The 72,089-nt window shown below is 46.7% G+C and overlaps 1 protein-coding gene across 1 annotated transcript; it reads left to right on the plus strand.

Annotated features, from left to right (window-relative positions):
- The first annotated feature begins 41,308 nt into the window (after nucleotides 1–41,308).
- On the plus strand, nucleotides 41,309–60,430 carry dnajc1 (DnaJ (Hsp40) homolog, subfamily C, member 1). Its single transcript, XM_039754250.1, has 12 exons — nucleotides 41,309–41,676; nucleotides 50,368–50,469; nucleotides 50,611–50,657; nucleotides 52,886–53,051; nucleotides 55,918–56,012; nucleotides 56,524–56,617; nucleotides 56,964–57,054; nucleotides 57,943–58,109; nucleotides 58,282–58,401; nucleotides 58,919–58,967; nucleotides 59,049–59,473; nucleotides 60,049–60,430. Exons 1-12 carry the CDS (start codon nucleotides 41,521–41,523, stop codon nucleotides 60,115–60,117), a joined length of 1,581 nt encoding a protein of 526 aa, XP_039610184.1. The 5' UTR covers nucleotides 41,309–41,520; the 3' UTR covers nucleotides 60,118–60,430.
- Nucleotides 60,431–72,089: the final 11,659 nt, after the last annotated feature.

A 72,089-nucleotide genomic window follows, 5' to 3' on the forward strand; every position in this document is an offset into this window, starting at 1 on the left:
CAACTTGAAACAGGAACAGCATGGTTATTTATTGTAGTGGGATCTGTCACTCTGCTACACACAGGGACAGCAATCAGGCAGGGTCCAGGACGGGTTAGTGGCCAAGTAATCCTGTCCCTTACATCACCCATCGGGCACAGGTGCTTATCGTAAGACCGCGATCGCTTCGTATGCTGCAGTGCTGTGAACCTGCGGGTGCCTCGGCAATGGACAAGCTGCCCTCCACAGACGTGCCAATCACACTTTGGTGTGGTGTCCCGTTGGGTGGTGGGGAGTCCCAAAAGAGTTCAGAAACCTCACCATATATATATATATATATTACAGTTATGGGGTCTGGCCACCCTCATCTTCAATGGAGTTGTAAAGTCTTGTTGGTTAATCAATGGAAGGGCCGAGATGGCGCCACTGGTTTGCTCTGCTTAGGGCATCGGTGTTATGGGTTCCTCCCCAACTGATATTTACATTTCTTTTTGTCTTCTTTGTTCATTTTTCTTCATTTTTTCTATCATTTTTTATAACATCATTCTGTTCATTTAGTATTTGTCTAATTTTTTCCAATTTAGTTTCTATGTTTCTTATACTGGGTGGCACAGTGGGTAGCGCTGCTGCCTCGAAGTTAGGAGACCCATCTGGGTTCGCTTCCCGGGTCCTCCCTGTGTGGAGTTGGCATGTTCTCCCCGTGTCTGCATCGGTTTCCTCCCACAGTCCAAAGACATGCAGGTTAGGTGCTAAATTGTGCTTGGTGTGTGTGCCCTGCGGTGGTCTGGCATCCTGCCCTGGGTTTGTTCCTGCCTTACACTCTGTTTTGGCTGGGATTGGCTCCAGCAGACCCCCATGACTCTGTAGTTAGGCTATAGCGGGATGCATCTTATCCTGTTCTCTGTATGTTTATTGAATTTTGTTGTTCCCTCCGGAGGAGAAATGGCATCAGTTAGGGTCTCTGCATGTCTTACTTATATCTCAACCCAGATGAAGGACCACCATCTGCAGATCAACCTGGCAAAACCTTAGCTTCTTGTGAAGGTAGCTTGTTTTGGATTCCTTTGTGTAAAGAAGTGCTTCAGTCCTAAATTCCCTTAATTTCCACAGATGTCCTGGAGCACGTGATTCACCAGGTACTTGAAAGGATTCCTTTATGGATGCCTTTGAGGATTTTGAAGCACTGGGTGAGGTCCTCATGCAGTCTTCTCTGCTCAGACTAAACAGGTTTGGTTCTCTGTGTCTGTCCCAGTAGGACATGTCCTTCAGTCCCATGATGCTCTTGGTTGCTCTCCTCTGCACAGCGTCAAGTGCTACTCTGTCTTTCTTGTAACATGGTGACCACAACTGCACACCCCACACCCCAGATTTGGTCTCACTAGTGCATTGCATAGTCTGAGCATAACGTCCCTTGACTTCTCTTCAAGTTCTTGCCATGTACCCTAACATTTTCTTTGCCTTTTTAACTACTTAGTCCCATGAACCTGTAAATCCTTTTCAGAGGTGGCTTCCTTTAGGTCAGTGTCTCCTGTCTCGCATTTATTATTGGCGTGTGGCGCTTTGCACTTGTCTCCATTACATTCCATTTCCCAGTAGTCTGCCCTGTTCTGAAGCTGGCACAGATCTCCTTACGTTGTTTCTGCTGCCTCCTCAGTGTTTGCCATACTCCCAATTTAAGTATCAGGTAACTTGTGAATTCAACCAGTCATCTCAGCTCATCAGTCGTGATTTCTGCTGTCGTTCCTCCTTGGATTTGTTTCTTAGTTCATCACGCTACAGTCCATGAGGGTGGTTTTCTTTCGAAGATCAGGTGTGCAGAGGCTTGTCAACTATGTGCTCATTTATGTCAGACTGCTTTTCCTGTGCTCAGCTGACAGTCCATCACATTTATGATAACATTCATTAGTTCCATTTATATAGCGCTTTTCGGGACACTCAAGTGCTTTACATAGAAAGTGGGTTACCACTTCAGCCACCACCAATGGGTAGCATCCACCTGAGTGATGCAATGGCAGCCATCTTTCTGCCACTACCCTCACCACATATTACTTGGCAAAGCGGTGAGAGAGACAGTTAAGAGGTTATTACAGGGCCAGACTGGATGAGGTCAGAATGGACAATGTGGCCAGAACATTGAGATACATCCTATTCTTATTTAAAGATGCCCAGGGATGTTTGATGACCACACAGAGTCAGGACCTCAGTTTTATGCCTCATCCAAAGGTTGACACCATTTTTCTCCAGCACAGTTGTCCCCATCGCTGCAGTGTGGCACTGAGATCCACACACAGACCACAGAGTAAGTGACGCCAGATTGCCTCGCCAGCATCTCCTCCAGCAGCACCCAAGCTTTTTTTTAGTCGGCTTCCAGTCCACCTCCTAGTTGGGCCAAACCTCACATAACTTCAGGCGGATTGCCAGTTCTGAAGTGCAGGCTACGTTTATGTAGTGACCATGAAAAGACACACTGGCCTCAGAGTTTAGGATGTCAGCCTTCAAATAATGGAGGAGTTGTAAGCCCAGGAGGTGCCAGCCTGGGTCACTGTACCTCTGCACTTGCCACTTTCCCAGCTGCTCCAGGTCACAGTGTCACAGGTGACGATTTCCTTTTCTTATTCATCAAAGTGATTTACCAGGCCGTGATTTTTTTATTTTGCATTTGTTCTTGTGCAACTGTCACCTGAACATTGTATGTGGATGGCACTTGGTCCACATGGTAGCTACAGAGCCAGGTCCTATCTTATACTTGTCATTTATCTTTAAACTCAGGTCCATACAAAAACTATACTAACACAAAACACTGATGCTGGAGCAACAGCAAACATTTGTGGAGCTTCAGTGACAAGAAGGCAGCTAACTACCAGTAAAGTGTGGGGATCTAAATAAACCTCTGAAGAAGGTGACAGCATGTCCTATCAGTCCCTCCAGACTGTGCTTCTCCGTGCAGGATCTCCTTTTCACGGCCCTTTTCCAGTTTCTGCCATACATACCTATGAGTCATCTTGGACTCAATGATGCCAGGTCAACAACGGCACTCTGGGAGATGATCAGTGACTTCAGATTGGCATGGAAGACGCTGAGGGGGCAAGCATTTTTTACATTTCCTAGAGTGACTATCACTGATGAACTGAGGGGGGCACGACACATTTTGCCTCTAGTCAAGAAGGCCCACCAACACCTTGACTTCCACAGCTCAGCTTCCTCCCTGTGTTCCCACAAACATCTGCTGGTGCACAGTGGAGTCCATCCTCACTGGCTGATAACATCCTGAAATAGCACCCGGGCTCTGGGGCAGTACAGAGGGTGGTGAAGGTGGCACAGAATATGACCAGCAGTGTGAATAATATAGCTATCTAAGGGGTCATGTAATTATTTAGGGGGGATGTAGTTATTGTCCATATTAATATCAAGCATTTATCTTAAAAGTAGTATGAAGGGTTAGGAAAGCCAGGGTGTGTGAGCAACAAGGAGAGAGAATGTTCTAGGAGGTGATTTAAGAAACTGGCTGATGTCATGTACCCAGTAAGACTTGACAGACATTTCACGAATCATGGAAATTAAAAAATGTTTGAGAAGGACAAAAATGTAGTAGAAGGAGACTTTTATTTTGGGAATGTACAGTAAAGTGAGTGTGCTCTCTGCTGAAAACATCTCATGTCTTTTGAACCAATTGTATGAGAAAATACTATACAGCACCTTCAGAAAGAATTCAGACCCCCTTCACATTTCACCTTTGTTATGTTGCAGCCTTCTGCTAGAATCATTTCGATTCATCTTTTCTTCATCAAACAACACTCAATACCTCAGAGTGACCAAAACAGGTTTTGAGACTTTTTTGGAAATTTATAAAAAATAAAAACTGAGCCAACCCACTGAATCGAGTATTCAGACCCTTTCCTCAGTACTTTGTTGTGACAGCGATCCCAGCGCGGAGTTCTCTTGGGTCTGATGTGACGAGCTTCACACTCCTGGATTTGGGGATTTTCTGACATTCTTCTCTGCAGATCCTCTCAAGTTCAGCCAGGCTGGGTGTAGATCGCTGGTGAGCAGCTCTTTTCGGGTCTCTCCAGTGATGATTGATTGGGGTCAAGTCTTGGCTCAGGCTGGGCCACACAAGGACATTCCCAGAGTTGTCCCAAAGCCACTCTTGTGTCATCTGTGTCCTGTTGGATGGTGAACCTTCAGCTCATTTGGAGGTCCAGAGTGCTCTGAGCAGGTTTTCATTAAGGACATCTCTATACTTCTACGGTGGGCTGGAGCCCTGCCTGGGTTTTGTTTCCTGCCTTGTGTCCTGTGTTGGGTGGGATTGGCTTCTGCAGACCCCCATGACCCTGTAGTTAGGATATAGTGGGTTGGATAATGGATGGATGGACATCTTTATACTTTGCCTGTTCGGCTTCCACTCACCCCTGACCAGTGTCCCAGTCCCTGATACTTGTACCACCAGGCTTCACCATTAGAGTGGTATTGCAGAGGTGATGAGTGGCGCCTGGTTTGGTCCAGACTTGCTTTTCATGGTTTCATCAGACCGGACAATCTTGTGTCTAAAGCCTGACAGTCCTTTAGGCATCTTTTTGCAAACTTCAACAGGTCTTTTGTGTGTCTTCTACTAATGAGAGGCTTTTGTCTGGCCACTTTGTCATAAAGTCCAAATTGGTCGAGTGTTGCGGTGGTGGATGTCCAATTGAAAAATTTCTCCCCACAGTTCAGCCAGATCAACCATTTGGTCCTTGGTCATCTCTGTTGCCAATGCCCTTCTCTCCTGATTGGCTGGTTTGGCTGAATGGGCAGCTCTAGGTGGAGTTGGGGTTGTTCTAAACTTCCTCTATTTAAGGATTATGGAGGCCAGTGATCTCTTGGGAGCCTTCATTGCTGCAGCCTTCCCCAGATCTGAGCCTCTGCACAATCCTGTTACTAAGCCCTGTGGGTAATTCATTTGACGTCATGGCTTGGCTTTCGCTTACCTGTGGGCACCAGCTGTGTGCCTACCCTTATCAGTCCAATAAACTGAATTGGCCACTGGTAAGCTCCACACAAGTTGCAGATACATGTTGACGATAGGATCACTAGAATGTGACGGATGCACCTGAGCCAGTTTTGAAGCGTCAGTGAAGAGTGGGGTCAATGGAAGAGTCCAGTTGTTTTATTTTCAGTAAGTTTTCAAAACTCCTAAAATCCTGTTTTTGCTTTGATATTCTGGGGTATTGAGTGTTGTTTGATGCAGATGAGGGGGTGGACTGAATCAAAATGATTTTAGCACAAGATAGATAGATAGATAGATAGATAGATAGATAGATAGATAGATAGATAGATAGATAGATAGATAGATAGATAGATAGATAGATAGATAGATAGATAGATAGATAGATAGATAGATAGATAAGACTACAACATAAGAAAATGTGCAAAAACTGAAGGGTCTGAATAGTTTGTGAATCCACCATAGGCCGCTATCAGATTAACATTTTGAGATTCAGTCTCCTGGCCATGACCATTCTGCATAGCTAAAATGAAGCCGTGCTCCATGACTGGTCTGCTGAAATGGTGCAACTCCTGCAGGTACCACTTGGCTCAAACGGTTTAATAGAAATACACGCGTGACATTCAATGATCTGAGCAGCTGCAGGTAAGGAACACAGAAATTTCGAGGCCAGGCAGGTCGCTCCCTAATCGTGGTGCCATGTTGTGTGTCTGTTAGCACACACGTGTAAGAACTGAGCTGTACTCTGAAAATGTGACAATAATAATCATAGTCTTTAAATGTCCCTTGGGCATAAATAAAGTATCATTCAATATGTCTGTCTGTGTGTATATACAGTCACCAGCCACTTTATTAGGTACACCTTACTAGTATCGGGTCGGACCCCCCTTTTTGCCTTCAGAACTGCTGTAATTCTTCATGGCATAATTTCAACAAGGTACTGGAAATATTCCTCAGGGATTTTGGTCCATAATGACATGATAGCATCACACAGTTGCTGCACATTTGTCGGCTACACGTCCATGTTGCAAATCTCTCATTCCACCACATCCCAAAGATGTTCTACTGGATTGAGATCTGGTGACTGTGGAGGCCATTTGGGTCCAATGAAGTCATTGTCATGTTTAAGAAATCAGTTTGAGATGATCTGTGCTTTGTGACATGGAAGGAGCCATCAGAAGATGGGCACTCTGCGGTCATAAAGGGATGGACATGGTCAGCAACAATACTCAGATAGGCTGTAGCATTTTGGTGATGGTGAGTTGGTAGTAAGGGGCCATATTGTTGATGCCAAATTCTGACCCTACCATCTGAATGTTGCAGCAGAAATTGAGACTCATCAGACCAGGCAACGTTTTTTCAATCTTTTATTGTCCAACTTTGGTAAACCCTTGTGAATTGTAGTCTCAGGTGGATGTTCTTAGCTGACAAGAGTGCCGGCCAGTGGGGTCTCCTGCTGCTGTAGCCCACCTGCTTCAAGGTCCTTTGTGTTTAGAGATGTTCTTCTGCATACCTTGGATGTAACAAGTGCTTATCTGAGTTCCTGTTGCCTTCCTAACAGTTCAAACCGCTCTGCCCATTCTCATCTGACCTCTGGCATCAACAAGACTGGATATTTTCAATTGTTTGCAACCACAGAGATGGTTGTGTGTGAAAATCCCAGTAGATCAGCAGTTTGTGAAATACTCAGACCAGCCTGTCTGGCATCAACAACCATGTCAGGTTCAAAGTCACTTCAGTCACCTTTCTTCCAGATTTTGAAACTCGTCTTGACGACATCCACATGCCAAGCTGCGTTGTGTTGCTGCCATGTTATTGGCTGATTAGATATTTGCGTTACCAAGCAGGTGAACAGGCGTACCTAATAAAGTGGCCAGGGAGTGTATATTGTAAATGACAACACAACAAACAGGTGAAGAGCCGGGGGTCCTTGGGGTGTCCTGAACGCACATCATGCTTAGTTCTCTGTAAAAAAGCTCCTTTCTTCAGGTGGTCACTTCTTCACAGAAGTTGGTCTAGTGACGAATGCCAGCTTCTGGTGAGAAGGTGTTGATTTAAACATAACTGGCACCAAAAGGGGTGGGGCTTGTGGCAGCAGCATGACAGTGACTCAGACATTTTCTGCTGTCTTCCTCTCCACTTGTAGGATAGAAATGGCTAGATAGATAAATAGATACTTTATTAATCCAAATGGGAAATTCCCATACTCCAGCAGCTGCATACTGATCGACGCACTAATGATATTTGTGTTATTGAAAGATTCTGCATAATTTGCTACTAGGAAGTTTTTGAACTGAATGTGTTTCTTACGTCTTATTGTAGTTAATGCACTAAACGTCCAACATACAAAACAAGCAGAATGGCAATTAAGAAGAAATCCTCAACAATTGCAAATATCATCTTTGTAGTTAAAGACAGCCTCCTGAATTAGGGTCCTCTTCCTGTTATTAGAACTCAGTGACGTCTGACAATTATAAACTTCAGATATTGTTCTGAAATGTTCACCCCATGTCTGTTCCAGAAATGCCCACAGATGGTTGGCACCAGCTGGCTTTTTAGCCTGAACCTTTCAGTCCATTTCATTCCAAATCAGTTCAGTGGGCTTAAGGTCACAGGACTGTCCTTGCCACGTTGTCACCCTCCTTCATGTTCCTTCTGCTTCAGAGAGCTCTGACAAAGCGTGGATGTTGTAACCTATAGTGGGCAGAACAGACCCCCAAAGCTCAGACACCACTTCAGATAATTACTTTTATAGTTTTATTAGTAGTATATCCTCGGGAGGCTTTTCCACTATTAAACAATTGTTCTTTTCTTTCCTTTCCCTTTTCCTCCATCATCCCCAGGCAAGCATTGTCCATCTCTCTCTCCTGACCCCAACTCTCCTGGGTGAAGAAGAGCAGCTTCCTTTATGATGTACTTCCAGGTTAGGTGGATTCTCCTTAAAGCAGCTCCCCTGGTGGCTCCTAAGAAACCCTGCAGGGCCACTCATTTGTACCTCAACTCCAACATAGCCCTATGAGGGTACACATGAGAGATCCACCATGGGGGTGCTGCCACCTATAGTTTGGGGGGGGGGCACTTTGGCCCTGAGAGGTTGCCTCCCTCCATCCATCCATTCATCCATTATAAAGGTTTCCACTTCAAAGAAGGAACAATCCGTCCAGGGCACAATGTCCTTTACAACAATGTAAGGAGGTGCCTCCTGTGTCCCCAAAAGGGCTAGCGTACCACCTGAGAATGTTGTGCCAGCTGCTTTGATTTAGGAGACTTGTCACTTGGGGCTGGCCAGCAGCTCTAACAGCCAACAAACCCCTCCAAACCTTAACTATTATGACCAGCAGTTTTGACCATGTCTTGTGGGTTTCTCTGAGCTGTTTTAAGGAAGGTTTATGCGTTTTTAGGGGTTTTGGAACCAAACAGTTGTGAAAATAACATTTATTTTGTCCTAAGATGGTTTGAGAGGTAAAAACATTTTAGAGCAATAAGCCATGATGCCATCTTGTTTGTATATGGGTGTCTCCATTGTGAAGATGTTGTTTTGGGTATCTGACATCATTAGCGGTGGCCATGTTCTCAGCTGAGTTTTGCTGATAATCGCCATGTTAGTGTGCCATTCTTGTGGTGATAATTGATTTCCTGGCTTCAGAACTCTGCCTTTGTTTTGGGAAGCCAAGCAGGCCTCTGCAGCCTATTCTGCTGCCTTCATAAAGGTGTCTGAGTTACTGCACGACTTCCCCAAGTCCTCTGAGGGCTGCTGAAGTGTCTTATGTGGACCCTCATTTAGCTGGCCCTCGATGGTACAGCATAAGCAGGAGCCCTTTAAATATTTGCCGTCGGATTGTGTGGTTCATTCAGCACTGCCAAGCCTTTCCAGCTCTTCCCACTTTCCGGGTGGCTTTTGATTTTGCACTCTGAAGTACTCTGAGATACTTGAAGTTTCTGCAGTTTCTTTGCTTCCTTAGAGCTTTTAGCAGCTGGTCTTTTCAATAACTTGAGCCGACATTTGCCTCCCGTGATGACTGACGACTGCCTTAGAAAGTTCCACCAAAGACCTGTCTTTTGTGTTTAAGGGACTCTTAATTAGTGATGCTCTTAGATTACTGCCAACTTTATTAAAGGCAGGAGCAGCAGAAAGCCAACAAAAGTAACAGACGTGGAGGCAGTGCCAGCCTCACCCAAGGATGAGCCTAAGGGCCTAAATAGAATGACCGCAAACTCAGCCATTTTAGTTTGATCGAGATTGTTCTTCATAAAAGATAAAGTGGCAGGCATTCTCAGTTCACATTAACCTTCATTGCATTTTCTAATGATGTGGTGTCTAAAATGAGGACAATGCTAGATGTTTAACCAAATAGGATCAAGTATAGGGTGCCAAGAAACCTTTGCCTGGCATTTGCATACCTTGTAATGGAAGGTATTGTTATGGTCCTGCTCGCCTATGTCCTTTGTTTTCTGTTTAACTTACAACAACAATACAACTTTTTTGGTTCACACCCTTCACTGGGTACAGACACTGTGAACAATTCTCATTTAAAATACAAGTATGGATGATACTAATTACAAAATACAGAACCGGTATACATATAAATGTAGATTTGTTAAAACACACTGAGAACAAGGTAGAAACTGATGAAACATAAATGGAAACCTATAATGTCTGTCCATTAATGAACTGATGAACAATGACCAGTCAACAATGAGGGAGAATAAAACTGTAAAAGAGAAAGTCAAAACCATGTGACAGTCATGGAGACCTCGGCCCACTGGCTCTCCACCTCCTCTAGGTCATTCTATGGTGGAGTCGGTGCTGGCCATCCAATCCATAGATAGATAGATAGATAGATAGATAGATAGATAGATAGATAGATAGATACAGTGCAATCAGAAAGTATTCACAGCGCATCACTTTTTCCACATTTTGTTATGTCACAGCCTTATTCCAAAATGGATTCAATTATTTTTTTTCCTCAGAATTCTACACACAACACCCCATAATGACAATATGAAAAAGTTTGAGATTTTTGAAAATTTATTAAAAATAAAAAAACTGAGAAAGCACATGTACATAAGTATTCACAGCCTTTGCCATGAAGCTCAGAATTGATCTCAGGTCCATCCTGTTTCCCCTGATCATCCTTGAGATGTTTCTGCAGCTTCATTGGAGTCCACTTGTGGTCAATTCAGTTGATTGGACATGATTTGGAAAGGCACACACCTGTCTATAGAAGGTCCCACAGTTGACAGTTCATGTCAGAGCACAAACCAAGCATGAAGTCAAAGGAATTTTCTGTAGACCTCCAAGACAGGATTGTCTCGAGGCACAAATCTGGGGAAGGTTACAGAAAAATGTCTGCTGCTTTGAAGGTCCCAATGAGCACAGTGGCCTCCATCATCCGTAAGTGGAAGAAGTTCGAAACCACCAGGACTCTTCCTAGAGCTGGCCGCCATCTAAACTGAGCGATCGGGGAGAAGGGCCTTAGTCAGGAGGTGACCAAGAACCCGATGGTCACTCTGTCAGAGCTCCAGAGGTCCTCTGTGGAGAGAGGAGAACCTTCCAGAAGGACAACCATCTCTGCAGCAATCCACCAATCAGGCCTGCGTGGTAGAGTGGCCAGACGGAAGCCACTCCTTAGTAAAAGGCACATGGCAGGCCGCCTGGAGTTTGCCAAAGGCACCTGAAGGACTCTCAGACCATGAGAAACAAAATTCTCTGGTCTGATGAGACAAAGATTGAACTCTTTGGTGTGAATGCCAGGCGTCACGTTTGGAGGAAACCAGGCACCGCCATCACCAGGCCAATACCATCCCTACAGTGAAGCATGGTGGTGGCAGCATCAGGAACTGGGAGACTAGTCAGGATAAAGGGAAAGATGACTGCAGCAACGTACAGAGACATCCTGGATGAAAACCTGCTCCAGAGCTCTTGACCTCAGACTGGGGCGACGGTTCATCTTTCAGCAGGACAACGACCCTAAGCACACAGCCAAGATATCAAAGGAGTGGCTTCAGGACAACTCTGTGAATGTCCTTGAGTGGCCCAGACTTGAATCGATTGAACATCTCTGGAGAGATCTTAAAATGGCTGTGCACCGACGCTTCCCATCCAACCTGATGGAGCTTGAGAGGTGCTGCAAAGAGGAATGGGCAAACTGGCCAAGGATAGGTGTGCCAAGCTTGTGGCATCATATTCAAAAGACTTGAGGCTGGAATTGCTGCCAAAGGGGCATCGACAAAGTATTGAGCAAAGGCTGTGAATACTTATGGACATGAGATTTCTCAGTTTTGTATTTTTAATAAATTTACAAAAACCTCAAGTAAACTTTTTTCACATTGTCATTATGGGGTGTTGTGTGTAGAATTCTGAGGAAAAAAAAAAAATGAATCCATTTTGGAATAAGGCTGTAACATAACAAAATGTGCAAAAAGTGATGCGCTGTGAATACTTTCTGGATGCAATGTAGATAGATAGATACTTTATAAATTCACATACTCCAGCAGCAGCATACTGATAAATAACAATATTAAATTAAAGAGTGATAACAATGCAGGTATAACAGACAATATCTTTGTATAATGTTAGCGTTTACTCGGGTGGAATTGAAGAGTCACATAGTGTGGTCTCCTCAGTCTGCCAGTGGAGCAGGATGGTGACAGTCTGTCGCTGAAGCTGCTCCTCTGTCTGGAGATGATCCTGTTCAGTGGATGCAGTGGAATCTCCATGATTGACAGTGAGCCTGATCAGCGCCTGTTGCTCTGCCACGATGTCAAACTGTCCAGCTCCGTGCCTACAATAGAGCCTGCCTTCCTTGCCAGTTTGTCCAGATGTGAGGCGTCCTCTTCTTTATGCTGCTCCCCAGCACACCACCGCATAGAAGAGGGCGCTCGCCACAACCGTCTGATAGAACATCTGCAGCATCTTATTGTAGAAGTTAAAGGATACCAGCTTTCTAATGAAGTATAGTCGGCTCTGTCCTCTCTTGCACAGAGCATCAGTATTGGCAGTCCAGTCCAGTTTATCATCCAGCTGCACTCCCAGGTATTTATAGGTCTGTACCCTCTGCACAGTCACCTCTGATGATCACAGGGTCCATGAGGGGTCTGGTCCTCCTAAAATCCACCACCAGCTCCTTGGTCTTGCTGGTGTTCAGTTGTAGGTGGTTTGAGTCGCACCATTTAACAAAGTCCTTGATTAGGTTCCTATACTCCTCCTCCTGCCCACTCCTGATGCAGCCCACCATAGCAGTGTCGTCAGTGAACTTTTGCACGTGGCAGGACTCTGAGTTGTATTGGAAGTCCGATGTATGTTAGCTGAACAGGACCGGAGAAAGTCCAGTCCCTGCGGCTCCTGTGCTGCTGACCACAATGTCATACCTGCAGTTCCTGAGATGCACATACTGAGGTCTGTCTGTAAGATAGGCCATGATCCATGGCACCAGGTGTGAATCTACTGCCATCTCTGTCAGCTTGTCTCTAAGGAGCAGAGGTTGGATGGTGTTGAAGGCACTAGAGAAGTCCAGAAACATAATTCTTACAGCACCACTGCCTCTGTCCAAGTGGGAGAGGGATCAGTGTAGCATGTAGATGATGGCATCCTCCGCTCCACCTTCTCCTGGTATGCGAACTGCAGAGGGTCGAGGGCGTGGTGGACCTGTGGCCTCAGGTGGTGAAGCAGCAGCCGCTCCATGGTCTTCAACACATGTGATGTCAGTGCGACAGACCTGAAGTCATTCAGCTCACTAGGATGTGATACCTTTGGGACTGGGGTGATGCAAGATGTCGGGACTCTCCCCTGTTCCAGGCTCAGGTTGAAGATGCGCTGTAGAGGACTCCCCAGCTCCAACGCACAGGCCTTCAGCAGTCGTGGTGATACTCCATCTGGACCTACTGTTTTGCTGGCACGAAGTCTCCTCAGCTCTCTGCTCACCTGTGCTGCTGTAATTGTGGGTGGGGATGTTTCTCCTATGCTGGTATCAGCAGAAGGATGGGTGGAAGGTGCAGTACTCTGAGGTGAGAGTGGGTTAGGGTGGTCAAACCTGTTGAAGAAGTTGTTCATTTGGTTTGCTCTCCCCACGTCTCTCTTGATGGTGGCACCCTGCTTCGAGCTGCAGCCAGTGATGACTTTCATCCCATCCCACACTTCCTTCATGCTGTTATTCTGCAACTTCTGCTCCAGCTTTCTCCTGTACTGCTCCTTTGCCTCCCTGAGCTGGACTCGGAGTTCCTTCTGCACATGCTTGAGATCATGCTGATCACCGCCTTTAAAAGCTCTGGTTCAAAAGGCCCTTGAAGTCACTTGTAATCCATGGCTTGTTGTTAGCATAGCAGTGTACTGTTCTTACTGGAACTACAATGTCCATACAAAAGTTGATGTAATCAGTAGTGCAGTCAACAACCTCCTCAATGTTCTCACTATGTGTCCCCTGCAGGATATCCCAGTCTGTAGTTCCAAAGCAATCTGATCTTTTCATCCAATGATTCCAGTGCTCTCTCATCTGAGGTGACTATTCCATATGCAGGAGGTCCACCTGGAAATAAAACAGTAGCACCAAGTGCCACATCTGGATACTGAGAAGAGAAACAGAACATAGGATGGTTGGTAACAGTTTATAAATATTGTATTACTTGAATGTTAGTACTAATGAGTAACAAGCAGAGCTGAGTTAATCAGCAGCTCTAGTCAGGGTGTGGTAAACTGAAGCAGTGAGTCTTCAGCCGAGACTTAAAAGCTGAGACAGAAGGGGCATCTCTTATAGTAGCATTGAGACCATTCCACAGGTTTGGGGGTCTGTAACTAAAAACTCGACCCCACACTGTTATTTTATTAATCCTTAGTACTCGGCTGTTGTACCGTGTTAACCATTATGAATGTAGTGAAAAGTCAAGCAAAATGACCCCTTTTATTGACTAACTAAAAAGATTACAATATGCAAGCTTTAGAGACAACTCAGGCCCCTTCTTCAGGGAAGATGTAATACAGAAACTGGAGTTCCCTGTGTTTATATACACACTAGGACAAGAAACAACACTGGTAAATCTTTAAGTGAGAAATCTTAAATCTAAAAAATTAATAGACCCCTTAAGGTTAAGGTTCATTTAGCAAGAGAGAAGAACAAAGTACAGTATGGTCAAGATCTTTTATATAAGATGACTGTCCAACAAAGTCTTTTGAAGTTTCTGATGAGTTTTTCCATACAATGTGGGTCTGTAGTCAGGTTGTCTGTCAGTCTGAGAGAAGCACGCAATCCTCATACCTGGCCATAAAACTCTTGCCTCTATTCAAACCATGTTGTAATGTATTACATTTTAGCATCAGTTTCACTTCCCATTCTTTTCTCTCTTGCTGTGTTCTGAAGTTGCCCATTAGCCCTGTGACTTTAAAGTCCCTCTCAGAGTATCCATGACTGTTGAAGTGAGCTGTTACAGGAACATCTGTGTCACCATGCTTGATGTGTCACCTGTGTAAATTCATTCTCTGGCCGAGTGTTTGTCCAGTTTCTCCCACACAGAGTGCAGTGTCAGGACATTTCATGCAGAGAGTTAGGTGGACCACAATAGATGATCTGCAGGAAGACGGTCCCTTTATGTGATGATCTAGCCATCAGTGTGGTATAACCATTTTCTGTAGGTTCACTAAGGGAGCTTCGGACAATTAGTTGCTGAAGGTTTAGTGGTGGTCTGTATGCCAGGAGGGGAGGTTCAGGAAATCAATTTTTCATCATTTGGTCGTTGTTTAGCAGTGGTAGAAGTTCTTTTATAATTTTTCAATGTGCTCCAAGATGTGGGTTGCAGGTGACAACAAGGGAGATGTGGTTCTTGTTGTCTTTGTTTTTATATTAAATAAGGTGGTCTCTGGGTATGGCAGTAGCTCTTCTTCTTTAAGTGTCTGTTGTTTTGAGGGTATAACCTTCTCTGATAAGATCTTGTCTGAGCTCCTGCAGTTGTTTATCCCAGTCTGTCGGGTCTGAGAAAATACGATTGTATTGTATTGCTTGGCTGAAAACAATGGAGCACCTTATATGCTTGGGGTGGGAGCTGTCACTTCTCAGGGTGGTCCGTCTGTCTGTTAGTTTGTAATTCTATCTATCTATCTATCTATCTATCTATCTATCTATCTATCTATCTATCTATCTATCTATCTTTGTGAGACACAACATACACAATGACATGGAATCTGTCATTTTCTTTGTTAAAGTGGAGAGCAGGAGCTCCAGGGATTTCTGTGTTTTGATTGGTCACTCATCAGTGGAGTGCTCTTTGGCCATCAAGCGCCATGTTTAGAGCAGACACCTGACACGCAAACTTCTACTGACGAGCTCAGGGCTTCTTGAGTTAAAGTCGCCAGTCCACGCAGTCGTTCTGGGTAACTTAAGCAATCTTTGTGACCGAGCGTGTGTCTGGACATGAATGAAAGTGTTCTTATCCATTTATTGATACACTGCACAGTGCATTTATTTATGTGTGGATTTATTTAATTTGGTTCAGAATATTCCTCCATGAGCTAGTGGAAGCTCAGTTAAGAAATGAGGTGATGATTGGTGAGCAGCAGGATGGTTTCATGCCAAGAAAGAGCAGCACAGAAGAGATGTTTGCTCTGAGGGTGTTGATGGAGAAGTTTAGAGAAGAACAGAAGGAGTTGCATTATGTTTTTGTGGCCCTGAAGAAAGCAAATGACAGGGTGACTGAGAGAAGCTGTGATATTGTATGAGGAAGTCGGGAGTGGTAGAGAAGTACATAAGAGTTGTACAGGATATGTACGAGAGAAGTGTGACAGTGGGGAGGTCAAGTTGGAGGTGGGATTATAGCAGGGATCGGCTCTGAGGCCTTTCTTATTTGCAATGGTGATGGACAGGCTGACAGATGAAATTAGACAGGAGTCCCGTGGACTGTGATGTTAAGCTGATGACATTGTGATCTGTAGTGATAATAGGAAGCAGTTTGAGGAGACCCTGGAGAGGTGGAGATATGAGAGGAGAGCAATGAAGGTCAGTAGGACCACCAAGACAGAATACATGTGTGTGAATGAGAGGAAGGTCAGTGGAATGGTGAGGATGAGGGAGTAGAGTTGGCGAAGGTGGAGGAGTCTAAATACTTGGGATCAACAGTACAGAGTAATGGGGATTGTGGAAGAGAAGTGAAGAAGAGAGTGCAGGCAGGGTGGAGTGGGTGGAGAAGAGTGTCAGGAGTGATTTGTGACAGGCGGGTATCAGCAAGAGTGACAGGGAAGGTCTACAGGACGGTAGTGAGACCAGCTGTGTTATATGGGTTGAAAATGGTGGCACAGTAGACAGAGCTGGAGGTGGCAGACGTAAAGATGCTAAGATTGGCACTGGGTGTGATTAGGATAGACAGGATTAGATATGAGGACATTAGGGGGTCAGCTCAGGTTGGATGGTTGGGAGACAAAATCAGGGAGGCGAGATTGCATTGGTTTGGACATGTGCAGAGGAGAGATGAGGGGTATATTGGAAGAAGGATGCTAAGGATAGAGCTGCCAGGTAGGAGGAGAAGAGGAAGACCTAAGAGAAGGTTTATGGATGTGTTGAGAGAGGACATGCAGGTGATGGGTGTAACAGAACAAGATGATGACAGGAAGATATGGAAGAAGATGATCCGCTGTGGCAACACTTAATGGGAGCAGCCGAAAGAAGAAGAGCTCTGGGTGTGGCAGCCATGTTCCACAGGTGGGTCTTTCCTCTGAGTGTTCCACTTCTCCTCCCATTCAGACAGTCGATGAGAGAGCGAGTGAGGGTGTGTCCCAGGGTCCCCTACCACGGCTGGGCACTCCACTCAGGGTTGGTCCCTGCCTTGCACTTGGTGATCAGTTTTGTTGACTGGTGACACTTAGTTGGATTAAACAAATCTGTAGGATGGCTGGATGGATGTACAGAGTTTCAAGTGTGTTATTGAGAATAAAGTTTTAACAGGAAAGTTATTTATATATTTTAATGTTTAATTCAGCTTCTACTAGATTTTAATATGATAATGCTGATAATTCTTCCTATAGTCTTTCTTTTGAAATGTGCCACAAAACATGAACAAATTAGATTTACAGAACTACTTTATTTTTCATGAGAGCATTACGGTGGCACAATACAGTAGTTTGGCATCAATACCTCATGGAGCCAATATGCTGGGTTTAAATCGTGGACCTGGTGGCTACCTGGATGGTGTCTGAATGTTCTCCCCATACCTCTTTGGGGTATCTTTGTTTTGGGGTGATTGGCAGTTCTCAGGCTCTGCAGTGGACCTGCACCCCACCCAGCTGTGGTACCTGATACTGCTGCTTTAGTCACCCCATGAGCCTAAATTGGATTAAAGGGGTTTGAGTAACTTAGATTTGTGATTCAGTCAATGGAGGCATGGGTGCCACTTCCACTTAGCACTGGGCCACCCATCCCTGAGGTGCCTGGGTTGCTCATTTCTCAGTCTGTGAACTTTGCTCTGTCAGTCTTCCATCAACCCCATAATACAGCTACAATGTACTGCCAATTTCCTAAACGAGAGACGTTATATGAAATAATCTCCCCCATTGTCTGGACAGGTGGAGGCTCTGCCACCCGCACTCGTAACCGCCTCATCTCCCCTCTACACCACCACGTACGTTTATGACGGGCTGCCAAGCGCAGCCGTTTAAATCCAGCAGCTGAGTCCGATTAATGGCTTCTATTACTGATAAGGCGATCCGGAACTGACCATTAAAATGATTCGACGGCACCGATGAGATAAAAAGATGCGACAATACGGAATGATAACGACATGTGACGACAAGCTGAGCGGCTAACGGCCATCTTGAGCGTAAGGTCGCCTCGAAGCAGCACAGCACAAAATGGATGAGCGCGCGGCAGAAAAGACAGGCTTTCCTAAGCCCCACCCCCTCCTCTCTCTCTCTCTCTCTCTCTCTCTCTCTCTCTCTCTCCCTCTGCGTTGACCGCAAGCGCACGCGCGCTAACTCAATAGCCACTAGGGCGGTGCCAAGATAGTCGAACCTCGTGATCTCATTATTTGTCTCCTCTTCATTTAAATCAGTCGGACGACCCCCAGCAGGGAACAGATCACGTGCTTGCCGCCGGCGTAGTGATGTGCGCAGTCGCAGAAAGTAAAGGTAACGCTGACGTCTCATTTTTCATTTTTTCCGAAGTCCATCCATTTTGGTGAGTCAACACTGAAGTTGTCAGAAGCGTGAAGTACAAAACAGTACCTATTCAGTCAGTTGCCTAATGTGTACTTAGGATGGAAACCGGAGTAGATCTTGTGCCCCCAGATTGTGATTTGAACCCGGGTCTCTAAGAGAGTAACACTGAAACTGTGCCACCGCGCTTTCCAATGTTCTATACGTTTAGTTCGCCTATTTCCCTTTATTCGTTGTATAAATTGATTTAATTTCAGTGTTGAAACCCGTCAAGAGAACACATCTGCGCTCATGGGGCTTCAGAAACCGCAAATTAGTTTGGAATTGACGTGAAGTTTAACGAAGCCCGCGACAGATCCTGCATGGCGCTGAGTGTAGCCGGGATGGGCGCCGCTCAAAGGCGAAAGAACAATTTGTGTGTTTATCACTTTATTTATTTCCTAAAACGCATTTGTGTATTTCTACGCATTAAAACGAAATCATATATGCTGGACATTAACACAAAATATTATTCGAAATAAATGCGCTCTGATATTTTTGCACGGTGTGTGCCTGCTTGGCTTTGAAACGTTAGTAAAATAAAAGACCTAAGCGATAGATAAAACGAGAAAGAACGGACTGAGATTAACCAGCCCTTGAGAAGCGAAGTGTCGCTCAATGTGGCCGTTCCGGTCAGGACTCGTTTGAACCTTCGTGTCATCTTCGATTTGCCTCTGAGGCCCACCAGTCCAACCTCATGGCTTATTTTTCACTTCAGTCCAAACCTCGTCAGATCAAAATGCGAAGGTGTTTATTGTGCGAACCCCTGACTTGCCATCGAAATGTTTGGAGAAGAAAATTACGACATTCACGCATTTCTCGGCAATCACTTTTAAAATGTGCTGCAAAACGGGCCATCAGGCGCTTGTCCTATTACTGCCTTAACCGAAAAAAAGAGAAAACATATTTGGACTTGTTTTAACTTCATACTTTTAGTATTGTTCATTTTTACAGAGAAACCTAATTACGTGAAAGTGTTGACAAGACATATCGTTACCAGTAAGGAGACTGTGGAAGATTGTGGGTTCGCTTCCCGGTTCCTCCCTGTGTGGATAGCGCTTTGAGTACTGAGAAAAGCGCTATATAAATGCAATGATTTATTATTATTATTATATACAGAAACGTCATGAAAGAAAGTTCGAGAAAAGAGAAAAAAGCTACGAAGAAATTGGAGTCATTATTGTTAAAAAATAGTTGTAGTAGTATTAGTTTATTTTATTTCACGTAATTATATTTATTCTGCACAATTATATTTTATTTTATATAAAAAATATAATCAGATATAGTTTTATTATCAGTGCTCTCTAAAATTAAATGTACTGTTACGCATAACAACTACAGGCCAAGGCGAGGCAGTGCATGAAAACCTGCACGCTCAACTTACATATACACATTATTATTATTATTATTATTATTATTATTATTATTATTATTATTATTAAATTCAGTCTGCTGGTGAATGCACGAAGAATCACCGGACAGGCAGCGTTCTGTTCCTTTGATGGCGGCTCCGCCGTTTGCTTCCCGACCGTCGCCTTTCTTGAGGACACGAGGGACTAAAAGACAAAGGGGGGCTCACGAGATGGCCGATCTGCGTGGCCAACAGACATGTCAGCCTGTAATGAATTGAAAGCGAAGAATGCAGGAAATAAAGCGGGCGATGCGCGCAGACTCGGGGAGCCTTCGGATGTCTCGGGTGATGCCTGCCAGTCGCTTAAAGCCCATCATGCCCTGACCCGCTACATTTGTGCCCCGCGCGTTCGCACGTTAGAATAGTCACGACAAGAAGAGGCCATTCAGCCCAACAAAGCTCGCCAGTCGTCTCCAATCCGTTCTTCTAAAATAACATCAAGACGAGGACTGGCATTGCTATTGGCATTTTGAGGGTGGCATCGGTGCAAATGTCGATGTACCCACCTTTTGCGGTTCAGTTAAACTGCATTTAATTTGCTTTTTGGCATTTTTTGTATTTAGAATGGAAAATAATAGTCCAAAATATTGCCTAATTTTGACAATTTCTCCACTCTTAAGATGCTAAATTTTCTAATTAAAAAAATCTCAGTCATTTAGTCACTCATCTTCCAACCCGTTGTAGTCTAACACAGGGTCACGGGGGTCTGCTGGAGCCAATCCCAGCCAGCAGAGGGCGCAAGGCTGGACTGTGGGAGGAAACCGGAGCACCCGGTGGAACAAGCAAACTCCACGCAGGGAGGACCTGGGAAGTGAACACAGGTCTCCTTACTACTGCGCCACCGTGCTGCCCATTAAAAAAATGTGTTTTTATTAAAAAAATTTGACTACTGCGTTTGAGAAAATCAATTGAAAAGCACTGTTTTGTAATCCAGATATGGAAACTGACAATTGCAAAAAATAATAAACTTATTATATAAATGTCTGCCTGTTAATTTATGTGATTTATTGACAGTAAATGGCCGCATAAACAAAAGCTGTGTCGTGCGCCTGCACCTTATATACAGAATACAATGGCTGATACAGCGCGTTGTCGCACCCACCACAGTATCCTAGCTTAGAACCCGAGTGCATCCGTGCGACGGGTGACACCTCAGCACCACATGTCCATTAAAAATGTATTTATAGGTGAGTTGTTAGGAATACACTGAATATTAGAAGCGCCCTTTATTTTTAAATTACGTTGGTTAAATTTCGGTAAATGTTTGTGGGAGCAGCTGAGCGCGGAAAGCGTCCGTCTGCGGACTGAGGGCCCACCGGCTGAAAGGAGCCAATCAGGTGAACCCGTCAGTGCGTCAATGCATGTCACGATTAAGAGCAAATATGAAAGTCCAAATCACATTATTAGCAATTATTAGATCAGAATGTATATTCAAACGCAGATCCCTCAGAAGCCAATGGCCCCATTTAAATCCCAAGTGTTTTGGCTTTTGAAAATAAAAATCCTGTTTACCAAGTAAATAATACCATTTCTTGATTACGTCACGCAGTTTGTTTATTTATTTCTTTATATCTTTGAATGTTTTGTTTTAGATCTGCCGTTTTCCCTTCACAGTATTTTCTTATCATTCACGTCCCTGACATTTTTTTCCTGTTTAGTGTCAAACCATTTTAAACAAATCTATGACTCAGATGAAACAGATAAATAGATGTTATTTATTTTTTAACACTTTATTGTATCAAATAATATCAACTTTTGCATAGATAAACAGATCATTTTTTTATTTTTAAAACGTGTTTATTGAATCAAATATTAACGTTTACATGGACAAATAGATAATGAAATGCAGTATATAATAGATGTTTTTTTATTTTTAAAATTTGTTTCTTGTATCGAATAATAGAAAGTTTTCCTTAGATAGACGGACAGACAAACAGATAGATGGATAATGCATTATATGTATTATTTTTATTTTAGTACTTCCTTTGTCAAACGAAAGTACAGTAGAAATAGTTATACATCACGTTAAACCTAAGAAACAAAACTGAAAATCATCTGAAACCAACAAATGAAAATAAAACTTGACATCATTCGATAAGAGGAAGACCCCCACCTTCCTCAGCTGTCCCTTTTTGTCCCAAACTCCACCCCTTTAGCCACAGGGCACAGCGCTTCCTCAACACGTTTTAATCTGCCTTTAGCTTAACCGTAAAACATCAGAAGTTCATGCAGGCTAATAGATTTTACTAAATTTACAAATCAGCCTGCCCAAGAAAAATATGTGCAATGAAACATTCTTGATCTCATAAGAAATTGCAGAAATTTCCCCTTAAAGCAAACAGACGGACAGACATACAGACAGATGTGCTCCCTGAAGGCACGAGGCGCCATGAGGTCTCCGTGGTGTCAGCGCGGTGGCTTTGCTTGCGGTTTCATCTTCTTCTCCATTTTTAGCCTCGTTTCACGGGTGGAATTTTTTATGTCACAAATTACTAAGCTAAGTCCCGTCGATTATAATGCGCCAAGCAGTTTTACTTGTTGCATGGAGACGGTTTATTTATTTAATTTGTTGTTTCTTTGTTTGTTTGTCGATTTATCGATTTATTTATTGTGTTTATATTTGACTGTTTTTTCTAAAATGTGTATTTACGTGCTAATTTTCATTTTGCCTTTCCAGGTTTTCTGGTCCTTTACACCTTTCACTGCTTACCACTGAGCCCCTCAGTCAGTGGGCCTATCACTCTTACCCTGCAGGGGGTCTTCTCTGTCATTTTATGGTTTTAAGACACCTTTAAGGGGTCAAGCTTCGACACCCACTAGAAAAGGCGGTTTGGAAAGACGGGATGAGATTAAGAGAGAAAACTCCATAGGAAAATTAACAGGAAAAACAACAAATGAGATTTAGGTTTTTAAAGCTAGCAAAACATATAAATACAGTATATGTCAAAAATCTGATCAATGTAAAGCTGAAGGACTTACCAGCCACCTTATTGGACAGAGCTGAGGCAGTTTGTCATTTTTATTTCTTAGTTCTTGTAAAGGAAATTTCCAGCCTTGGTAAATCTTTGTTAAATAAACCAAATTAAAAAAAAGCAAATTTTAAAAGTGGACACTGCAAAATGATATTCCAAATTAACGACTCGTCTAATATTCACAAAGGTGAGGACAAATTTACATCTGCTCTGTGCTTTTTCATCTGCCATATTAGATAGGACTTTATTTGTGCTTATTTTAAAATATTATTATATTTGTGAATATTATAAAAAAGATAAACATGTCAATCAAAGACATGATAAATAAAAAGGCACTATAAACAACATTAAGTATTAGTATTAGTGCTGTCACATGTTCAGAATGTAGTGAAATTCTTACGTCCATTTCTGACCAACTCACCAAGATAGAGTGAAAGGCACTATATAATAGATAGATAGATAGATAGAAATGAAAGGCGCTATATTAGATAGATAGATAGATAGATAGATAGATAGATAGATAGATAGATAGGGCCTTTATTTTATATTATTTAGATTTAAGATTAAGAGGTGACATGATTGAAGTGTTTAAAATTATGAAGTGAATCAGTCCAGTGGATCGAGACTTGTATTTTAAAATGAGTTCAACAAGAACACGGGTACACAGTTGGAAACTTGTGAAGGTGAAATTTCACAGAAACATTACGAAGTTTTTCTTTACACAAAGAACGATAGACACTTGGAATAAGCGACCAAGTAGTGTGGTGGACAGTAAGACGTTAGGGACTTTCAAAACTCAACTTGATGATTTCTTGGAAGAAATAAGTGGATAGGACTGGCGAGCTTTGTTGGGCTGAATGGCCTGATCTCGTCTCGAGTGTCCTAATGTTCTAATTTGTCCCATGGAGAAATTCTGGCATTTAACAGACGCTTAATAATAATAATAATAATTTGAAACTTCTGACTTGGCTAAAGATAAAAAGGGCAGTAACAATTATAAATCAATTCCATAAATATTTAGAGCAATATTTTTGACTGTTGTCACCATAAAATGTATATTAAGAATGAAATGTAGTAAAACCCATATTCGTATTTAAGAAGCCAATAGTAACCTTTGCAAATGTGCTTTATTTAAATTGAAATAATCGGAATTCGCTTTAGTTAGCCTCTCCATGTGTTGTAAAGCCACTGTGTTCACATCCCGTTGTGTTTTATGTGTTGGTTTCTTCCGTTTAGGTAGTGACTCTGACAAGAGCCTTTAATAAACGGAGCTGCAGGCGGCATCTCAAGACCACCGAGTGTACTGCGCACTCCTCTCGCTCTGGTTGCGCTGCAGTCCCCGCTGGATGGCCAGGCTCCGCGCGTCTCGTTGGCTTTATTTCTTTCTGTTTTAGATTACACAGGTTCAAAAATGGATGGGTAAGTGAAGATCGCTTCACAAAAGTGAACTGAGTGAGTTTTTGACTTTGACTGAACTGCCGATAACACATTGGAGGCGACAACGAAGGAACTGCAGCCATGAAAGTCAGCTTATGACGGCGTTGTGTCTGATGCTGTTTCGGGTGACTGTCTTTATACAAAAAGACGCCTGGGTGTTACTCTTTAAAAAAAAACAAAAAAACAGAAGATTCATCGATATGTAATTAAAATTCAACGTTTTAGCATTCCTTGGACTTAACGATTCAGGATATGAGATTCAGAAAGATTTTATTACGGATACAACAGCTGAAACGAATGAAGTCGAGTGGCGTGTGTTCGGCTGCCCTGTCCCCACAGCTTGTTCTCGGGCTGACATCTCGCTGTCATTATTGTCCTACCTGCTCGTGCTCGCTTAGGGATGCCGGGTCCGTTGGCCGGTTAGTTCGATATGTGTGGGTAGAAAGTGAAGAAGCGCAGAGCCCTCAAAGACTCGCCTGGAGGTGTAGTTCACACCGCCGTTAACGGACAAAAATAATCTGCGGGAGGCGAAGGCCTTGGAAGGTGATGGTGGGGGTTCACTCGAAGGAAGGTGATGGTGGGGGTTCACTCGAACTAAATGAAAACCGAAACTGCGCAGGTGGCAACATCGGTGGTAAGAGAGGGCCCCCCGTCCTCCAAAGAAAGAAAGAATGAAAGAAAGAAAGAAGTTGTAAGACTCCTCTCGTCACTGTTATCTCTAAAATTTTAGCCCACCTCACAAGTGCCGTCTGTTGGAATCAGAGTTCGATTACTTCAGAAGTTACGTTGCTGAAATGTGTGCCATACAGAAAATCATCAAAATCAATAATAACAATAATAATAGTAATAATGTTCGCTGGAGAAAACTGGAAAGAATGATGATAAACCATTTTATTGATAACAGTCAAGTTCACCTTACAAAATCAACAACAATAAAAAGATCGATGTGAAAACGATCTGTAAAATACGTTTGAGGAAGATTAGGGTTTTAACTATTAATAGTGTCATTTTAAAGTGCATTCGGCGGGACGCAGTGACACGAGTGACACTTGTGTATGCAGTAGTGTCTCGGCTATCAAGTGGCACTTCTGTGAGCTTTGGTGGCTCATGGCGGTGGTCGTGGTCAGCGGCCAGCGAACTTCAACCTATGCAAATCAAACTGCCGAAGTAAACTCGGGGCGGAGCTCACTGGGCTCCACGCAACCAATGAGGTTCGCCCATTGTGAGGCTGTCTAGGCAAAGGGAGGTAAGGGGTAAACTGGGCGGGCTGCGGTCGTTCTTGAGGTCACCGAGTAACGAATGGCACTGAAAAAGTGAAAAAAATCGTGAAGGTCACGAGAACGAGACGGCGTACGTCGGGGGCTGAATGGCCGAATGAATCACCAGAGCAGCACTCAGGGTCTTCTCTATGGCTACAACAATGGAGCAGTATAGCAGTCAGGGATGTCAATAGTTTCAGTTTATTTATTTTCTTACTGTAAAATGAATGCACTGTAAAACATTGACTGTTAATTTTCAGTTAGTTACTGGCTACTGATTGCATTGCTTTCATGATATTTTTACTGCACGCTCTCTTAAAAATGCTGGTTCTTTAATGGCACTTTATTAATTCTTTACTGCATTGTTTAATTCTTCATTTCCTGGCAAAGTACCGTTTCATTTTGGGCGGGTTCCTTGCATTTGAAATCGATTATTTGTGCTTTGAAAAACTTCCTAATATTTAGAAAAAAAAAATGTATGGAGTGACTAGGAGAACAACAGATTAAGAAGACCTGCAGTTCCCCGCCTGAGTCACTGGACGTGTGCAGCGCGAGTTTTAATTTCACTTTGTTATGTTCTGTTCATCCGAAGATATGTTACATTGATTTTGTAGCCCAAGATTAATTTCGGTATTAAGACCAGGGTTAGATAATCATTCTGTTTTAGTTGGGTGTTTTGTTTCTTTAAGAAGCGGTGCGGGCTTACAGGAGTTAATGAGAACCAGGAAGTAATGCAAGTGGGTGCGTGGACTGATAAAGTAGGAGAAACACGCGAGTTACTTTAACATGTCCGTCTTTAAGTGTCATGTTATAATGTGGAAATGTATAACTTGGAAACTGAACGTTGTTTATACACCATAACGGAGTGGATAACTGCGAATCGCCGAGGACCGGAGCCGCGTACAGGCGCACGTTGCTTCGCCCTTTTAAAAGCCTGAGCCTCCGGTATTTCACACATTCCGTTCGTGATTATTGGATGAAGCCCGTTACGGATCTCAATAAATGAAAGGTTCTGCGTGTAACCTTCACGTGGTCTGGTCTTTTGGGACTCGAACGTGGCTCCCCTCTGTCGTCGCTCTAAGGACCGCTCTGTCACTTTGACTTTTAAGAGAGTGTCACGTTACTGGTCTGTTACATCCAAACAGGGCCGCTGCTGGCCAAATGGGTGCCCTAAGCAGAAATTTACTTTTGTGCCCCCTACCCCAACTATTACGGAAGTAAAAATGAAATAATAAAAAACACCTATTATAAGGGCCAAAACAGAACTTTATTCAAATAAAAGTAAATACATGAGGGCGCGCGTCATCACGTGTGCTTAGCCTACTCTGCGTTCACCGTATGCAATATGCAATATATACGTTTATATTTTTGTTGATTTGAATATGTATATTATTAATATTAATTTATTATTACAATATATAAAAACGTTTTTTTGAGCAGCTGGGATGGTGCCCCCCTGGGAGTTGGTGCCCTACGCAGACTGCGTACTCAGCGTATAGGGAGCGGCGGTACTGCATCCAAAACAGAACCCTGCGCTGCAGTAAAGTGGGCCACAGCATGGACGGGACGTGTCGTGTCGGGTCGCCTCTGCTGAATTACAGTCATTTCCTGATTTTCTAAGTCTTAACTGTAATTGTAATGCCATGCAGGAGCCAGTCATTTACTGACAGTTTACTCCATTTTAGCTAAAAGACGTTGCGGTAAAATCGTGTTTGTAACCAGATCGTTAAAAGAGCTGCCAGTCATTTTGCCATTAGACATACAATTATTTTATTGTAAAGATGTTATTTCAACAGTACAAAATACAAACTACCGAGCAACTTTAAATTGTTTAAATGTCCCACCACGTACATCATCACTCAGCCGCCGCGACTGGACCAAGTCCCGCTCCTTTACTGATATCCTTGTTGAAAGACATTCATATTTCCATATTCACTTTACATCCATTGATTATCCAACCCGCTGTATCCTAACACAGGGTCACGGGGGTGTGCTGGAGCCAATCCCAGCCAACACAGGGCACAAGGCAGGACTCAACCCCCGGGCAGGGTGCCAGCCTACCGCAGTTCACTCTACATACCTCAAATCATTCTTTTGCCATAATATATGACTAACGTCCATTTTACAAATGTTTATCATTGCTTATTCAACAATTCCCAGTGAATGCCCCGTTTCCCATTCCCAGCTCCACAGACCCGCCCAGCTCTCCTTCCCCAGCAGCTGCGAGTCTTCACTTCTCGTGTCTCCCTTCACTTTCCCTTCCAGCTCCTTTTTCAAACTCTGTTGTCCCCGCTGCACATCTCTCGTCACATGCACTTCACTTTTTCAGAGTACGCCTGACATGCCATATCCTCTTCTTTGCCAGACTGGCACTCATCCACACTGGGAAGGCTTTCCTTGAGCTCCTGCCATTCCCTGCTACAACAACAACATTTATTTCTGCAGCACATTTTCATACAAACAATGGAGCACAAACAGGAGGTCAAAGAGAAAAAGAAAAACAAATAAGATTAGGCGATAATATGAAAGAATTAGTAACAAAGGGAGAAGAAAAAAGAACCTAAACAATCAGTCAAGCAGAAAAATATTAAGTAGGAGAGCAGCATCCTCATATTCAGTGTCATGATGTAAGTCGATGAGCCCGGTGATAAAGTCAGATGGCCGGGAGCAGAAAAAATCAAAATCTAAATAAACTCCAGTTAGGCTGGAGAAAAACAAATCTGGGCAGCACGGTGGCGCAGTGGGTAGCGCTGCTGCCTCGCACTTAGGAGACCCGTCTGGGTTCACTTCCGGTCCTCCCTGCGTGGAGTTTGCATGTTCTCCTCGTGTCGCGGGTTTCCTCCCACAGTCCAAAGACATGCAGGTTCGGTGCATTGGCGATTCTAAATTGTGCTTAGTGTGTGTGTGCCCTGCGGTGGGCTGGCACCCTGCCCGGACATTGTTTCCTGCCTTGCACCCTGTGTTGGCTGGGATTGGTTCCAGCAGACCCCTGTAACCCTGTAGTTAGGATATAGCAGGTTGGATAATGGATGGAAAAAAAAAAATCTGCAGAGCTTCAAGGGGGTCAAAATACCACCTGCCCACCCCCACTGGGCATTCTACCTAACATGAATGTTCTGAAGTAATTCAAGCTTCACATGACAGGATTTCATGAAGTTGGTCTCATGGACAGCTGGAGTGCCCATCTTCGTTCCATCATCACAGGGGGCTGCATGGTGACTTGATCAGATGGTGGTGGCATACGTGGCATAGATCCAGAAAGGACAACAGAGAAAAGTGGAGATTAGTAATGAAGGAAATGATAATTCTATGCCAATATCAGGATTACAACAAAACCACATTAAAATAATGTTTAGCAGTTTTTAAAAATGCTCCAGAGTATTATAGCCTGATACATTTCTGTTGGTAAAGTATTCCAGATTTGAGGTGCATGACAGCAAATGGCCGCCACACCACTTCTTTTCAGGGTGGCTCTTAAAATTATAAGCAGACCACCATTAGAAGAGCTAAGGCTATATGACTTGGAGTGTAGGGGGACAGGCACTCCAAAATATAGGACGGCTGAGATTATTGAAGGCTTTGTAAACCGTTAGTAGTTAACTCTGCGGTGGGCTGGCACCCTGCCCGGGGTTTGGTTCCTGCCTTGCGCCCTGTGTTGGCTGGGATTGGCTCCAGCAGACCCCGTAACCCTGTAGTTAGGATATAGCGGGTTGGATAATGGATGGATGTATAGTAGTGAACTGTTAAAGTCTATTCTAAATAAGACGGGTAAGCAGTGTAATGACGCCAAGGCTGGTGTGATGGCTCAGATTGTCTGTTTCTAGTTCAGACTCTCACTGCTGCCTTCTTCACTAACTGCGGTCAACTGACGTCTTTCTGAGGTGGTCCTGTTAGGAGGGCATTACATTAATCTAGCTGACTAAAAATAAAAGAGTGAACCCATTTTTCAGCACCTTGTCTTATATATAAACGTCTAGGCGTGGAAGTGTGTCTGTCTGTCTGTCCGGCCCAGAAGTGCCAGGCTACAAGAGCTGGCAAGGCGGCCCCAAGTTAACAAGCTGGAAGTAACAAGCTGGAAGAAGAAAGAAGTGCGAGGCTACGGCATGAAGCTGAAAGAAAGTGACTCCATCTCCGAAGTGAAACCTCAGAAGAAAGACAAACGAGAGAGAAACTCGCTTAGCCGCTGATAGACGAGGGGGGCGAGCACATCGGCAAAGATGAAAACCACCGACTCTGCATTTGTACTTTTTTTTCTGACCATTTCAATGGTTTCTAGGAGCCCGGGCTCTTTACAGCACAGCTAGTAAAGTTATAATCAATTTAACTTTTAATATTCCTTAAGTGAAAAGATGCAGTCCTCACAACCTGGTTAATTGAAAGTGTGGGTGAGAGTCAGTGATCACCCCTAAATTCTTCACGGCCATCTTGACTTTTAAACCTAAGGGATCAAGTTGATTTCTAATGCCCTTGCTATGTCCATGTTTGCCAATCATTAAGATTTCTGTTTTCTTCTTCTTTAGTTTAAGAAAGTTACTGCTCACCCAGTCGAAATACTAATAAGACATTGGGATGCGGGAGCCAAGAGCGTCGGGGTCATCAGGGGCTACCGATAAGTAAAGCTCTGGTAGCTCACTTTGTGTTTGAGATCATTTGGCCTACTGGACCCTCACCTCTCAAAATTAAATCATAAGACACATCAACCACATCTTCTACCTTTTCCAATAATCCTCCCACACACTCCTTGTGCCCAGCTGCTTTCCCAACAAATATGCATGCAATGGTCCCCACCTGCATGGCACAGCCTGGCCTTGGATGTTTCCCCGTCTGTGTCTGAACATCTTCTCGCCACAACATCACCCAGTTGACGTTGTTTTAGACGACTTCATGTTGAACCAGTGATGCAGTTTCAGAGTTAAGCACAATTATTTCATGTGATATGTGACCCTGTGTTAGGATGTAGCAGGTTTGATAATGACTGGCTGACTGGTGGAAAGTTAAAGGCTACGTTTGTGATGTTGAGTTTGCTGCCAGTGCACCAGTTCATCAAAAAAAAAAGAAACACAAAACCCACCACCGTAAATCAGCTCGATAAAGACAAAGCAGCCATCGGCACACACACAGGACACGAGTCTGCTGGCCCGCTTTATGTTTGTGTGTCGCAGAATCTAAAGGTGACAGGGGACAGTGGTGCAGCAAAGGGGCGTTCCTTATGCAAATAGACCAACTTATGCAAATTGAGTGTTCTGTGCATGCCATTATGACTTTACAGCAATATATCATTGCACCTTGAAACGATTAATTGATACTAACACAGCTTAAATCTAACTTTATGTCTATTTTTAAAGTTATTGTTTTAACTTTGATTGTATAAGTCTTTTGACTGTATAAATACAAGTTAATCTAATGTATTTTTGTAGGATTGTTTCACACCTTTTCCTCCAAATTTACTCTGATCTCCTCCTGTCCACCTCACTATCTGGTCACTCACCCCTCGTGTCCTGGGGCGGACTGGCCATTAAGGCATATACGGTATATTATATAGAACTATAGAAATCGCAGTACCGGACAGAAAATGCTTAGTAGTTTAGAAAATTAATTTTAATGTCAAACAGTAACCAGCACATAAAATGTATTTATGAAGCGGCCAGCCGATGACCAGACCAGAGTCCGCGGTCCACCAGGCATCATTACGTCATCAAGTTGTTTTAAAACACAGCGTTTGGTCAAAACTGCCTTTGGCTGATTTCTGTTTCGATGCCGCTACATTTCGGTTAGCTTATACATTATTGCTGTTTATTTTAGTATTGAAATTCTTCGGTACTAATAATTAGTGTAGATTATATTTTATGTATTTTATTGTTCTCTGCTCGTCGGCGCGAGCGATAATTAGTGGTTTTCCGCTGCGATGAAATAAAGCGCAGGATAGGACTTTTTTATAGTAGGACGGACCATTTCTAGTTTATCGTTAAGTTAATGGACCATTTCAATCATGTGAGGTTTTATTGTAACCTCGGTTATCATTTATTTATTCCAAGCCTGCAGGTACTGGCACTTGGACATGACATTTGACATTTGACGTGTACTCTAATGACGTGTAAGCCGTGTTACTACATTTTTATTTTTCATTCAATTTTATTTCTAAGCCTTTCGTCAAATTTTAAATTGTGTGCCTAAACCACGGTGTACACATTAAGTTTAGAAACAGTTTAAATAGAGTTCATATCATAGGCTCATGGCAAGTAGCGAGTCGCGTACGCATCACAAATTTTTAAAAAATGACAATGACTAACGGGCCGAGTGGGTCGACCTCTTCACCTCACTCGTTGAAGGATGCCCGGGCCGTTATGGAGACCCAGTCCGCTCCTGCTCGTGCCTGTGTTTCTCTGTGTGAACGAAACCGTTCACTTCATTCACGAGGCTATCAAAGAGGTCCCCATCAGCGACCCTGTGGCCAGGAAGTCACTTTTAAGTGTCGTTTTAACGCACATTTGAGTGATGAACGTGTGAAGTTGCACGAACTGAAAATGTCCCACAATGCAATGCAGAGCCGTCCAAATGCAAATTTACAGTCAGATGATGGCTAAGCTGCTGTGATTACACCATGCAGTTTCCTAACTGCTGTGAAGGTGGTGACATTTGACGGTGTGGATTCTTCTTTTTGTTTTCATTTGTGTTGTAACCTTTAAGGAGAATAAAAGTTTCTTTTATTATTTCAACAATCCACGTTGTCCTTTTTTCGTCCTCAATCCACGTGGAAGGTCACTATAATTATATGCAATATGTACAATATGCATTTGCAAATATTATATAGTTATACACACTGTTCGTTATGTCACAACATGTATTCTTATATTTGACTGGTCTTCAGTTTTATAGCCTGGCCCTGAATTGACTGGTGTGAGTGACAATGACAAACTGCGACGAGCAAGGCCAGCTAAGTGTGAGGACGCCCGGTGCCCAAGCTGCTCCGGTATGATGATCCTTGAGGTGGTAGGCGGCAGAGCTAAGTTCTTGGACCGCTGAAGATGGGCTTGTTGCCTGAATTGCGACGTAACTGCGAGTTGTCATCTCATTGCTTTATATTGAATAAAGTAATCGGCTCGGTAAAAAAAAGGCATGTGGAGGTCGCTGTTTATTTGGAGAGACACGAAACGGCAATAAATACATACATGCATACATAAAAGAGAGACCACCTTGAGCCAATGTTGTTTTAGCACGAATTGAGCCACACACGGACAGCGCGCTCCAGCCTGTCGCGGAAGCGAGCAGATCGGGGCGGGGCCCAGTGACGTCACAAGCGCGAGTTTCGTGCGCGCCGCCGCTGGTATTCGAGTTTTGCTTTTCTTCCACTGCGGCCTCGAGGTGAGTGCGCGAGTGATCGGGATGAGCGTCTGTATCCGATTGTCCCGCGATGGACCGGCATCCCGCCCGGGCTGAATTTCTGCCCTTTGTGGCCTGGACTGACTTCGCCTGGAGTAGGCCATGTTTGTAAATGTGGGTGTCGCGTGTGCCATTAAAAATGACCCCACAGCGCTTTGCTTTCGTACAGGTGTCAGATATTCAGGTCTGTTCTTACTGTTGACTCTTTCTTCTTTCTCTTCATATGGCAGCTTTTCTTTTCTTTTTCTGTGTTTTTGCCCTCCCACTGTGCAGCGGACCGGAGTTCATTACTTTTACTTTGCAGGCGCAGTCCCGAGCTGGTGGGCTCCTCCTGACTCTATGATACTCTGTCCTTTTGTTTTCTTTGTATTTATTTCATTTATTGGCGGCAGACAAAAGAAATGTTAGTCAAGACTCTGAACGCCGCCGTTTGAAAGTAAATTCAAACATCAGCTTCAAATAAACTGGAATTAAAGCCGAAGTGGAGATTCACCCAGCAACAACAATTGGCTTCGAAGTCAGAAATTGGTGGGAATAAAATGCGCAATGGCAGCCAGTGCCTAATTTAATCACTTAACATCGCAGACAAAATTACTGAAATAAATTATTTGTTAAATGCAACACTAAATAAATAAAATCACATTGAGATGGCATTATAAACTGTGCCGTAGGACACATCTTTTTGTTGCTCATTTCTAATTAGTTCCTCATTTATTTCTTCCAGTGGCACCACACTCAAAGTGACATATTAAAAGTGTCGTTGTCACCTGTCCACGTTGAGTGGGTGGGCTCTAGTGAGTTCTGTGTTTTCATTGATTTGGTGATCTTTTGCTATCACATTTTAGGCAGGCAGTTCAGATTGGAACTCCGGAGTGGATGATTGGGCGAGGAGCAGGTGACTCCGCCTCCTAGGGGGAACCGCCCCCAAAACACAAGAACATAACAGAAGGTAGAGCGACACCTAAAAACAAAATAATCAACTCTGTTAACACACAAGAGTGCAAAATAGACACATAAACGAGACACTTGAACCCCAGCCATCGGACCCGGGATGAAATACAACAGTCCCAGCTCTCAGTGTGTGCTTTACGTGCCTTGGGAGTCCTGAGTGTCTCAGCTTGGGTCAGAGAACAGGATAGCATGCACAGAAGCTAAAAAAATCACAACATAAAAGTATGGGGGTGTAGTAAATAACAAAACAAGAAATAAAAATACAGTAAAGCATCAATAATGAACAGATAGAGACATGAAAGAGGAAGTGGAATGTAAGCCGAGGGGGAACTTTGGCCTAAAGAAAACACAATGACGTTAATGACGTGACTGGATTGTTCACATGACACTGCTCGGAGAGAGATGCTGAAACAATGAAGACATTTAAAATTCAAACTATGGAAATGAGACCCTCAACATAAAAAAACAAACGATAAACTGAATAAAATGATACTCCTAAAACAACCCCAAATACAACACCCAGACATCAGGATGAAGTGGCACCAGAGCTGCTCCTCAGTCAGACGAGGAGGAAGAGGAGGCTTTGCCATTTTGCTTCACCCCTCCACCATCACCACCTGTGTATCTTGTGTCCTTCTTAACCCTTATCTGCACTGTACAGGTGTCATTCTGGGTGCAGGGTCTGCTCCACCCTGTACTGAAATATCTACTCAGATCGGGGTTTCAAATTCCACCATCCCAGCTTAAAGGAATGGGGACAAAATAAAACAAAAAAAGGTCCAGCCGTCCATCTCGGGGTGGGGTGGGGTTTGGTTTGGTCTCTGGGGTGATGGGGTCTATGGGGACACAGAGGTCAGAAAACAGCAGAAGAAGGGACAGAGTCCACCAAGTTAGTGACTGGGGTGGGCCGCCAGCCAGCCCTGCAGATTCCAGCAAGTCCAACAAAGGCCTTTTGTTTGATGAAGTGTGCCGGTGGGCCTCAGCTCAGGCCAGCTTCAAATCTATGATCTCATTGTTTATTGAGCTCATTCTTGTTCCATTTATTGAAAGGCACAGCAAGGAGAGAAGAAATTTACAAAAATTGTCTTCATTGAAGTCACTTTGTCCTGTGGCGTCTCATCTATTCGTTGTATCTAAATATTGATAATTAACAAAGAGCACTGGCCGTTTGGACTTGAAAATTCTCCACACGGAGAGAAGGGGTGGAGCCTGTGGGAAAGTAAGGTTGAGAGAGAAGGGGAGGGGCTGTGAGAAGGGGTGGGGCCTGGGGAAGCAAGGATGAGAGAGAAGGGGTGGAGCCTGAGAAGACCTGCAAAGAGGTTATGTGTGTGTGTGTGTGTGTATGTGAGAGAGACAGAGATTACTGAGCATTTAGAAACCACAACTTACATGGAGAAGGATCCGGACGTGCATCAGCTCATGGAGTAGAAGAACGTGAGGGTACATGGTGTTCCCTCTGACCCAAAATGGAAGTCACTTAATAAGCACAGAACAGGGAGCAGGCCTCCAAAAATCCGCACAGATGGCCAAACTAATCCTACTTCTGGGCCTCACCCGCAGGGAGCCTAACCCCAAACTTAACTGGCAGGCTTTCGTGCCTGAACTGGTCCAAAATGGGGCTTAGGCTTTAAAAGTTCAAAAAATTCAAGAATGGGAAAGAGGGTAACTGTTTAACCGTGTATTGAATGAAGAAGCCAACCGAGGACCTGTGAGGCGTTTGTTTCTCACACTCCACTCTCTGATGCCCTTCTCCTCTTGGCCATCTTTTCTATTCTGGTTAAATCCAGAGTGCTGCCCTCTCTCAAGACAAAATAGACACCTTTATACGACATGCTATAGGCAGTCTGTCACATGGAATCTTTTTGACAGAGTGATAAGTGGGGTTCATTTTGGCCATTTTGTGAACCCAAAAACTGAAGGGTAGGAATGCTAGGATGCTGCCTCAGAAATGAAAGATGAACTTTTTCATGCAAAAACCAGGAGATAAGAATGGAAGCAGGACAAAAACAAGTGAAAAACAGCAACTGAAACGCAACATGAGAGGCAAGAACCGAAGTCAAAATGAGACAAGAATTCAAAACCAAGAGAGAAGCAAACAAAAGAGTAGCAATTGTACTGCAGATCTCCTCGCTGACCTTTAACCGCATTACGCCAATGAACCGGAGGTCGCAACCTCATAGGCCACACCCCTAAAAACGTGCGACTCGACCTCAACAATGGGCCTAAAATTTGGTGGTGAAGACAGTAAAAATAAATGAAACCTGATTATGAGCCCAAGAGAACAGAGCGACAGGTTTAGGCCGCGCTACTGCAATGACAAAGGTTTCTCTAATAACGGCAACTAAAGATAAGCTAAGGACACTGCAGGAACGACAAATCAGTCATTTGAAGCAGTAATGGCCATTAGATTCACAAGTGATGTCTTCTTCTCGGTATTTTGACATCAATTTACCAGAATCGCTTGCTGTCAGAAAGATGGACATTTCTGGGTGCGTCCAAACTTTTGACAGGTGGTGTATAAAAAATAAAAAAGGAATTCTTTATCTAAATGACAAATAACAAAACAATCAGAGAATAACAAAAGGTTTAAACAGAAAGCCTCGGGTAAACCCCGGGCAGTCGCGTGTCACCAGGTGCTTCTCATAAGTCATTGTGAATTTAGATCTCACATTTCTCTTTTCTTTACATTTCATCTGCCCAGCCTCGTGTTCTGCCCAAGGTCCCTCTAGAATAACTCGACTAATTCCATCTTATCTGCCTTTCCCACTAATGGGGTATCCTTGGAAAACTTTGTCAAACCCACCCAGCTTGTTTGTTATACTCCTGTCCAGGTCGTTTATGGCTATTAAAAAGAGCAGTGGCCCCTGCACTGACCCCTGAGGGACATTTTTAATGTCACCTAATTCTCAAACAGTTCCCCTCTCCTTGCTGCCCATGTTTATGTCCTGCTCTGCTTCAGGGGACAGTCCCGTCACCCCAGGCCTCGGCGTTGTAGACGGCCCAAGCGCATAAAGTCACATCCATACACCCAGTTAACGGTTAAGAATGAGCAGCCAGCCGTTACGGTCCTGAGATAATCAAACGGCTCCTTTGTCCAGCATTACAGACCAACCGGCTGTGTTGTGTGTCTGCTGGACTGGACTCCCCGGCCTCTGTTTAGGTTCCTTGTCTTGTGTCTTTTTGTAACTATTATTATCTTTTCTATAATGGTCTTCTCCTTATGTATTATTATGTTTCTATTTGTAAAATGCTGTTCTTTCATATGGCGGCATGGTGGCACAGTGGGTAGCGCTGCAGCCTGGCAGTTAGGAGGCCCTTAAGGGTTCGCTTCCTGGGTCCTCCCTGTGTGGAGTTTGCCTGTTCTCCCCGTGTCTGTGTGTGTTTCCTCCCACAGTCCAAAGACATGCCAATTAGGTGCACTGGCGATTCTAAATTGTGCTTGGTGTGTGTGTGTGTGTGCCCGACGGTGGGCTGGCGCCCTGCCCGGTGTTTGTTTCCTGCCTTGCGCCCTGTGTTGGCTGGGATTGACCCCCGTGACCCTGTAGTTAGGGTATAGCGGGTTGGATGATGGATGTTCTTTCATATCCTTTGGTCTCTGTAAGTCAGGAGTGTCCAGCGCTGGTCCTGTAGGGCCACAGTGGCTGCACGTTTTCATTTTCCTAATCAGTTTTCACTGCTAATTAACTCCTTTCCCATTCATTTAATAGCCCTGTTGTTAAGGATTCGTTCCTCTGATTTGATTTGTTTCTTCATTAAATGGCACCCAAACAGAACTGAGATGACCAGTTAAACTGGAACGTAAAACTCCAGCCAGTTCCTTAATGAGAAGCCAATTCTTGCTGTTATTGGATATCAGGACTTGTCACTGCTCTCCTTCGGCCACAGCAGGCTGTTGATTTTCTGCTTTTTCTAAGACCACCGTCAAGATGTTTTGGTGACCTGAGCAGACCAACATGACCGGGAAATTCACCTTTCCTAATTTTTGTGGCCTCTTTTGTGTTTCATTCTTGTTTGGCTGCTCATTACGGGGGTCCGAGTCACGTCAATCAAAATGAAGGCAAAACAAGTGAATCAGCAGCAAAAAACGGCTCACTTATTAAGAAGATAGTTAGAATGAAAACCTGCAGCCTGCACTACGGCCCACCAGGACCGGAGTTGGACACCCCTGCTGTGGGTGAAGCCCCAGGAGGCGGGGCCACTCTGACATCACCACTTTGGAGCCCTCCCTATGGCTATTTAAGTCACCTGAGCAGGCTCAGAAGCAGGAGATCATTCTCATGTCTGGAGGACCTTTGCGTTTTGCTATTTCGGTTTGCAGTTTTTTGGGGACTTCAACACACAGCATAAACATAAAACACAAAAGGCTCATGGGATTGTCTGTTCAAACTGAAGATCCTCCTGTCTCCTTCATTCATTGGTCAACAGTCAATCGCATGAGGCTTTTGTTTACGGCTTGTGATGTTTGACTTTATTTTACAAAGTAGCACATGTTTTGAGCTTACGACTGGATAACAGACACGTGGATTATGTGACACGACTAACTTGACGTTTTTATTTCCTCCCACAGATGTTTTTCACATCAGTTGCCATTGCACAGCAATGATCACAACTGGCGTCAATACCATAAACCCTTTGTCACACCTACTAAGGTGCACACTCTGCAGAGCACTCATAAATCTCTATTGTAGGTGGACAGACTGGTATGCTGACCAGGAAGGAGGACGGTTCCATACCCGGACAGAAGGCCATAAGAGAAGGGTATGGATGGACAGGCATCTCGGATGGGAAGATATAACAGAAAGACGGGGGAGAACTGAGCCTTGGGGTCTTGTAGTCCCCCAGCACGCCAGATGACCTCATCCCTTGGGTAGACCTCCCATTTGTTCACCCGCAGGGCACCTTGGGAACTGTAGTCCTGATGGACAGCCCTGTTGGGGTGCATGGGTGCCACCAGAGGGAGCTGTGGGAAGACGACTCACAAATTTTAAGAAGGTTCTGCCCGACCCAGAAGTGTAATCACGTGGCACCCTCAGTACTCCCAGGTCTGCCATAAAACAAGCCGAGTCGGGAGGAGGAGAGTAGAGCAGAATTATTGTATGAATTGTGCTTGTGAGACCCTTTTTGAAAAAAGGACATGAGAAATGTATTTCTGTATGATAAAATGTACTGTCTTTTGAACCCTTGGCTGTGTACGTGCACTGTGTCTGGTGTCTGGGATGCTGCAACGCCCCCTGCTGGTCACACTATTATTAAAATATTAACTGTTGTGTTTGCCAGTCACACGATTACTCACAAACCACTGGGGCAAGAACCTTGACCTTCATCTTAATATGATGTGAAAAATCGGAAGTGGCAACAACCTCTGCAAAGTTATCAGAGTCGCTCTTACGGCAAAATGCTCAAGAGGGTGACATGGCAGAAAGGATAAGAACACGGGCGACATCTGCTGAGTGCGAAACACACTGCTGAGACCCCACACAGAAAGAAGAAAAAGAAGAGCAGCGCCACCTGTTGAGCGACAAGTGCAGAGTACAGAATGCAAAGACAGACAAATGCCTACCCTGACTGACCTGTGCTCTGTCTCCGTCACCCTAAATGGGTCACAATGATCCCAAAATACAGGGCTACACACTGTGCTGGTGGTACGTGCCACACTTTGGAGTCAGAACCATACAGGAAACTTGTGAGAGGCCTGCAAAAGGCTTTACTGGCCAGGCCTGGCCTCCTTGACTAGCCAGGAGAAAGCCTCATGCCAATGGGTTGAACCCAAGCTCTACTGGCCAGCTTTGGCCAATAAATAAAGTGTCAATAACACTAAATGGAAAAAAAGGAAAAGGAACCTGTATAAATTAAACCAAACCACAAAGGAATCTTTATAAAAGAAAGAAATCCTGTAAAAGGAGCTGCCAAAATGGCACTCCACAAATACCAAATCCCAAACCAGAAGCCAGAACAACACAACAGTGTAACTTCAAGCAGCTTCTTCAATGTGCCACGTCTGAGCTCTCCTAGTGCTTTGATCTAAATAGTTAAAGGGTGGGCTCAGGTGTGATGACATCAGGATGAACCCGCCCCTTGGGCTCCACCCACAAAGGACAGGGAGCATAAGTCAACTTCAACGCACTGTCCATAATGGGGCCACTAGGGGGCGCTGGAGAACCCTAAACCCCAAATATGAATGCTCAGACGTGTCCCGAGTATAAAATAAAGAGTTTTATTTTAAATCAAATACCTCCAAACAGCAATTAAGTCCACTGCTACTCCTCCCAGACAAGCGTTTCCCATCTCCACTCCTGGCTCCAACTCACCTGGACAAAGCACTGCGATCTCTTTTATTGAAGACCCAGGAGTAAGTCCCATGTCAGGATTTTACCCATTGGAATCACTTCCGGGCCATACACTTGTTGGGAGTGTAACTCCCTGCTGCACCCCCTAGAGGCCCCCACGGACCCCAGCAGGGTTATACTACCGGACTACAATTCCTGACAGAATGGGTACCAAAGCCCAGGGATGCTGCCATCTAGTGGGCCAGGGGAGCATACAGCCTTGAGACAGAGCCTCTTCTGATGTCTCTGTTATATTGGCCTCTTGGCCAGTTACGGAATTGGCAACAATACCGACAGGGATGCCAGCCCAACCTGTGCCATCTGTTAATTAACCAATAATAATGAAAATCGACAAAGAACTTAACATTATGAAAAATAATAATATAAAGACAACAGAAACGACAATAAAAGAGCATAACAAAGAACTCAGGCAGCGACATCTGCCCAGCATCAAGCCAAACACAGGACTGAGTGACCATCTAATGATGATGGTTCATTGACAACGACAGAGAAACATATTCCGACAAACAAGCAGATCACTAAACATTCACCCAAATGCAAACATTACTTTTGTTTGGTTGAAGAACACTACTTGATGAAAGTCAGATCAGTGATGTGTTATATTGGCCTCTTGGCCAGTTACGGAATTGGCAACAATACCGACAGGGATGCCAGCCCAACCTGTGCCATCTGTTAATTAACCAATAATAATGAAAATCGACAAAGAACTTAACATTATGAAAAATAATAATATAAAGACAACAGAAACGACAATAAAAGAGTGATGAACGTGTAGCCAAAGCAGAAATGCTCACCTTAGCCTTTACTTGAGAACCAGCGGTCAATATTGTGGCCGTCAGCCTGATTATTTACAACATGCTAATTCCAGACAGGCTTCCCCTCTTATAACTATTTTTATAATTTTATTTGAATCTATGGACTGCGATGGGCTGGCGCCCTGCCCGGGGTTTGTTTCCTGCCTTGCGCCCTGTGTTGGCTGGGATTGGCTCCAGCAGACCCCCGTGAGCCTGTAGTTAGGATATAGCGGGTCGGATAATGGATGGATGAATCTATGGATATGGTCTTGTGTTACTTTCCATCCACATCTTGCAGATGGACTACTGTGGTCAATTTCACTTTCTAAAGGAAACTTCGTCTTTGGGTCCATCCGTCACTCCAGGTCGCTGCCGCATTCTAACTTGCGGCCACGTTTAAATTCGCGTGTTACTTCCACCACTCGCGGGTCCGCGATTTGCCTTCGAACTAACGAAGCACAAGAGTAGGCGGAGTCTTTTCTTTCGCTAAGGCACCCCACGACTCGTTTCCGTTGTGGGCGTGGTCTAGAACACCTCGCGCTGACTGTAGTTGACGTCGCCAAACGCATGCGCGTTGTCGATTGCCTCTAGTTGCCCAGCGACTACGTCGGGGTCGCGCACGCCGCTACCGCCACCGTCAAAGCAGCGGGGTTGCGCTTCCTGTGCTAGCTCGGTCGCTGCTCCCTTAAGGCGCCGGCCACGTCCATTCAGGGTTCCTGTGAAGAAAACGGTACGCGTAAAGAAATGAGGAAGTGAAGTTGGCTGCTTTTTCTTGATCCATTTATTACTGGTCAAGGAACGATGGTTTGGATGGCCTAGTGGATTTTAATGCCGTTGCACGATGAAGAAGCTCTGCCCGCCCCAGGCTCTGCTGATTGCCTGCTGGCTGCTTGTCTGGAGTCCGCTGCCGGTGCACAGCTGGGAGAGCGACTTGGAGCTCTTCGACTTGGTGGAGGAGGTGCCGCAGAACTTTTACGAGTTTCTGTCAGTTGAGCAGGTACGAGTGCCGTCTGTCTGATCGCCGGTCCTCGGGTTGTTGCTGTTGTCGCCGCCGCCATCGTAGTGGCCTGGCGCTCCACGAGAAGCGCTCGCCTCGCCTGTCCACGGCATGACGAAGCGAGCCGCCGGTGGAGGGGCCTGTGTGGACGGGACGACACGACACGTGCGGCCCCCTCAATGCTGACGTGTCGTGCGCCCACCCCGCTACGTCGCGTCTTTACCTGCAGATGTTACCGCGCCGGGCTGGAAAAGCGAAGGGAGCCCCGAGGCGCCATGCGATTTGACTCCGTCCGAAAAAACAAAACCGTGGAATACGTTTGGCCTTACCGGGAAGTTTAAAAGCCACGAAATGGGCTGCAAAGCGCACCGACCCCCGACCGAGCCAGACCCCCGACGGTGGCTTCAAGCCTGCATCCATCCGGCACAAGACCTCGGAGCCGCCGACCTTTGTCGTGTTTGGGTTTCTCCTTTGTAAGCCACGGGTCCGTTTAGTAGCCCACTTCAGCCGATTCTGCGTCTCCGTTCGAACCCACGCACGTCCTCGTTAAAGATGAGCCATCTGTGGTGTTGAGATCAGCTTGAGTGAATTCTTCATGGCAAGTCACTGACTCGGACCCCAGGGGCTTGAAAGGCTGGGGACTTGGTGGGCACATTCAGATTGGGAAGGTCATCCCTTTGTGCAGAGGACGGTGCTGCTTTGGCTGTGGTCGGACGTCACCTTTGCACATTAAGTGTGTGTGGCCTTCTGCTCCTCTTGTCACACTTGACGTTTGTTTCATGTGTCGGACGTTCAAAGAGTAATTTGACATGCTGACCTCACGTTGGGTACCCCTTTAGCTTACCAGGCGTGTGGACTTCATCGAAGTAATGAGGGCACATTCACCGCCATAGCAGTGTGTGTTAAATCCAGCAAGTCTGGCTTAGTCCCAGTCACCGTGGGGGGCCATCTGTGGAGCGATGGCTTTTACATTCAGCTTCATCTTCTTGAAGACCTGAGATGGGCCTTAGTGCTCCAGTGCCCACTCCCTGTTTTCATGTCCCATTCCAGAGTTGCGTCTCTAGCCCGTCAAGTCCAGCGCGCCGAGGGGCTGCCGTGTCTCCTGTGTACCCCAAGATCATAAAGTCCCAGTCTGCAGCCAAAGGCGTAAGGCACCTTGATGATTAGATGAGAATGGCGGCGGGCGCTCTAACTTCAATTTCACTTTAGTGTCGTCTGCTTCACGTCACTGCGATGGCCCGCGTGGCACGTCGCCACTCTGTGTGCTGTGAGAGACATGAAGAGAAGGACATCTGAAACTTGTCATTAATGGACATGGGTCTCATAGTGGGGGTAATGATTACTCATGTCCCACTTGGGGGTGTGAGAAGAAGGGCCCCCAGAGGCTGCTCATGTGCAGGGCCCAGAGTTCTGTGCTACCCCCCCCCTCATTAATAAACAACACAAAGCAGCTGACCCCACGTCGTCCTTCCTCATGATGTGCCACCAGAGTGTTCGGTGACCTGAGTTGTGACATTTCACCTCCCCACTTAAATGTGCTGCCTTACGTGACGTGTCCCACAATTTTCAATCACAGACTTCCTTTACGTATTCTTACCGATTTTGGAGCGGTCGTCTAGTGACATACCCAGTCTGCGTCTCCCCTCACACAGGTTTCATTTTGTCTTTAGTTGTTGTGGTGGGCTCTCTATGTATGTGTGTGTGTGTGTGCGCAGGACAGCTGACCACCAGTGAGCGCTCATGAGGATGTACAGACGAGCTGCTCTTCTGTTCGGAGGTCCAACATGCCCGCCTTTCTTATCCCTCATCCTGGCATTCTACACATTTGTACCACCGGTTGAACTTTGATTGGTGGTCTCCTCTCATTGCACTCACAGCCAACCCAACGATCAGAGACGTCGTGGACTAGTTGGGCCGAGTCACTGGGGATGTCCGACTGGACTACTGATCTTCATGAAAGCCCACCACCATCTCGCTAAGAATATGGAACTGAAGGCAGCGTTGGCTCCCGTTACCCTGACAAACCCCAAACTCCCTGCAGAGTGGCTGAGAAGCACCGGTGACCTCGATAAGAATGTCGGGTAACGAGCTGGAAGGGTCCTGTGGGCACGGCAGTCCCTGCTGAAGGCCATCGCCACACCCTCCGCTGTGTTGGTTCCTGCTACTCATTTTATCTGCCAGCTGACTTGTAATCTTGACGGCTGCTTTGCATTATGGGCGGCGTTTGCTCCAGAAATCATTTTCATTTTGTGAACGTGACTTGGCCTGTCCCTTTTTTTTGGTTCCATCCACGGCATCTAGAAGGACTTGTTTGGTGTTAGCAGGGTCCTCCTTGTCGTGGTCCTGCTCCAAGCTCCCCCTTCCAAACCTGGCACCGTCAATAATGAGCTGTGCAATGAGGACACCACCTTCTTGGTCACTCCAGTGACCGCTGGCCACACACTCCTCCTAAGGGGCTCTCACTCGCTCCCACAACGGCTTTTACGGTTTCTTGCCGCCTTCTCTCCTTGACCTCCGCCTGTTTCTTAGACGTCTTTCTCTCCCCCTGCACTTTAAAATGGGGATGTGGCACAGGTGTGGCGATTAGCAGCGGGTCCTACAGCTGTGCACGTCCGTGCGGAAATGGCGATGCCCGGGGGCCACTCCTGACATGTCCCCTCCTTAAGCCGTGAGTGCGGTGACATTTTAGTTGAAAAGCTGGCCATTCGTTTAGAACTGCGGACCCACTGCTTCACACTAATAGCCACCAGTTGCACGGGAAGGCTACACACCACCATCAACCCAGTGCAACTGGCGGCCCAGGTCCGTGGCTTGGCCCTGTCATTGCACCAAAAACAAATCAATAAAATCACTAAAACCAACCCAAGCCCCCCTTGTAAAAACGGGACATTAAAAGAACAAGAAAACCAACCAATAAAGAAACGACAATTAAAAAGTCCAGCCTGTTAAATGTCCTTCTCCATCTTGGGTCCCTTTTTACAGTCTGGCACCTATCCTGTCACAGTCACCTCACGCAGTTTTTAATTTATTTATTTATTTATTTAGCACATTTTCATACAAACAGTAGCTCAAAGTGCTTTACATATTAAAGAATAGAAAAATGAGAGACACAGTAAGAAATTAAAATAAGACAACATTAATTAACATTGAATAAGAGTAAGGTTCAGTGGCCAGGGGACAGAAAACAAAAACTCCAGACGGCTGGAGAAAAATAAAATCTGTAGGATTCCAGACCATGAGACCCCTGACCAGTCCCTCTGGGCATTCTACTTCACATAAATGAAACAGTCCTCTTTGGATTTAGGGTTCTCACGGAAGGGCTTGATGAAGATGGTCACGAGAGTTCTGCCTTTAATCCGTCCATCATTGTTGGAGCATCATGAAGCTTTGAGTAGGTGGAGGTGGCGCAGGCCGCCACCACAAAGAAACCGGAAAAAGAAACAGAAAAGAGAGTAGGGGTCAGTACAGTGTCAATTCCTGCCTTGAACCCAATGATGGCCGTAATGACTGAATGGAAAAGGCGTGGACTGGAGGTGATGACCTGCTAGCCAGCGTCCATCCCACCCGCACTTCAGAGTGGCTCACCCAGCCGAAGCTAATCCTGTTTGAGCCCCAGACCATCTAGGAGGAGCTTGGGTCTGTAGAACTGACTCCTTGTCCCAGCAGCCCCTGCACTCTTGGCAGGCGTCCAACCAGAGCCACTGCAGGGACTGCTGGGAGATGAAGTTTTTACTCCCCGGTAGCACTGCTGCTGCTGCCTCCGCGCCGAGGTGGATTTTAGAGTTTGTCTTTTAGATTTCCCTCCGTTTTTTTATTTTTTCTCCCCTACTTTTCGAGTCTGAGATCATTCAGAATAATCCCCTCGCCTCGGACCCTCCAGGGCCGCTGGTAGAAAACGAGAACCTCAGGGAGTCCCCGAATGTCATTTGGTGGTTTGGTGCTGCATGTCGATTCGGGAAAAAATTCCACTGAACTCCATGCGCGTGACAGTACTAATGCTGTGAACCTGTTATATAGCGCCTTTACATCTGTCACCAACCAGAGTGCTGAGGGTGCTGTATGTCAATTAGCCTAAGCTGGTAAGAACTTCACGTCCTGCACCTGACAGCAAGGACCCTGTAAACCTCTTATATAGCGCCTATCATGTCTGTCTATTAAACAGTCGTTGTTATCTGTCTGTCTGTCTGTCTCTGATATCTAGCGCCTTTCAGATATCTAGTCTGTCTGAATTATCTGGCCCTGTCATCAAGGTGTCACAAATGTGGCACAGGTGAGTGTGCGGTAAGAGTTTCATAATCACCCTGTGCGGTAAGAGTTTCATTGGACTGTATACACAGGACAGTAAGGAGCCTACAAATCTATCATATAGCGCCTTTCACATCTGTCAATCATGAAGTGCCTTATCTGTCTCTTTCATACAGTGTCTGCCATCTGTATATTTATATTCTGTAACACCATTTTATTCTATAGCTCCTTTCTTATCTATCCCTGTTATATAGTGCCTTTCATAGCTGTATGGTGCTGCCTGTTATGTACAGTATATACAGTGAGGTCCATAAATATTTGGACAGAGACCACTTTTTTCTCATTTTGATTCTGTACATCACCACAATGAATTTGAAATGAAACAACTCAGATGCATTTTTGATCACAATCCCTTCATATCAGGGGCTCAGAAGTAATTGGACACGTTAAATAACTGGAAATCAAAAGTTCATTTCTAATACTTGGTTGAAAGACCAATACCAGCCTGAAGTCTTGAACTCCTGGACATCACCAGATGCTGGGTTTCCTCCTTTTAATGCTCTGCCAGGCCTTTACTTTCAGTTGCTGTTTGTTTGTGGGCCTTTCTGTCTGAAGTTTAGTCTTCAACAAGTGAACTGGACGCTCAGTTGGGACTCACTTGGCCATCCCAGAATTGTCCACTTCTTTGCTTTAATAAACTCCTGGGTTGCTTTGGCTGTATGTTTTGGGTCATCGTCCATCTGTATCATGAAACGCCCGCCGCCCAATTGATTTGAGCAGACAGTATGTCTCTGAACACCTCAGAATTCATTTGGCTGCTTCTGTCCTGTGTCACCTCATCAATAAACACGAGTGTCCCAGTGCCACTGGCAGCCATCACACTGCCTGACTCCACCGTGTTTTACAGATGATGTGCTATGCTTTGGATAATGAGCTGTTCCACGCCTTCTCCATACTTTTTTCTTGCCTTCATCATTCTGGTAGAGGTTGATCTTGGTTTCATCTGTCCAAAGAATGTTTTTCCAGAACTGTGCTGGCTTTTTTAGATGTTCTTTAGCAAAGTCCAATCTAGCCTTTCTATTCTTGAGGCTTATGAGTGGCTGGCACCTTGCAGTGCACCCTCTGTATTTACTTTCATGCAGTCTTCTCTTTATGGTAGACTTGGATATCGATCACGACCAAGCCCTGGAGAGTGTTGTTCACTTGGTGGCTGTTGTGAAGGGGTTTCTCTTCACCATGGAAATGATTCTGCGATCATCCACCACTGTTGTCTTCCGTGGACGTCCAGGTCTTTTTGCGTTGCTCAGTTCACCAGTGCTCTCTTTCTTTCTCAGGATGTACCAAACTGGAGATTTTGCCACTCGTAATATTGTAGCAATTTCTCAGATGGGTTTTTCTGTTTTCGCAGCTTAAGAATGGCTTCTTTCACCTGCATGTTGTCTGTTCACAGCAAAATCTTCCACATGCAAGCACCACACCTCAAATCAACTCCAGGCCTTTTATCTGCTTAATTGATAAGACATAACGACAAACTTGAACACACCTGCCATGAAATAGCCTTTGAGTCGATTGTCCAGTTACTGTTGAGCCCCTGAGATGAAGGGATTGTGTTCATAAAATACTTTAGTTGCCTCACATTTTTATGCAATCGTTTTGTTCACCCCACTGAATTAAAGCTGAAAGTCTGCACTTCAACTGCATCGGAGTTGTTTCATTTAAAATTCATTGTGGTAATGTACAGAACAAAAATTAGAGAAAAGTTGTCTCTGTCCAGATATTTATGGACCTCACTGTGACTGTCTCAGTTACGCAGCACCTTTCACGTCTTTATATCATGTGGTGCCTTTTATATCCGTCTCTCCCGTTATACATACGTAGGTAATTCTCTTTGGCATCAAGTGCTCTTTAAGGTTTGATCGCCTTTCATAATTATTATATAGTGCCTTTCACATATCTATCATGTACTGCTTTATCTATTTGTCCCTATTATATAGTGCCTTTCATCTATCTGTCACAAATGTGGCACAGGTGAGTGGTGACCTGGGGCCTCACGCATAACGCCGTGCGTAGAATTCACACTACAACATGGCGTAAGGACAAAAACAGAAATGTTCGTACACACCAAAAAATCCAGATGCATAAATCTGTGTGTGCTCCAACTTCCACGTTCTTTCGATACATAAATCCCGGTCCGCGTGAAAAGTAACGCCCGTGCACGCGCCTGCTGCCCCGCCCCAACTCCTCCCAGAATTACGCCTCTTCAAATATGCAAATCAATACAAATGGCCCCTTAAGCTCCGCGTTCTGTGAAAAGACAATGGAAGAAGCACGAGGTAAAATAGAAGGATTTCAGCGAATACCAAATGGAGGCAAAGAAAGACGTACTGTACTATTTGTTGGTTTAAACGGTGGGATAAAGAACCAAAGGAAGTTGATCGAGTAACATGGCGTGTGGGAGAAACTCGAAAGCTGAACTTATTTATCTGTTTCTGTTATGCAGCACCTTTCACATGTCATCTGTCAATCATATAGCGCCTTTCACATCTGTCAATCATGAAATGCCTTATCTGTCCCTTTCATACAGTGTCTGTCATCTATATATTTATATTCTGTAACCCCATTCTATTCTATAGCTCCTTTCTTATCTATCTGTTCCTGTTATATAGTGCCTTTCATGGCTGGCTGGTGCTGCCCGTGTTATTTACAGTATTTAACTGTCTCAGTTACGCAGCGCCTTTCACGTCTTTATATCATGTGGTGCCTTTTATATCCGTCTCTCCCGTTACATACGTACATACGTAGGTAATTCTCCTTGAGAACAAATGCTCTTTAAGATTTGATCACCTTTCATAATTATTTTATAGTGCCTTTCACATATCTATCATGTACTGCTTTATCAATGTGTCCCTATTATATAGTGCCTTTCACGTCTATCTTTCTATGTTATATCGCATTATTCATCTCAAACTGTTATATAGTGCCTTTCCTATCTGTCCAGCCCCTTTCATCTGTAGCTGTCACTAGCCTTGGGCCCAGACAGTGGTGGCATGTCTACCACTTGTTTATCGGCACCTTCACCTGACAATGTCACTCAACTTTGCGCAATTTGAAATGAAAATGAAGTTCACCAAAAACACAAATTAAGGCAGATAAAGGTAGAAGGAAAAAGAGGAAGCTGGTGATAGATGAGCCTCTGGGCCAACGTGGCAGGTGCGCCATGCCCACTAAAGTGCTTTTGCCACCCTGATGGAGGTGAGCGCCCCAGGACAGAGGTGGTCTCCTGTTCCACGTGAGCCTCGGGTTTCTGAAGGCCTCCAGTTCATTGGCTGCGTTTGAAGATTTCCTGCCAGATTAGAAAACCAGATGAAGGAAACGGCGGAGCTCATGGGTGTGACAGATGGCACATGAGGGCTCGGCTGCCTCCTGGTATAAACGGGGGTCTTGAAGTGCTTGGATGCCACACAGAGGAGATGCAGTGGGCCCCAAAACAGCCCTGCATACAGGAATATCGGTGATGGTCTGTTCAGAGTGGTCAGTCCCCACCTTGGAGGTCAGGGAGCCCCCATGAATGTCACTGATGTCCGAGTCCTCTATCACACTGCCTGCACACATTGAGCTGAATGCTGCCATTATTTGGGACTCATCAGAAATTGGGTAGTCGATTCTAGATAAGTCAGTGTTTGGTCAGGGTGGTCCACAGCCCACCAACAGTCATACACAGACGGCCCAAATATAAAAAAATAAAAGAATTGAGCAGGCCAAGTCCCGGAATCAGTCACCGAAAAAAAGTTACAGGGCAATGCCCCTCCACGGGTGCCCACCACGAGACACCCAGCTAATCTGTTTAGCCTCGACCTCGGTGTTTGGGCGGGGCTTCGGGTGTCAGCCTGTGACCTGCTGGCAGCGCTTGTGACTTCAGAAACCGACAGCTGCATCAGGCAGGCGCAGCTTCCTCAGCCGGCCACCAGAGGGCAGCGGTATGCAGAGTAGACAAGCGACGCTGGCGCTGAAAACATACCCGCCTGTAGGTGGCGCTTCGGAGCCGCCATCGGAGACAAGCCGCTGGCCTCCAGCTCTGCGCCGACTGAAGGGAACAAGTGGAGTGCGGAGGAAGGAGGAACAGCGCCGGCAGAATGAGGCCCGAGACGTTCGCTGTCTGTCTTTATTGTAATGGCCAGCAGTACAAAAACACTTTCTGTTGTTCTTTCTCGGTGCCGTTCACATCTGACTAAAAGTTTTCATTTATTTACTTGTATTTACTTGCTCGATATAGCGCCTTTCACCTCTTTCAGTGTAATTAGTGCGCATTCATTTTTTTCATTATTTTTCCTCAATCGGTTTCCTTTCTTCCCATTTTTAAAGCAGGTGGGCATTTTGTGGCTCGGCTTGGACGGAGAGCGTCTCGTCGTCTTCGTCTCACATCGGGTTGCCTTTGTGTTTTTGCAGGACGCCTCTTCCGCGGACATCAGGAAGGCCTACCGCAGACTGTCGCTGACCCTGCACCCGGACAAGAACAAGGACGAGAATGCCGAGGTCCAGTTTAGGCAGGTGAGCGCGTCTAACGGTCCGCTGGCTCACAGTGGCCGTCGTCTAGGCGCTATAATGGCGTCTCTCTCTCTCGGACCGGCCCGTTCTGTTCCGGGCGGCACTGAATTTCTGTTTCTAATTGATGACACTTTTTTTTTTCAGTTGGTGGCCATCTATGAAGTCCTTAAGGACGATGAGCGGCGGCAGCGGTGAGTTGATCTCCTCCTGCGTTTGACGGGCGGGCGATGAATTAAAGATGAGCGTCCAGTCCGCTGTGGCCGGAGGTGCTCCTGTCTGTCTGTCTGTCCTAACGTGTCTCCCCAATCTGATCACAGGGCACACACACAGGCACGCTGCTTCTGAGGGGGTGGCTGGTGGCATCAAGCTGGCACCTCATTATGCCTCAAGTGGTCTGTCTGCTCAGAGGGTGCGGGCCACCACAGGGCGACGCTCAGTTGTGAATATAAAATGTCACATTTCTGTCAAGAAGCGCTGAGGCTTTGTGACGCTGGTGACTAATGTCACCACTGTATAGCGCCATGATTATTACCAATGTATTGCTGAAATGCAGAAATTCGTTTTAATTCAAGTACAGATCAGCCTAAGTAATGCTTAAGAAAGGCGCTATATAAGTTTCACTTATTTGGCTGACGCCTTTACCCAAGGTGATTTATATAACATTTATGACACACATGGTGACATTTCTCTCTTGGTTTTCCAATTTGGAGCACAGGCAGGTCCGATGACTTGCTCAGATCACACAGTGTTGGCAGTGGAGGGATTTGAACCCAAAGCCTTAACCACCACACTGAGTGAAAGGCGCTATATAATAGACAAGTATTGGCCTTGCTGAATTGTCCCTGGTGTGTGTTTTGGTGTGTTTGCCCCGTGGTGGACTGGCGTTCTGTCTGGTTGGAGTTCCTGCCTGTGCCCTTTAGTTGTTGGTGTCGGCTCCAGCTGCCCTCCCCACCCTGGCTGGACTGTGGCAATCGTTTTGTCTTAGGAGATTCTTCCTTGTCTGTCTGACCAACATGTGGTCACTCCCTGGGCTGTGATCAATGAAAGTTTCTTAAAATAATGAACTTGCTTTTAATTTGGAAGAAAACATAAATCTGCTTATCTAACAGGCAGGAAAGGCGCTATATAGAAGGTAGATACCTCAGAAAGGCCTTGTTTGATATGATGGGCCATGTCACGGGTGGCTGTGGCGGGGGGGTGGCTGTGGCGGGGGGGGGCAGGTGAACGGCACTATATAACTGCAGCAGTTGTACTGTCCCGAGCACACAGTCCAGTGGACACATCAGACCCTCCAGTGTCATGTGAGTCACTGATAGGCGGGTGGCGCTATACGCCGGTGTGGCAGACACTAGGATCAGCAGCCTTAGTCGTGCTGGCGTTGATCTTCACTGCCCGTCTCACCAACGCTCTGATAAACGAGAACGGATTACGGCTCTCACCTTCCTTTTCGTTCACAGACGGGCCAAAAACTTGACAAATAAATCCCCAAAACTCCCACAATGCAATGCGCCCAGTGCTGCCGTTTCATCTCCAGTGTCGGACCCCTCAGTGGCTCCTCCAGACACCGGACTCTGGCATCGCCTCACTGATCACCCGGTTCGAATCCCAGGTGCCCCCAGCATGGCGTTGGCTTGTCCTCCCTGTGTGCTTGTGGATTTCCTCCCCCAGTCCAGTGACATGCAGGAGAGGTGGACTGGTGATGCGGTCTGTCTGTCTGTCTGTGCGTCTGTCTGTCTGTCTGTGCGTGTGTTCACCCTGTGATACACTGCTGCCTTGTGCCCATTGACCGCTGCCGTAGGCTCCAGCTGCCCTGGATGAGCAGGTTCAGGAAATGAACAGCAGGATGGATGTGACGGCCCCTCCGATGTGGGGGTCCGGAGGTCTACTGGACAGCGACGTGTCACCCAAATGAGGGCAGAGGCTTTCAGAAGAGGTGCAGAAGATGAGGGTGTAGTGACGGGTGTGTTCTGCAAGGCGCCATATTAAATGACATTTGACATCTCGGTAATAAGGACAGGAGGCCAGCGGGCTTTTGATTTGGTTACTGGACAGCAGTCGTTTAGGGGGCTCGGTAAAAGGACACGGCTTGTCACCTTCTGAGACCCCTGCCATGTTCCTGTCACCATGTTGTGACATCACAGGGTCCCTAGTGGTTCAGGCAGCAGGTTCCGAATGTCCGTCTGCACACATCACAGGAAGGCGCTATATGAAAACCCAAGGCAGCGGGTTTGTGTTTAGTGCCATTCATAGCTGGCAGTCTCACAAGTTTGGATTTGAGTTCAGAAATGTTCCTCTGGTCGAGATGCCCACATCGGTAAAGGACACGGGTTCAAGCATCTCGGGAGCTGTGCTGCCCCCTAGTGGTACACCCTGATGCGACACTCGGCTCTTCTTCACTTCCCTCTTTGTTTCCCTGCAGGTATGACGACATTCTGCTCCACGGGTTGCCCGACTGGCGTCAGCCCGTCTTCTACTACAGGCGAGTGAGGAAGATGAGCAATGCTGAGCTGGGCCTGTTGCTCTTCATCATCCTCACTGTTGGCCACTATGCTGGCATGTGGTCAGTGTACCTGGAAAAACAGCTGGTGAGTGGTGGGTTGGAGATGGGCACCGGTCTTTCATCACTTCTTGTCGATGCCCTTGGTGTGCCCAGCCTTATTGTTTACTCTCAAGTCTCTTAACTGGACTTAAAAGTTGGTAGCATCACCCATCAATGTTTGGTGCTGGAAATGCCACTGCTATGCCATCTGTATTTTGTGCAGGGCGCATTGCCAGGGTGTCCTCAAAGTGGTCACTTGAGGCACCGGATGCCCAGCGAGACATGGTCTGAACTCGCCTGTGGTGGACACGGTGGGGTCACAGCAACTGGCCACTTTGAGGGCATCTCGTCTAGGGCAGCGGGCACCTCCAACACCTTCCACAAGTGCTGGTGCTGCTTGTCTCCTGCTCTGGGTAAACATTTCATTTTGCCATTTTCTGTGCCAGCATGTCAAAGGGTTTGTTAAGGGTGGCATCAGAGGGCAGCAACTTATTGCCTGTTGGAACTAAATTAGATAAGAGATGGCAGGAGATGAGACTGGAAGTTGGAAGGTCAATGTGGCATGCATACGGGGGCCAAGTGAGTTGAACAGAGTATGCTGGGTGGGACGGGCGAAGGCATCCACGGGCTCTTTGTTGCCCCCTTGGTGGATGAGCTGGTTGCCCCCCTCAAAAGTTTGGTGAAAGGCAAGTGAGTTGATTTTGTGAAGATGGCTGTGTAGCTAAAGCACTGGACCCCTGTCATTTAACGACATTTTTAATATTTGTGGCATTATGTGTGGGCACAAAGACCTCTGGAATCCTGTGGGCAGCCATTGTGTGCCCGAGTGCTTGAGAGATTTTGGGCATCAGGAGTTTCGTACTGGTGAGTTCCGGCCAGGTTAGTGAAGGAAGTGGAGCAGCCGATTGGCGGGCACGGTCATTGAGACAGCGCGGGCACCAGCCTCCCTCATTTTAATGACTGCCCACAGTGAAGATCGATATGCTGGTCAAAAGTGCTAAGTGGGGTGGCACACGGTCTCATTGGCTGGCATTCTTTCTAACACATTGACTTCCCACTTGAAGGGGCCATTTGTCACCTTGACCTTTGAAACTGAGCCCACCTGTGACACTCTTCAGCCAGTGACACCACAGGGTTCTGTGGCGGGAGCAGCAAACCGAGGGGTCTGCCACTTGAGGTCTGCAGCCAGACTCTGTTGTGCTCTGATTAGACTGAGATGAATGTTGAACCCTCCCTGGTGACCTCATGGACTTACCGTGTGGAATACGTGGAACTCGGAGTAAAGCAAAGTGGGGGACCAACACCGAAACAAAATGGACGACTGCTTGGGCGACTAGTGCCACCTCCAGCTCGCCCTTGGGATTAATAAAGTATCTATCTACCCACTACCTAACCCCCGTATGATCGGTGACTTGTAGATAAATAGACAGAAACGAGTCTTGACAATCTGTGTGTTGCCGATGTCCCTTCAAACTCTTGTTTGCCGTCTTGTTCCACTCCATCACTCCGTAGTTTTATTCCCAGTTTTCACCACTCTTGGTCTCCACTAGGTGTCCTCCTCAGTTTTATTGATGCTTTGGTGAAGTTTGAAGACCTCATGGAGTTCCTCATATCACCTTCCCCTGAGGTTTAGCTCTCTCAGCCCTGGAGGAGCCTTCTCACTAGCGCCACCTACAGGCTGACCTGAACATCTCCATTTCTGATGCACTTTCTTTTTAGTCTGTTGCCATGCCCATGAGAATGTGGCCCTTTTCAGAGGGCGGCGTCGCCCATCTTGTTTCTGTGATTACCGTTCCCTTTGCCCTCCAGCAGCACTTTGTGCTCGTCTCCATCTTCCTCGAGGGCGCTCAGAATTCTGCCACAGTCGTCACAGCTTTGGAGTTTTGTGCTGATTTCTCAGATTTTCTCACAACTTGAGGATCAACATCTCCGACACGATGGGTGAGGACGGACCACCGATGACTTTGAGCTCTTTGTGTATGGCGGATTAATCGATTCCAAGTGAGCTCTATGGGTGCCCGCTGATGCCAGCGTGTTGTCCTGTGTCAAACTGCATCGATGGCTCTGTGAATTTGCTGTCGGCCACCTTCCTTTTGTCCACTGTGCCAGATGCCCATATTGAAAGTGAAGTTGATGTTGACCCCTTAAATGCGGTTTGTGCCTCCAGTGCCTTGTCAGTGCCCAGCTGCACCTTTACAAATGACCGTATGGTATGCTCATTGGCAGGGGTCAGCGTCGCCAGTCCGCCCACTCAGAGTGTCACAGACAAGTGTGGGGCAGGTGTCCTCCGAAGCTCGACTGACACCGAGGTAATGTCCCCCATGTTCTCACTCGCTCCCCCCAATGGCTCATTTTCTTCTGTTAGCTGCCATCTCATCAGGCTTCTGGTTTAAAGAGCTCCAGTGCCCCTCCATTTCTGTGCCCATCCCGCCCTTTTCCTTCCATTGTATGGCGCCTGCCACTTTCCAGTTTAATTGCACAGACAAACAATGGTTGGCTCCTTATGGAACAAAGAGGGTCCTGAGAGGCGGACGGGTGCCCGCGCTCGCCGCATTCCTCTGTTTTTGTTTCCGCCGTGATCACTAAAGGGCGCGGGCGCCGGCCACCTTCACTTCGGGGAGCTAATTAGCCATTGAGGACTTTGGACTCGGATTTTCAGGGCGCGTAATTGGCGAGCCGGCCCGCCGGCCTCCCTCCTGAATGGCTCTCTTAGACGGAGCCTCGATTGCTATGGAGATGCAGAGAACCGTCTGAGTCGGACGCCAGGCCTCGGGGTTGAAGTGGTGCCCGTTACCACGGCGACGCCTATTATGGTTCCAGGCTCCTGCTCTCGCTCGATTTGCATGCGGGGCTGAGTGGTGGACATGGAGGAGTGCGTGGCCACCTGTAACCCGCCTGCTGTGTGCTTTCAGGACGAGCTGCTCAGTCGGAAGAGACGGGAGAAACGGAAAAAGGGAAGCAGCCGGAACACCGAGGACGCCAAGCCGGCCCAGGAGCGAAGCGACAGGTAAAAACATGCACGTCCCACTTGTGTTTGTAGCGCCTTTCACCCAGCAGGGCTGAGCCCTCGCTGGGGTGTGCCCAAGGACATGGCTGGGGCAACTGGACCAGTGTGCCATTGATGGCCCAGCTTAAGGGACTTGTGTTGCAGTTTAGCGATCCACTGACTAGCCTTGCGGTGCCCACCTGTGCCATTCCACTGGCTTTAGAGCTAGAAGAGGTTGGCAATTGGGCAGCTGCCTGGGTCATCATTCATGGCAGCCACAGGGTTGGTTTTTTTTTTTTTGCGCGGCCTTGCCTTGGCATCTATATGTCCTGGGCTCACATACAGGTACGGTGCCCCCTCCGGGGTTGGTTCCTGCCTTGTATCTGATGCCGAGATGAGAGTGGGTTTCTCTTTTGGCTCATTTCAGGGCACCACATGGGTCAACCCACGGAGCTACGAAGGATTCCCTGCTGATTGCCCTTTGCCAGGATGCCCCCCTCAAATGTTGACAGCTTCTCCTCTTCTCTTCCAGGCTATCGGACAGACCGCGGTGGTACGACGTCTTGCCCGTCAAACTTGGACTTTGGTTTTATTTTTTCTTAAAGTCGCTGCCACAGCGGATTCAGGTAAGAGACTTTCATAGGCTGATATAGCGCCTTTCACAACTGACCCATACATGATCTTCAGACCTCCCATCACCCACAGCTCGGGTACTTGGGTAATAAACATAATGGAACCCCCGGGCAGATCTGATCAGGCTGTTGATGAATGTAAGATTCCACGATATAGCGCCTTTTATAGAAAGCAGGCTGTTGAGGTGCTGTGCAAAGTAAAAAAAAAAAAAGATGAAGAAAGCGGCCTGGAGTGGGCATTGCTGTGGTCTTGGCCCCCCTGGTCACATTCACTACACCCATTTGTTTGGGGGCCGCCCTGCTGGATACGTTTGTTTGATTGTGTTGTTTTGTCCTGCAGGATGCCAGGCAGTTCTATGAAGACTACAAGGAGATGAAGATGAAGGAGAGGGAGGCGGCCCTGGAACTGGCGCAGCAGGAGGCCGCACAGAGTAGGTGCCCGTGCCGTCACATTTGGGGGGGGTATGGCTTAGGGCAGGTATTACTGCGTCCTATTGTGAGCTGTGAAAGGCTCTATATAAATATAACACGTGTCTCACCCACCATTGTGTGCCCTTCACTGGGGCACATGGAAACTCTTGATGCCGTGACGTATTTGGTGGCCTGGGGGTCCTCCAGTCTTCTGACGGTTGATACCCCACTGCTGTCATACAGGGCCTTAAACATGGAGCCGCATTTAGTGTGTCTTCTACAGTGAGGAAGCCCCCTGATGCACGTAATTTAATTCAAATGTCATAAATTGGACCTCTGACTCCAAGTAGCTGACCAGATCATCAGATGCAAATCTAAAGTAAAGATGAATAAAGAGAACAAACGACGGGCACACAGGGCCACCCTCTTATATAGTGTCCTCCCACCCAAAGCATGCAGAGATCTTCTTTGTCCAGTGATGGCCCCGACTAGTGGACCACTGTCCAGTAGGGACACCTGACGGGGGGTTGGGGGTCTTTGTGAGTGTCCTGTAATGTTGAATACTCAAAGCCTCATTTGGAATACCTGTGTCCCATTTTAGTCACGTGGGTGACATCAGTTAAGGTTCAGAGGTGACCGATCTGGGGTCTCCAAGGGTCTGAGCTATGACCGAAGGGTTAAAAGGGAGAAAGGGTGGGTGGCACAAGGACAAATGTGGCCAATATGATGATATTTCAGAAATACGGGTGACAAATAGTGGCTGGGCTGCCTGTTTTTATGATGCCAGAGAAGGCCTGGCACATTACAGGTGGAGGAGACCCACCAGGACCTTCCAGCTGCACTCCACCACAAGTCTCGGGCACACCGGCCACCTCTCGCTGCTTCATCTTTACCTTTCTTCATTACAGGGGAGAAAAAACCCAAGGTGAAGAAAACCAAAACGGAATTCCCCGAGTACGCCGACAGTGTGGCCGACTGTTTTGTGCCATCCTACGATCAGGGGGCCACCATTGAGGAAGTCGAGGCGCAGATGAATGACTGGCTGGACGAGAAGGGCAAGTTGCAGAAGAAAAAAGTACGTGTAGGCGTGGGAGAGTTGATTGAGATTGGGGGCGTGGCCAGTTTGTGCCCACACCTCTGACCCTTGGGCAGCAGCCCAGTAGGAATTGTGACTTTGAAGAGCTGCTGTGGCGCGAAAGGGGCATCTTGACTACGACTCACTTATGTGGCGACTTGTGTCCTTGCAGGCGCCCGAGTGGACGGACGAGGACCTGAGTCAGCTGACCCGGAGCATGGTCAAGTTCCCAGGGGGCACTCCGGGTCGATGGGAGAAGATTGCGCATGAACTGGGACGCTCGGTGGCAGATGTAAGTTACCCCTTAATGCTGGTGTTGAGGTAGCATGGAATTATGGGATGTCGGTTGCGTGGCGCTGCTGGCACAAGCTTCGCCCTTTAACAGTTAGCTGTGGTCTCTATTGGTCCTTCACCAATAAGCTTACTTTTGATTGGGTGGCCAACCTGAACGCACATCTCAGTGCTGCTTCTGCTAGCGTCAGCATTTCAGAGTTCATGCTCGGTCCATGACCTGCTCGGGCCTCCCGTTGTCCCCACGGTTTTACCCTTCCGTCCCCTTACCTGTCACTTGGTGTGGTACCAGCAAATCCCCCTCCCTCAAATGGACCCCCAGTGGGCAGACAGTTCACAAAGGAGGCCTGCTTAAATAGCAGCTAGGGGTTCTAGAGAGAGTGCGCTTGCTTTGGTCCGCGCAGGACAGGCTGAGAGTCCAGCAGGCTTGGCCTCCCCCTCCAGACCTTTCTGATGCCCACGCTCAGACCCCATCACGCTGCTTTCTTTGACTTTATCCAAAACTTGCGTCGTTGCAGGTCACCTCCAAGGTGAAGCAGGTCAAGGACTGCGTCGCCAGCCAAGCAGGTATGCAGTTGGCACCTCTCTGTGTTTTGGTCCTCCTTGTTTCCCACTTCTCTTTACTCATCTGTCTTCTTTGTTTTGCAGGTACGGTCAAGTTTTCTGAGTTGAAATCCTCGGTGCAGACGGTGAAAAGCTCGAAAGTAGTGAGTGCCGATTTACCTGATGCCATCATCACAAAGCGGGACGCCGATGACGACTCGCTTGCGCCTGCGGACGCTGACTCCTGTGAAGATGGGGGAGCCGACGGTAGAGTTCGACGACGGCGAGCGGGAAAGACCTCCACCAGGACTGTGGTCAAAGAGGAGGTGGACGAGAAACCCAAAGGCCGGCGCCAAAGAGATTATGACAGCACGGCTTGTGACGAGGACAGTGGCGATGAGAAGAAAGCCAAAGAGGAGGTGTGGACGCAGAACCAGCAGAAGCTTCTAGAGCTCGCCCTGCAGCAGTATCCAAGGGGGACGGCCGAGCGGTGGGATAAGATTGCCAAAATCGTCCCCGGGAAGTCCAAGGTACAAAGCCCAACCATCTTGACTATCGCACGCACACACGTCACCAAAACCTCGGGTGTGGATGGTGAGTCTCTCAGTCCTGCTGCCCTCTGTCCTGGTCGGTGTGAGCCATTTTATCCACAAATGTGCCTTATGCTCCTCATGTTTTGAGTGTTGAGCATCAGGGGTCAGCTGAGGGTCTGTCCACAAGCCTCTGGTGTTCTGTTGTACGAAAGTCAGAATGAGGCCTCACCCCTAAAACTAGACCTCCACTGAGGCCACACATCAACGTGAGCCTCGCTCCACCAAAAAGGAAGCCAAGGGGTTCTACTTAGAAAGGGCAGAGGGGAACCTTGAAAGCCCTGGCCCCCCCCATCACAGGCAGCATTGATTACTATGGACTCCCCCTTATTGGGAATTCAGCCTTCTCTGGCTGGAATGGGGGTGCTGGGGGGACATAACCGGCTATGCAAGAGCGTTCAAATGACAGAAACCTGTCCAGGTCAGTCGAGACACCGATCCAAAGCTGTAAAGGATGAGTTGGCAGCGCACGGGTCTGTTCGGTGCCTTTTTCATGCCAGTTGTTCTCGTTGCAGGAGGAGTGTATGGCACGCTACAAGCTTCTGGCAGAGCTAGTCCAAAAGAGAAGACAAGCCCAGAGCTGATGGCACCTGGCGGCAACCGTCACTTATCTTGTCGTGCATCGTGCTTTCATTGGCGGCTACCTGCTGTGGACTCCCAACTGAAGACGCCCGGCCACCCGTTACCTTCGCCTTGGTGCCTCAACTTCTCTCTCCTGTTGAACGTTGGAGCTCCACCCGTGTGCCACTGACTGGTTTTTAATGTTTACAGCATGGACTCCCTGTGGAGAGGAAATGCACCTGAAAGCCGAGGCCACCATAGCCTGCAATGGCTAGGCATTGTGGGATTGGAGGGACAGAAGACAACAACGCTTTAATAAAGCTGTCACAAGTCAAACTCTCCTGGGCCAAGCTGTGCTTTATTGTGGGTGTTGTGGGACAATGAGGGCTCGTGACTGATGGTGCCCACCACCGTGGTGGCACCTTGGGTTTACACCAAATGATCACAGAGTGTCGGTCAAGCCCTGCCACCTCACTGACAACTGAGGCTGGGCCGGGGTCTCGTGCAGTGGGATGGGCCGTCAAGTGAATATGTGCAGCCGGGTGGTCTCAAACCAAGAAGACCACTTTTTTTGGATGTTTGATGATGTGGCAGAGCAAGGGCCACCACCTTTGGAGGTTTGTCACATAGTGAGGGACCCAGTGTGACTGTCACTTGCATGTGCTAATCAACACGTCACGTGTCACTTGACCTCCATTAGCATGTAGACCCCCCCTCCCCCTCCCCCTCCTTCTCAGGGCTTCTGTCCTCCTTCCCTTGAAATGAATGACCAATTGTGTCCAGTAATGAGTCCAGTCAATTCCATGACGAGTGGTGGGCGATGCGCCTCTTCAGCGAATCATACGACTCGATGGTAGTGCTGGTGTGGGTCCTGCGTGATGTCGTCGGTGACTTTCGTTTCACCAACGCTGGTAGAGGAGCCTCCGCTATAAGATCCACCGGATTCAACTCGTTTCACTTCTGATTCTTGAGGGTAGGTCAGCACTCAGCCCTGTGTGGAGTACCGGAGTGGTTGAAGTCAGCTGGCATGTCTACGTCTCACTCTTCAGCGTTTGCTCAAGTCTTCTTTGACGTTCGCTGGATCAGCACTTCTTGGCTGTGTAATGCTGCATGTGTGGACCACCAGACAGAATGTTAGGCGAAGAGGCCCAAGCACCAGGGAGGACCACCTTTTAATGTATTGGGTTTGACTCGATCACATCAAGTCCTCTGAGCTACGCTGTTGTCACTTTGCTCCTCCTGTTTTGGCTCCTCGTCCTGCTGCGGTGCTCCAACAACACGTGAGCTTCGGCTCACAGACATGGTGGACGTTCTCCTTAAGGAGACTCTGGTCAAGTACCCAAGTGTCAACTCCTTCCAAAGTCCATCACAACCATGTTTTATTGTACTGTAGCTCCGACATTCTTACTATCAAAGGCCAGGCAGACATCACCTTGTATAATCATGCCAAGCGTCCAGGTGGGAGTCCGCCAAGGGCTTTGGGTTTCTCCAGCTTTGTCTCTGAAGAGGTGCAGTTTAGGTGGACTGATGATGTTAAATTGGCACCCCGTGTGTTCCACATGTGTGAGATGAAAGTGTTGCTCCAGGTTGGCTCTGCACCCCCTTTGGAAGAGTGGACAGAGTGAACATTTCAGGCTGTTGGCACAAGTCTGACAAGGGACATTTTGCATTTGCATGTCAGTTTTTCCACTGGATGTTGAGCAAATCACTGGCATTTAGACATCTTCTGGTGACCTTGTCCTCTGCAAGTCTCCAGATGGTTATCTCCCATGTGATGCTGTGGTCTGCATGTCGTTTGGTGGGTTGATGGAGGGCGAGCCGATCACACCAGTGTGTCCCCATTGGCCGCACCTGCTGGTCAGTCGCCCCTTGCTGGCCTCCCACACACGCTGTGCAGTGAGATGGTTGTATTCGTTTTTTTATTGTTACATCAAAGCACAGACTCTACCAGTTGGTGGCACAGAGTGTCGTAACAGTAATGGAGGCTGCGCTTTCGCTTTTTAAACAGAAATACTCGCCATCCACGCTACAGTTTTCATATCACTCACACTAAAACGAGCAAACGTCGCACAGGACATTGTCATTCGCCTCCACGGGGCACACGCGCCACAGCAGAAACACGACGAGGACGATGTGCCCGCTGTGCAAGTCCTTCATTGGCAGTTTCATTTGTTTCCACACAGAGAGCAGAAACGTCAAATAACAAAAAATAAATAAATTTAACTTGTGCAGACGACCAAGTGGAATCATCAGGTAGAGTCACACACGAGTGAGAGGTGAGCAGAGAAAATGGAACAAGCAGGAGCCAATCAGGGAAGGGCCACGTGATAAGCAGGAGCCAATCAGAGCACAATTAAGGGGCCGCGTCTTCAAAGGCCTCCACATTTGGCCATCGACACAGCAAGGCTGAGCCGCCGTTCCCAAAAGTCTGTTTTCGGGAGTTAAAAATGGCAGCAGAGCGCAGATGAAAAGCGAAAACGGAGACGAGGGTCCACATTTCGAACGTCCTCAGCGTTGTGTTTACTCACAGAATAAAACTTTACTACAAGAAAATCAATGTTCTCACGTGTAAGAGAAACCGAATACATGAATACAGTGGGAGAGCCACGTCGAGTGTTCACCGCTGACCTCCTTCATGTGAGGTGACGGTCACCAACACTCAGGACAGTAGACGCGGGTTTTTTGTGCTCTTCTATTTATTTTTCATTGTTGGTCGTGAATGAGAGGGTAGAAGAAGATCGATGCGGCCCTCGTGTTATTGATGCTCAAGGCGTAGCGACGTCCCCATCTCAAACACTGAGTGCATTGTGAACAGTCCTTAGGGGGCCGGCCGGCCGACCTCGTTCTTGTCCTACCACGTCAGGACATTTTCCCCTTTTGTCACACTTTCCCAACGGAGTTTCTTTCTCTTGACGGAGGCCTGGTGTGCTGCTTGTTGAGGTCCTTCAGTCAACTTCACATTGCTGGAAAGGTCCTGATGAAGTAATGTGAAGACTCGGGTGGTCTGGCAGCCATAAAACCTGAGTGGGTCACCTTTAATTGACAATTTGCTTCACTGGATGACTGAGTGACTGCAGTTACTTTTTCACATGGGTGATTGTGGTGAGCTTTTCTCCTTCCTTACACCAAATAATCGTTTAAGAGTGGTGTGTTGTGTCCCCCTAAACGAGTTTAGAAATCTGAAACAAAGAATGCAGCGTTCTGAGCAAACAGACCCCCGGGAGGTTGGGGGTCAAATCGTCATCTTATTTTGGATCATCTGTGTCGTTTGCTTTCATGATTGCGGATTTCACTTTTGGTTTATTTAACAGTGGGACTTCTCCAAGCAGCCACTTCTCATGAAGGCTTTGTCACTCGTCACTCGAGACCACCCCGCTGAGCCTCTTCCCTCCAGTAGGCTGCCAAAGACATTTTAGTGCCGCGATTCTTCCATTCAAACTGGCAGTCGCACAGGAGCAGTGAGACAGCAAGTCGTGCAGATGAATTACATGAAGACCACCATGTAACAGCGAGCAATAGGGTGGGCCTCACGGCACATCCTCAGGAAACGCTTCATAAAACGAGAAACCCGCTAATGTCGTGTCACTCCGCTCCTCAGCGCCACTTCGCACTCTCGAGGACTCAAACTCTTCACGAGCCACCGAGGACCACCCACAACTCCTACGTGGTCCTGCTCTTCAGCCCCCCCCTCTCAAACACCCCATTTGTTTGAGGGTCCCTGCCCCTGGTCTAAGGGGGTCACTGTCCTTTAAGCACTTAGCTCTCCTGGCTGAAGTATTTGAAGACCAGTTCTTTCACCAGCTACAGGAAATGTCTGCACGCATCTACAGTTTGGGTGTTGCCAGCTGCTAAAGGAGGACTGAGCGCTGCGCCCACAACGGTGGGCACCTGGAGACTCCGGCTGTGGACATTCGTCATTCCTGTGTGCTTTTGTGACTTCTTGAGACATGGTGCCTTTAAACTTCCAACAAGTTCTTCACCAACGTCAACACCGTGAAGAGCACATGCCCACCCGAGTCACTTCATCTCAGGACAGACCACTCAAGAGGCCGGGACACCCGAAATCTCATCGTCCGTTAACTGCCTGGACGGCGTTGCCCACTGCCAGCAATCTAGGAAAAGTAATCGATGGTGTGAAGGATTAACCAATAGGAACAGGTGGGAGTCTGGGGGTCTATGTCTCGAGTGACTATTTCACAGCAAGGCCCTTAAAGATCAAGGGGAACAGCACAATCATTGTGGGGTCTTTGAGGTAAGAACGACATTGAGAGGTTCAGCCACTCATCTGCCCAATTAGGAGGCTGGCGATGGGGCGCCATTGGCACATGGAGGTACAAGAAACACTTTGAGGACTCTGCACCCGGTTAAGAGTCCCCGAGCCACGTAAATGAAATGACAATCAGCTGCAGCTTCGTCTTCAGGTGACAACGATGGGAGGTCCTTCAGCGCTGGCCTCCTGCTTTCGAGGAGTTTGCCCCTCAACTGCGTTTCTCGACTAACATTGCATATTTTATAAACATGCTAACCAGGCTCCGCCCACGTAGATGTGAAACAGGACAGTGAGGAGGCCACGCCCACCTGCTCCCCACGCCCCTTGGCCCGCTGCGTCTCTCAGATTGGCACAAATAAATCGTTACTGCGAGTGAACTACAATAGCGTGATGAGAAAAGTCACAAACTCGACCAGAACGTTCAAGAAAATTCTAGAAAGAAAAAAAAAAATAGCTGTGAAGTAGTTCTCTCATTCGCTAGCTAAGTGGAGGTAAGGGACACGCCCTGAGGCACCTCGTCCTCAACCAGACCATGCAGAGGGGCAGGCAAGTAGGGGGCTACAAAATAGAGGAGAGGATCAGCAGCATCTGACATATGGTGGGTAGTTGAGGCCTCCATGTTTCTACAAAAACACCGCAAGATAAAATCAATTTCATTACAACACAAGAATTGAGATACAAAAGAGATTCCTTCCTTCATGGTGGTGGTGGTCATAAGAGTTTGGGCGATGTCTGGACTCGTGAGAAGATTTGGTGGAGCTACTCGGCTTGTCCTCGTCCTCAACCAGACCATGCAGAGGGGCAGGCAAGTAGGGGCTACAAAATAGAGGAGAGGATCAGCAGCATCTGACATATGGTGGGTAGTTGAGGCCTCCATGTTTCTACAAAAACACCGCAAGATAAAATCAATTTCATTACAACACAAGAATTGAGATACAAAAGAGATCGTCTTCATGGTGGTGGTGGTCATTAGCGAGAAGCTCTTCGAGACGATTTCTGAACGCGCACATATGACTCGTTCAGCCATTTCAAGGGGAAAAGCGTCCTTGGGAGCTTCAAGGTTTGGAGGGCGGCGTGTGTAGACCTTCAGCTTCAGAGAGCCCCACACAGAGTGAGATCAGGCGAACGTAAAGACCACCCGACTTCAGCTTCCTGGGAAACACCTCCTGCAAAACTTGCATGGATCTCCGCGCAGGCCGTATGAGCCGTTACTCCACCACCTCCATCTCTTCTGGTTGTCTAGCACTTCAATGGGACGTTCTAAAGTGACGGTGACCGTTGCTCTCCCCCACCCCGGGGGTCTACAGTGCCAAAAACTTTAACACGTGTGCTCACTGGGCGGGGCTCTCTGATGAAATTCACCAGGATTGGTTTCAGCCTGATAGCAAATGTTTTGCTTATTTACACACCCATTCAAGTGGAAATGTGAGTCGTGGCTGATGCCCCATGACGATGGCATCTCGACGAGCAGCTTGCAGAACGTTGGCGTAGCACTCATTACGGCTCTGCCCGTCTCTCCCAGCGAGTTCCTGCACTCCCATCACGGATGGATGGATGGTAATGAAGGCCCTCATGCAAAATCAAAGACGTATTGGAAATGCCGATGCGTGCTGAACGTCCAGCAGATTGCACAATGGATGCCCTTACAACTTAGGTGTGTTGAGGCGTTCGTAGAGTCCGAGGACAGCCTGGAGATTTTCTGTTGCACCCGTCTGTTTAAATTCAGAATGGTTTGCCGATTTGGGACGTCACCAACTACTGAAAAGCGTTTGGGAGGCGTGTTGTGCAGCGACGATGGATTCGTCGTTTTTGAAGAACACATCGACAGCAAAAGCACGCTGCACACCGGACCAAGGCATGTGACCAACCAAAAACTATAAGGGACCACCTATCACAGGACCCCCACGCACCTGATCCCACTCGGCCGATCTTGAGAAGTGGTGCACTTCATTTTGACTCAACTTGTATGAAATAAAGCGACGTTTGGCCGTCGGCCGCAGCAGTAACAGGGCTTCTGTTGTTCTCTTACATTTCCACTCTTGGCTTCACGACGACATGTGACAGCCATGTCTGCTTTGGGCAAGATGAGGATGTGACCAGAGTGATGCTCGTTACCAGTCATCGACTAAAGCAGCCATTCTGATGGGACCCCCACGCCGATTTGGTCAGATTTGGTGTAAATGCCCCAATGCCACGTGGGGTCCGGTTTTGATTGGAAGTTTGCCACGGACTGCTGGGCACACGGGGGGCTGAACTCTGCTGCAGTTTGGATCGGAGTTTAGAGAGTCCGGCTGGAGCTTCGGTTAATAAAGGGGCCAACTACGTCACTGTGTCCGGACGCTAAAAGGACAGAAGTTAAAAATGTTAATCACATCGTGTGAAAGTTCGCCAGCCATTGGGACTCCTTATAGCATCCCACCAGTCGTCACCCCCTACTGTGTATCTGAATTGTCTGAATGGAGACGAACAAAAAAAAAAAAAAAATCACAACACGTAATGTGGAGGTACAAACAGAGAATGACGCTGCCTACCAACGGCGACTCGCTGCATTTAGAAAGAGAGATCCGCTTCTTGATCTCGAAAAAAGAAAACACGTGGGGAGGTGCGTACACAATATTACCAAACGTATCAGGACCCCCTCAAATCACTGAGTTCTGGTGGTCCAATCCCTTCCATGGTATAACATCGAGCCCTTCGACTTGCAGACTGGAATGGGTTGCTCTCAGTACATTCAAGCGTGGCGCCGTGATAGGATGCCACCTGTGCCATTTGTAAAGTGTCCTCGCTGCTAAATACGCCACGGTCAGCAGTCAGTGGCATTCTAACAAAGTGGGAGCAAATTGGGGACAACAGCACGTCAGCCACCAAGTGGTAGGCCACGTCAAATCATCGAGCGGGGACAGCGCATGCGGAGGTGGGCAGGAGTCGCCAACTCTCTGCACAGTCCATAGCTACAGACCCCCAAACGCTCAAGAACAGTGCGGTGTAGACAGAGAGCTTCATGGAGTGAAGGGGGTCTCCACGGCCGAGCAGCCGCAGCCAAGCCGGACATCACCAAGCGTCGGGTGCAGAGGTGTAAAGCCCACCGCACCGCCACTGGACCATCGAGCAGTGCAGACGTGTCCTCTAGAGTGACAAATCACACAATCCGACAGACACAAGTGGGGTGACTGCGCCTAAGGGGGCCCGTGTGTCCCGATTTGTCAAGTTATTGTCTCCAGTGTATCTATATTTAAATTTGAGATGCTTCCGAGAAGAACCCTTTTAAAATCCCTCCTCAATGTCAGATTCCATACGTCTTTCTAACACTCAATAGCCCACCTCCATCGCCCGAAAAGGGTCGCCAGTGTAATCCCCTCCTAAAGTTGGTAGAGTCCATTAGGCGCCGGCTTGGCTTCTGTAGAAAAAGACATTGCAGATCCCGATTAGACGACGAAGATGCCATCAACGACTTCTCCAATCGGAAGGCAAGAAACGTCTGTGAAGCTGGAAACTGGCGAGATGTTTCTGGACAATACGCTACGTTAATCTCACACTTCCTGTCCCAACACTGACACTCCCATTCTATTGGTAGGCCATCAACACGATGACCGGCAGGCGGAGAGTTATGACGAGGACATCCTGCACATCGAGACTCTTCTAGAAGGCCCTGCTAATTTCCACGTGACACCTCATCGCATTTCGCACCGTCGTGGTATTGTCATGAATTAGGAATGGCACTTTCATCGATCAGATCGTCATGTTTTGATAAAGTCCGCCTGTTATCTTACAAACATTTAGCCGAATACCGTAATGAGAAAATCCGTGTATGTTAACATTTTTATCGTAAGTTTAAACAGCCCACACAGACCCCTAAGGCCATCACTGGGGTTGGCGCTGCCCAGGAGACTGCATTGTGCCAAGTGTACAGTTTGGTGGACGGGCCCCTTAGTTCCAGTGAGAGGAACTCTTAATGCTTCAGCATACAAAGACATTGGGGCTCCAGACTTTGTGGGGACACTTTGGGGATGGTGACATGACTGAGCACACAGCAGGGCACAAAGAGAGGGTCTATGAAGAGATGGAGGAGTGAGTTTGGTGGGGCTGACCTCAACTTTGGGATGTATTGGAGATGGCGAGCGAGTGAGCCATGACCACCTTGTCCAACCTCACCAAGGCTCTCCTGGTCACACATTCCCATCAACACCCCCTGTGGAAATCCTTCCTAGAAGAGCTGAAGCTGTCAGAGCAGCAACGGGTGGGCCGACTCCAAATTAAGAAGGGGCGATGTCATTAAAGTTCACGTGTGTGTAACTTTTGGTAATTTAGCGAAGGTGTGCGCCTAACCGGGAGGATCTCAACGCTACAGCAGACGCGACGGCAAACACTCAGTGTCAGCTCAACGTGCACAGCGGTGTTCAGAACAGCAGCCATGTGTGAATCGAACTCAAAACCCTTAGCAGAGCTTTAATTTCAATTCACTCCAACTTATTGGGGACCAAACATGAAGACAAGTTTATCAGACTTCCGTTACTCCTTTACAGAAGGGAATATTAAACTTGCCGTGTCAGCGTTCTTCTTGGCAAACTCAAACATCTGCTGTATAAACTGAAGTGTTTCCAGATTTTGTCTTCCTTTGAATCACTGAGCTGATATTTCCTTGAATATCCGCCATTTGAGTGTTGAATGGAGTCGCCCGACGTCTTATGCCAGCTCAGGATCATTGGACTCCATTCCACAATTCTTCTGCACTTGTGATGTCAGCCCACACGTTTTCAATTGAATTGGGCTGGCCGCTCCAGAACGTCCATCTTGTTGGTCTGCTGCTCGTTTACTGGTGTCTTTGGGGTTCTTGTCTTGTTGAAGCCCCTATTTCAAGGGTATAAGGCCACATGAGCTCTTCAAGTATCTCGAGGTATTCAAACTGATCGCCAGTATGTCATAAACAGACCCGACACCACAGTGTGAGAAACATCTCCATATCGTGATGATGCGCCACTGTCTTCACAGTGTACTGTGGCTTGAATTCAGTGTTTGGGGGTCCTCGGTGGCCCCCAGACCCAAAAAGCACAATATTGCTTCCATCAGTCCACCAAATGTTGTGCCATTTCTCTTTAGGCCGCTCGGTGTCTTAACCTCTTCAGCAGGGGGCTCTTTTTGTTTTAACAATAGGACTTGGCTGGGGGCTTCTTGCTGCTAGCTTGGCTTCACGTGGGGTCTTCTGATTGTAACTCACAGGTAACTTTAGACGACATTTGATCTTCCTTGGCCGAGTCTTTGCCCTTTTGGCTGTTCTCTGATCCATTCCAATGGTGGTTTTTCATTTTCTTGCACGTCCTTCAGGTTTTGGTAACCATTTGTGCTCATTTTAACTGAGCGGCCTGTCGTTTCCTGCACTTCTTTATGTTTTCTTCTTTCCAATCAACTTTTTAATCAAAGTACGCTGTTGTTCTGAGCAATGTCTGCAGTGACCCGCTTTACTCCGATTTTCAGAGAGATGTGCTCTGACCAGCATGGACACCATTTGCTGCCTGCCTCCCTTAAATGAGGCCGAATGGATGACCTCACCAATTCAACTCCACACTGCTGTTATCGTAAATGACTCAGTTCCACAGAATATTCCACAGAATCAGCAGGACGCATGTCATGACTTTTGGTTTTCTGTTACTCTACTACACCTGCCAGTAAATTTGTTGTGTAGAAACATCACTTCTACCAAAACCAGTGACTGGTCAGGTTAGTGACGCAAGGCTGCTATTATTCTGAACACACAAGCCAAAAAACTTCAATTGTCTGTTAGTATGACCAGTTAAGCGAGCAGAAGATGAACTCATCACCAGAAGTTAAAGACGATGTCGCAGTTCATACAAGATCAGTGTTTTATACAGTTGTCCAGGAGCTCCATACAAAAGGTTGGACCCCCTTTAGGATGATGGCTGCTCACAGCCTTAGGAAACCCCAGGTCTGCAAATCTCAAAACTGAATCAATTCAAACCTCATCCTAACAATCAGCAGCCATGGGCTCCTCTAAGCAGCCGCCCAGCACTCCAACAAATCCAAGAATCAAGTTCAAAATGTCCCATCTCTTTAGTCTTTTAAGCCACATTACATTTTTATTTCCATCATTCACAGCTACATTAAACCAAAAAAATCTGAAAAGGGCCTGAAGGAAAAGTGTGAGACAGGGCCAGTACTTAGTAAGACCCCCTTTGGTGAGTATCTCAACTTGTAAAGGCTTTCTGTAGCCTGCTGGGAGTCTTTCACTTCTTACTCGGGCCGTCCTGCTCTCTCTATTGAGGTCTCTCCACAGATTTTCAACGATGTTGAGGTCGGGGGAATGTGAAGGCCTCTTGAGGTCCTCCATTGTAGATTTGGAGGTGTATTTTGGATCCTTATCTTCTTGTAGGTCACTTTTTTTTTTATACAGATGGTGTGATGTCAGCTTTCAGAAATTGCTATTTATTTGAATCCATCTGTGCCACTGGTTACAAGCCCACAGCCTGATCGATCCAGCTGGAGGACTTGTTCTTTTCCTGGATTTCGGCCACCCCGATCTTCTCCAAACATACCTTTGCATATTGTGACCAGAAAGTTCTAAGTTGACTCCATTGGTCCACACGGCTCGTTTCCAAAACATGTCAGGCTTCTTTAGATGTTCATTTGAAAGCTTCAGACACTGAGTCTTACGGTGAGGATGCAGGAAAGGTTGTCTTCTGCGGACTTCACCACGGAGGTCATATTTGATGAGGTGTTGCTGCACATTAGAATAGTGGACCACCACCACACAGTCTGCTAAATCTTCCTGAAGGACGTTTGCAGTCAGACGGGTTTTTTTGTTTGCCCTTCTAGAAATCCAATGAGCAGTTCTGTCAGAAAGTCTTCTTGGTGTTCCTGATGTCCTCTTGACCTCCTCTTTGCTGTTAACTGTCACTTCTTAATAACATTACAAACTGAGGAAACACTGACCTCAAAACGCTTTGCTTTCTTCTGGTCACCTTCTCCTGCTCTGTGGGTGTCAATTCTTTGATTGGTCAGAGTGCTGGGCGGCTAGTTAGAGGAGCCCATGGCTGCCGGTTGATGGGACGAGGTTTGAGGAGTCCGAGAATTAACTCTTTGTGGGCTGAACAATTTTCTTCCAAAAAAAAAAATGCAGTTTTTTGAAAAGCACACCAAGCAATGGCTTCACACATAAACCAACGTAAAATATCTGCTGCTTCATGCAGTGGACGCCAGTTCGCCATCTCTTGTGGAGGGGGAAAAAGTGGCAGGCACAGTGCAATGCGGTCTTGGTTTGTACCCCTTATTGCTGTAAGTGGTGGTCCTCCCAGGCAAACATTGCTGTTCAGCACCATAATCAGCTGGGGACCGATCAACTGATGCCGGTACCTCACATTCGTTTTTGATCACTGGTATCAACATCAGAGTCTGACGAGTCCAACTCACCGATAATACGCAAAAACGTTGTCCGCGGAGTATTTTGCTTTACACATACGCTTCGATCTCTCGCCAGATGTCAATGCTATTCTTGGCGTCGTTTGCTCCTCACTGCTCACGCAAGTGCTGGGGAATCTCGGTCAAACCAACACAGCTAACACTCCTTCTAGCAAACCGAGTGGAAGAGAAACATAGCGGCGAGGATCGTCACCGTTTACAGTTGATTACCGCTACCCATCCCTCCTGTTGACAAAGGTCGACATCCGTAATTAAAGAGTTAATACAATTTTGTAATTTGCATCACCTGCGAAC

The sequence above is a fragment of the Polypterus senegalus genome, chromosome 5 (genome assembly GCF_016835505.1).
Source record: "Polypterus senegalus isolate Bchr_013 chromosome 5, ASM1683550v1, whole genome shotgun sequence".
NCBI lineage: Eukaryota > Metazoa > Chordata > Cladistia > Polypteriformes > Polypteridae > Polypterus > Polypterus senegalus.

What these genes read in the sequence shown, in the direction of transcription:
- dnajc1 (XM_039754250.1), top strand. Translation starts at nt 41,521, where the DNA reads ATGAAGAAGCTCTGCCCGCCCCAGGCTCTGCTGATTGCCTGCTGGCTG. An exon ending in GCCCAGGAGCGAAGCGACAG is followed by an intron (nt 56,013 to 56,523) that starts GTAAAAACATGC and finishes CTTCTCTTCCAG; the next exon opens with GCTATCGGACAGACCGCGGT. An exon ending in CTGCGTCGCCAGCCAAGCAG is followed by an intron (nt 58,968 to 59,048) that starts GTATGCAGTTGG and finishes TTTGTTTTGCAG; the next exon opens with GTACGGTCAAGTTTTCTGAG.